This window comes from Cupressus sempervirens, chromosome 6 (assembly GCF_028749045.1).
Source record: "Cupressus sempervirens isolate cs-2001-9-10 chromosome 6, ASM2874904v1, whole genome shotgun sequence".
In the NCBI taxonomy this organism is placed as follows: Eukaryota; Viridiplantae; Streptophyta; class Pinopsida; order Cupressales; family Cupressaceae; genus Cupressus; species Cupressus sempervirens.
Window position 1 is genome coordinate 17,869,044 of NC_143123.1, and position 72,089 is coordinate 17,941,132.

At 35.9% G+C, this 72,089-nt stretch overlaps 1 protein-coding gene across 1 annotated transcript; it reads left to right on the forward strand.

Moving 5' to 3' along the window:
• The first annotated feature begins 9,595 nt into the window (after positions 1–9,595).
• Positions 9,596–59,117, forward strand: LOC149550829 (plasma membrane fusion protein). Its single transcript, XM_089786398.1, has 6 exons — positions 9,596–9,864; positions 32,462–32,569; positions 32,684–32,811; positions 55,841–55,941; positions 57,559–57,618; positions 58,701–59,117. Exons 1-6 carry the CDS (start codon positions 9,645–9,647, stop codon positions 58,783–58,785), a joined length of 702 nt encoding a protein of 233 aa, XP_089642524.1. The 5' UTR covers positions 9,596–9,644; the 3' UTR covers positions 58,786–59,117.
• Positions 59,118–72,089: the final 12,972 nt, after the last annotated feature.

Genomic DNA, 72,089 nt, shown 5'->3' on the forward strand with positions numbered 1-72,089 from the left:
GAGACTCCCACTTAACCGTGAGACTTTCCTGCAGAGGATAACTGAGAAACAACTAGGCTCTGATACCACTTGTTAGGATAAACCACGGACAGAAATAAAAACTACATGCAAATATAACCAATAACAGAAAATAATAGAACACACAGAAATGAACACAAGGCACCAAGATTTAACGTGGTTCACCCAATCCCTGGGCTACGTCCACCAAACAGCAAGTCCGATCTTATTACAATCCAGTGATTACAACCTGATTACAATCCGTAATCCCTTACAGCTCAATACCGCCGCAAGAACCAATTTCGTATCACCACATATCAAAAATACCCAACCCTAAGCCCTTTTTATACAAGTATTAAACCGCTTTAGGGTTATAACATGTCGGCCATATGTCGGTCATAATATGTCGGCTACCATGTCGATGTCGGCTACTTCCCAAAAAAATTTTTTTCGGGGCGATGCCCCGAACCCCACTATTTATGAAGTATGTACAGTACTTCCCTGATCAGTCACCACAATCTAACACCAATGGCAATCCCTATGGCTAACTATTGAACACTGGTGAGCCAGGACAAGATAAAGATTTCTTTGGCACGTGCACCCATAGCCTTGTGGAAAAGAACTATTAGGGACTATGGAAGCCCTAAACAACCCCCTAATAGGTTTCAAAGGTGGAAGGAATTGAAGCAAGTTGAAGAGACCTTTTTGGAAATTGTTTGTGCTCACTAGTCCAGAAGCCTAATTCATAGGCTATAAACTAGGGTTATGAGTGCAACCAGAAGCTAAGATTTTGGATTTAGGAAGGACACTCATGTACCTTGAATGTTTTCAAGGACTTGAGTGGGGTCATTTGGAGGTTTTGGAAGGTGTGTCTTAAACATATAAACTAGGCCTAATAGGGCTAAGTAACTAGGTCTCGTAGTGGTTTGGAGATCAATTGAATTGGCAAAGAGACCAGAAGTGTGGGAAAGGGTTCACCACGACTCAATATAAGTAAGTAGATTAGTAAGTGTCTAAGGCAATGTGTGGAGAGATCCTAGGTAGAAGATTGGGCATTCTAGGAGGAAAATCTAAGGGAGAAGACTAGGTTTTGATAAGATGGTGTTCTTGGAAGCCTTTAAGTCTCTCAGCAAGGACAATATGGAACACAACCCTTACTATAGTGGTAGCTTGAATGGGGATGAATTGTTAGATTGGCTAGAAGCCATTGATAACCAATTTGACTACAAGGAAGTGCAAGAGGGAAAAAGAGTTAGTTATGCTAAGGCTAGGCTTAGGGGATCAACATTGGTGTGGTGGAACATGATGAAAGATGATAGGGTAGCATCAGGGAAGAAGAGAGAGAGTAGCATGAGAGAGAATGAAGATTAGAATCAAGGCTCAGTTCTTGTCCATTGATTATGAGATCCAAATGTATCAAAAGTTGTAGAATTTGAGGCGGAGGGACATGATAGTAAGTTCTTACACTGAGGAGTTCAATAGGTTTAGTCTCAGGGCTAGAAGGCAAGAAGAAGAGGTGGAAAAGGTAGCTAGGTATCTTAATGGCTTAAGGTAGGGGATCCAAGATAAAATCACTATGTTGGTCCCTAATAGCATGCACAAGTGTTTCCAAATGGCACTAAGAGTAGAGGATAAAGCTAGGAGGAATGAGTCTTATTAGAGGGGAAAAGGTAATAACAATAGAGGCTTTAGAGGATGAAGCAACTTTGGAAGGGGGCAAGGGCCTAATAAACCTAAGGAAGGACAATCAACTGAAAGTAGTGGTGGTAACCAGTATAGGTGATCCTTCCAAAGGGGAGGATATAGAGGAAGAGGGCCTCCAAGAGGAAGATTTTAGTCACAAGAGAGGTCTAACTCAGTCTTTATGGGAAGGTGTTATAACTGCAACCAAGTAGGACATATAATGGGTAGATGTCCTAAGAAGGCTAGTTCCTCTTCAATGGGGGAAAGGAGAAATCAATTGGTTCAAGAGGATGACACATAGTGTTACTTCTCCCATTTCTAAGGTTGGGCCAATAGTGGATGGAGAGAATCAAATGCTAGGGAGAACTTTGTTAAAGATTTCAAGTGTTGCAGAGCCTCCATAAAGGAAGAATCTATTCAAGACAACTTGTAGGTATTATGGGAAGATTTGCAGGGTAATAGTGGACTTTGGTTCCACTGAAAATATAGTGTCTACTAAGATGGTGGATAAATTTAAGTTAATGAGGATACCTCGTGCCACTCCCTATAAGGTTTCATGGTTGAATAAGGGACAAAATAATGGTGGATGAGAAAAGTGTGGTTGAATTTGAGATTGGTGAGTATAAGGACAAGGTCCCATGTGACATCATGCCAATGGATGCATGCCACCTACTCCTAGGATGCCCAATGCAGTATGATGCCAAAGCTATCCATGACGGTGAGAGAAATACCTATGTGATCATAAAACATGGCAAGAAATTCCAAATGGATCCATTGCAATAACCTAGTGAGGAGAAGCATGTAGGAAGCAGTGTAATGTTGTTGAGTAGGAAAGAGTTTCTCAAGGATATGAAGAAAGAAAAAGGAGTTTGTTTTGTAGTGGTAGTGAAGCCAAAGGAGGAGACCAAGGAGAAAGCCAATATGCCACCAGAGGTACAAGCATTGTTGGAAAGGTACCGTGACATAGTAGATAATGGGTTGCCAAGTGCATTACCACCAATGAGGGATGTGAGTCATTAGATTGACCTTATACCTAGAGAAAATTTTCAAAACAAAGCAACATATAAGATGACACCAAGTCAAAATGCAGAGATAGCAAGGCATATTCAAGATTTGTTGGATAAAGGCTTGATAAAGAAGAGTTTAAGCCCATGTGTTGTACCTATAGTACTTACACCTAAAAAGGATGGGAAATGGAGGATGTGTACGAACTCCATGGCCTAATCAAAATCACAATCAGATATAGATTCCCAATGCCACAAATAGAAGATTAATGGACAATTTAGGAGGCTTTTGTTATTTTTCCAAGGTGGATTTGAAGTCAGGATATCACCAAATAAGAGTAAGGCCTGGTGATGAGTGGAAGACAACATTTAAAACAAATGAATGGCTTGTTATGTCCTTTGGATTAACAAATTCACCTAGCACATTCATGAGGCTCATGAATGAAGTGCTAGAAAATTTCTTTGGTAAGTTTGTAATTTTTTACCTTGATGTCATTTTGATATTTAGCAGGTCCAAGGAGGAGCACTTGAAGCATTTGGAGATGGTCTTGAGGAGACTACATCAAGAGAAGCTGATGATCAATCAAGAAAAGTGTGAGTTTATAAAAACTAAACTAGTTTATCTTGGTTTTGTGGTAGCTAATGGATGTATTAAGATGGACCCTGATAAAGTTAAGTCAATCTTGGAATGGCCTATACCTAGGTCCATAGGAGATGTTACGAGTTTCCATGGTTTGGCCTCCTATTATAGGAAATTTGTAAGGAACTTTAGTCATGTATGTGCCCCTATCCTAGACACTATAAAGGGTGGAATCAAATGTTAGTTTAAATGGACAGTAGCAATAGATCAAGGATTAAGAGGATTGAAGAGTTGCTTACCCTTAGGTTCCCTAATTTCAACCAATTATTTGTGGTGGAGTGTGATACCAACAAGATGACCATAGGAGCTGTCTTAAGCCAAGAAGAACAACTTATGGATTTCTTTTCAAAGAAGTTGAATGAGGTTAAACAAAAATACTCCACCCATGACTTGGAGTTATATGCTATGGTGCAAGCTTTGAAAAAATGGAGACACTATCTCTTACCCAAGAAATTTGTAGTTCATACTAATAATCAGCTTTAAGTTTCCTCATTGGGCAGGATAGATTGAATCAAAGGCACTTGAAGTGGGTAGAATCTTTGCAAGCTTATACATTTGTTATCAAGCATAAGAAAGGAGTTAGTAACAAAGTAGCAGATGCTTTGAGTAGGAGAGTCTTAACCATACAAGAGATCTAACTATAGAGCATAGCGATGAATGATTTGAAGGAACTCTAAAAAGAAGACAAGGACTTCTAAGAAGCATATGCGACATGTGTGCAATTTAAACAAGGATTCAAGGTGGAATTCAATGAGTTTGTGATGTAGGAAGGTTTATTATTTAAGGGACATCTTATGTGCATACCCCAAAGTTTAATGAGGGAGGACATTGTGAAGAAGAAACACCAAGGGAGTTTAGGAGGACACTTTGGAGTTGATAAAACTCTAGAGCAAGTCAATAGGCATTACAATTGGCCTAAGATGCAATTTGATATTAGAAGATTTGTGGAACAATGCCAGATCTAATAGAGAGCAAAAGGACAAAGCAACAACAATGGATTGTATCAACTACTCATCGTAGCTTAAAGGCCTTGGGAGTGCCTTAGTATGGATTTTGTGTTGGGGTTGCCAAATACAACAAGGGGTAATGATAGTGTTTTTGTGGTAATGGACCATTTCAACAAGATGACACACTTTATTCCATGCAAGCAAACCAATGATGCTTCTCAAATAGCTGGCCTATTCTTCAAGAATATTATGAGAATTCATGGATTGCCTCTGAATATTGTAAGTGATAGAGATAGAAAGTTTGTAGGTCACTTTTAGAGGACCTAATGGAAAAAAATTGTCACAAATTTGTCTTTCTTTTCAGCCTACCATCCTCAGTTAGATGATCAAATAGAGGTGGTGAATAGGTCACTTGGTAATTTGCTAAGATGTTTAACCAAGCAACATGACCAGTCATGTGATCACATCATAGGGCAAGCTGAATTTTCCTATAATGCCTCCAACAATAGGAGCACTGACAAAAGCCCTTTTGAAATAGTGTATGGGGCTCATCCTAGAGGGGTCTTAGAGTTAAGGGATCTCAACTTATTAGACAAAAAGAGTGCACAAGGGGAGTGATTTGTAGAGCAAATGAAGGAGCTTCATGATCAAGTCACCAAAACTTTGCAAAAATAAGGAGAGAAGTACAAGGCCAAAGCTGATCAAACAAGAAGAGATTTGTAGTTCAAAGTAAGGGATCTAGTCCTTGCATAACTCAAGAAGGAGAGGCTACCCAAGGGTCAACCAACTAAATTACTCATGAAGAAGATAGGCCCATTGAAGATTTTGCACAAATATGGAAAGAATGCCTATGAGGTGGAGTTACCTCTTGATTTAGGAATCTCACCAATCTTCAATGTTTGTGATTTGTATCCCTACAAGGGGCCACCCTTGGATTTAGGTCAGTACTCTCTTGGAGCTCTAGAGGATGTTGACTGGGTGAAAGACTTACCTACTCCTACACCTATGACGTTAGATAGTAATTTGGATTATAAAATCCTTAGGAAGACTAGGAAGGGTAACTACTAAGAGTACCTCTACCTGATTCTGAGGCTACTTAGATGACTAAGGTAGACATTCTGAAATATGGGGTCACTATTGAAGACCTTCTAACTCAAGGGACTTTAATTTTTGTCCCAGGGGAGTATAGTGCAGGGCACCTCCCCTTTTGATGCTTTTAGGTGTTCTTGGGGTTGGTTTAGGTGTCTTGAATAAATTACAATGGGTTGGATGTAGGGTTGGACAACCATATGTTTTTAAGAGCCTATAGTGCTCAATAGGTGGAAAAGTTTCTATTTTGATATAGGATGGGTTTGAGGGGTGATTTAGGGCCGTATGTAGCTTGTCTAGGGTCAAGGTATTCACACTCAACCATCGAGTTGTCAAACAAGGCCAAATTGCTCATTATGCAAAAAGTTGCTATTAATTTTAAAAAGTTGCTCAAGCAACTTTGACAACTTTTGCAAGAAAGGACTAAATTTTGGTTAGATTGGTTATAACCACCCATGCTTGGGATATAAGCATGGTTTCAATTCTTGGAGAAGGTTAATGGAGTTTTGGATTGAATTTACTATTTTTTGTACTTCTGTACAAACTTCTATGGTTGTATTGTGCTATAACTGTACTATTTCTCTGTGGCTGTATGACTTGTACGGATTGTTGGAGTAGATCAGAACCCCATGGGGATGTAGAAAATTTTAATATCTTTCATTAGAATTAGGTAGTTTTTTTTTTAATGTTCTTAGAGTGCAGTGTTAAGATTTTTTGAAGGTCATTGTTTATACAAGGTAGTCACCGTGTTGCTTGACAAAGAAATGACTCTAACCTAAGAACCCATCGGTGGAAATGGTTGAAATCATGGGATAAATAGGGTTAGAGTCTAAACATAGCATTTTTGTTTTGTTTGTGTTTTTGTAATCCATTCCTTGGTTCCAATGGCAAGCCTTATGGCTGACTATTGAACATTGGTGAGCCAAGATAGGGGAAATATTACTTTGGCACGTGTGTCCATAGCCTTGTGGAAAAGAACTATTAGGGCCTATGTAATCCCTAGACAACCCCCATATAGGTTTTAGAGGTGGAAGGAGTTGAAGCAAGTTGTGGAGACCTTTTTGACAATTGTTTGTGCTTACTGGTCTAGAGGCCTAATTCATAGGCTATAAACTAGGGCCTGGTAGAAACTAGGGTTATGGATGCAACCAGAAGCTAAGAATTTAGATTTTGGAAATATTCTCATGTACCTTGAATATTTTCAAGGACTTGAGTGGGGTCATTTGGAGGTTTTGGAAGGTGTGGCTCAAAACAGATAAACTAGGCCTAATAGGGCTAGGTAACTTGGTCTCCTAGTGGTTTGGAGATCAATTGAATTGGCAAAGAGACCAAAAGTCTGGGAAAGGGTTCAAAGTGACTCAAGATGAATAAGTAGACTAGTAAGTGTCTAAGGCAATGTGTGGAGAGATCTTAGGTAGAAGATCAAGCATTCTAGGAGGAAAGTCTAAGGGAGAAGACTAGGTTTTCGGGAGCTAGTTGGACTAGTTCACCCTTGTAAACTTGGAATCTTGGAAAGATCAACTATACCTTGGAGGAGAAGTTGATACCATCTTGGAGATCCTAACTAGAGAAGATCCTAATCCATTGGATGGTTAGGCAAGTAAAGAAGCAATTTGAGTGAAGAAAACATAGGATACCTAGTTCCTTTGCATTAACCACCCCCACCTTACTCTTATTTTCCTCTCTTTTTTGAATCTCATCTAAAGGTTTAGCCCTTGGCAACCCATTGACAGGAATATTTGAGACATTAAATATTAATTTATTAATTGAATAAATTATTCACTTACTAATTTATCACATTAATTAAGTGATGTTATTAATCATCACAATAATTAATGAAGTCAATTATTATATTAAATTTATGATATACTAATTAACATTAATACATGAGTGTATTTTTGTCACTATCTATTATTATGCCATCGCAACACCCATCATTGCCATAAGACTTATTTAAAAGTCACATCATCGAGCCTAACTTGAGCATCATGCCCATTGTCATTGCTCTAATTGGTCATTCTGACACATACCAAAGTGACCCCTAAATGCCACATCGATCCTCATTCAACCTTTCATATATTTATTAGTGTACTTGTATCTGCTAAAGATATATGACAACAAAGAGGGAAACAATATTTGAAAGAGAATTTATTCAATTAATATATGTATATATAATATCAATCACACACACACACACACACACATGTGCGCGAGCGCGCGTGTCACATGCAAAAACAATTTGTTATTAGAGTGATTGAATTTTAACATATTTTCTGTTAAAATTACCTCCAAAATAAATTCAAATTACAATAAGGCTATGACCAAAGATTGTGACCAAAATATTTATAAAATATTTGATCTTTTATAACATAAATTAGTCTTCAACATTTATTTCTAAACGTTTAGATAACACTTAAGTTATTTAATTTTGTTGATTAGGATTGTGATCAAACCATTAATGATCAACTATCAACAAGACCAAGAGAGGTCTAGTACATAAATAACCAAGGAAACAATCCAATGCTTTCTTGGTCTTTGGTCTCAAAATACAATAAGGCTACAACTAGATAATGCGACCAAACTATTTATAGAATATTTTGTCTCTATAACATAAATGAGTCTTCAACATTTATTTCTAAACATTTAGATAACAATTAAGTTCTTTAAATTTGTTGATGTAGGATTGTGATCAAACTATGGATGCTTACACATCAACTATCAACAAAACAAGACCAAGAGAGGTTTGGTGCATAAACAACTAAGAAAAAGATCCAATGCTTTCTTGGTCTTTAGTCTCAAAGACCATCTTTAGAATATTCCTTACATGTTATCATATTCCGCTAACAAAAATGTTTGACCACCAAAACTTGGACACTCCCATCATGACAAATATCCTTGGACATTGTCATAAAATTTGTCAAGGTTCCAACACAAACTCCCTCTTACATGCTCTCACACATCTTAAGAATGTTTCATATATAACTCCCTAAAGATTTGATGAAGATGCTCTTATATGCCTTTCAAAATGTCCAGATAGAAAAAGCATGCCAACTCAATGTTAGTTTCCTACATCACCATATAAGGAAAAAAATAAGCAAAGATATAAATTAACGCCACCTTAAAAAAACTAAAGATGCAAGAACAATACATGCAAAATACCAAATATGAACATTAGGATTGTAGATTGAGACACCTTATCCCAATATTGCTTGGATGCCATAGTTATAATATGTTTTGACAAAATCCTCATTAATAAAGATTGGCTTTCGGAACAAAATTATTACAAATGCATCACAACAAAAAGGGAATTAAAATTTAAACAATCAAAGAAAAACCATGCATGACACTAGCAAGACTATTGAGTTGTGTAAAGGTCCAAAAATATTCTTAGTAAATATATAAGACATTTCACACCGTGGTGTTTTCCATAATCTAAAATCTTGTTTGAGTGTTTCTTCATTGTGACAAGTATATCTTTGAGTTTACCTCTAAGGTCTATACTTGCTCTTCGTTGAGGGGCTCTAGAAGAAGGAACTATGACAATCTATAATGACATTTTAGGAGTAGTACTAGGTGGGTTTGTCTCCCCAAGTGGTTCGTCCTTCTTATGCGTCTTTCAATGGTATAGTTCAAAGCTTTTTGCTTAACAAGATGCGTAGTTTTCTTACCTTACACTAACCATATATTCTCATGAAATTCAAGTAAGACAAAATAACCTATAAAAACTAATATTATAAATATTAGTAAGTAAGAGACAATATAAAATACTCAACTATTTAATTTTATAAATTATGTGTAAATGAATCCCTACTTTATTTTATAGACACATATATATAGCTGAAAGTGGAACTTAAGACTCTCTATATGAAGATTACCCCATTTCACCATTAGATCCCACTCGGAGGGCAATTTTATAAATTATAATTACAATTATATCCATTTAAATTTATTGAAGTTCCTTTTATCGAGTGAAAGTTTGCTACTAATAAAAAAATGACTTTAAAAAAAAATATTTAATAAAATAATAAAATCTATTTGTAAACACCTAAATAATATTCAGTTCAAATCTTCTTTAATACAAATAAATTAAAACAAATTAAAATAAATGAATTGAAATTGAGCTTTTGCTTTTCATTTAATTATTGATCCAAGAACGAGCTCTACGGTTAAACAAAGTTCGATGACAAAAAATAGACCGCTGCCTTATCTGGAAGCCTATATCAGAATGAAACGAAATTCAAAGACTAGAAAAAAAAACGGCCTTGCCCATCAAAGCCTTGAAAGATGGGAAGTTTATCAGCTATACCACGTCTCTTCTACTCTCTTAACACCAAACCACGAAATTCAAAATGTGGGTCGTTAAGTTTGCCTTCCATTTCAAGTAATGTTGAAGGGGCTTCTGCTCAGTTGCAGACAAGAAGACTTCTGATGTTAACACTACTGGGTAGTCTCACGTTTTCGACCGCAGATTGTAGACCTGCGCAAGCTTTTTCATTTGGCATTTGTAAGTTGAATATCACCTTCCTGCATGTATTGCAGGGATTAGTAGCATTCCTTTTCTCAGTCAACAAAACTATCCAATGAATTGGGCAGCAACGGTTAAATACAACTTATATAATTTCCCAAGATTTATTTAGTATCAGGTCAACTCTAATGGGCATGTTGGGCCAGAAGATCAACTTGATTACATTTAGGCATGAACGGAATCCACCTACAGTTAGATGCATAATGAGTGAGGGCTATGATTAAATATATTCATGATTAAGTGCAATTAATTATGCAAATCCTTTATCTTCTTTTCTACTCTTTTGTGTTCTGTCGACACACATTTCAATTAATGAAATGTTTAAGGTTCGTAATTTTGGTCCAGATTAGTGTGTGTGATCTTCGCAGGGAATCTACTTGTTTAGAATTGTTTTTAAATGCTCTTTGTTGGGAAGTCTTCGGCTGAGATTTCATGATGGAGGCTATCTCTGATATTAACTTCATCCACACTTCAGGCAATCTTGTTCATAAGTTTACACCATACTTAGTGAGTTGGATCAATATTTAATCCAATTTTGACACTCTGTAATCTCATGAGATTAGAAACTGTGGCGTTGCAATGAAGCCCCGATATTGTGACTACTTGAGCTCATCTCTTTCAAAAATTTACTTTTTTGGATTAATCCCGTGAATACCTAATTTTTAAATGATCTCTCCAAGCCAAATTTTGTTCGATTGTCTTGAGTCTTCCTATTGCATTTTGCCGCTCTAAATATGCAGTGCAGCTGGGCAATAAGTGCGTTTCTTCTTAACAGGGGTTTTCTTGGTTAATTGGCAACATGTACATCCACATATCAGCCTTACATTGCCAACTCTGCTGTTCCACTGAATCCAGAGCTTCTCTCTGCGTTACCTCTAGATTAAGGCTACAGAATACCGTATTTTTGATTTATAGATTTTCCAAATTTTAAAAGTGCTCTTAAATATTAGCGGAAAAGATTAGCTTGAATCAAGTTGACTATATATTTGCTAAATATTCTACTAGTAACTTGTAGAATTTATTTCTAGAATGCTAGTGTACAATATCCATAATTATTATAATATGAAATGGATGCATGGGTCAGTATGCATAAAAATGTTTAACGGTTTAACCTTATTCTTAATAATTGTTGCATATGTGGCAAGCCTTGTTGAGTTGCTGACAACACAAGTTTAGTTTAGGATTGAGTCAAAGAGTTTTGTTTTAGTTTGAATCAAGTTCTTATTGTAGATGTGTTGAGTTAGGTGTCCATAAGTTTCAGTTAGTGTCAAGTTTATGTGTGTGTGTTGTCAATCATGAAGTAGTTTGTTGTCAATCTAATTAGCAGTCATTTAGGAAAGTTGTTGAGTCAAGCTATTGTATAAATCAGCATCTATTATTTGATAAAATGACAAGCTGAAAGTTCTTTGTTCTCTTCTTTTTTACTGCTGTTCTATTTTTCCAATATGGTATCAGAGTCATCTCCGTTTCAAAAGAAGTTGCTGCTGTGAGAATGTAAGTCTCGTTCTACTGTAGATTTTGTTGTTGTGCAACATTGGAAGGTATTTTCATATTTTTATTTTAGAAATTTTGAAAATGGATATGCCTGTAGAAAAATATAATGGTCAAAATTTTCATACACGGAAAGTGAAAATGCAAATGCAGCTGATGAATAAAAGTTTGTGGGACATAGTTAATGACACTGAAGTAGTACCTACACATTCTAAAAAGAAGATTGATTGGGAAAGTTGAGATGAGAAAGCTAAGTCTATTATTGGTCTTGCTCTTTCAGATTCAGAACTACATCATGTCGATTTAGAGAAATCATCTAAACAAATTTGGGATGGACTAAGTACGTTGTTTGGAGCAAAAACAACAAATGCAAAATTTTCTTTAAAGCTGTAGCTATTTAGTTTTAAAATGTTTGATGAAATTACTATGTCTAACCACATTAGTAATTTGAGATCTCTAATCAAACAACTTGCTGAAGTTGGTGTTATAATTGATAAAGATAATGCTAAAGCTATCTTGCTAAATAGTTTGGCTTCAAAATATAGCAATGTTGTTTTTACTCTCAGTCAAATGTCTTCACAGACTTTAGAAGATGTGATTTCAGCACTCTTGGTCGAAGAAAAGAGAACAGTTGTAGGAGATTCAAGAGAAAATACTCAACTCATTCATGCATTATACTCAAAGAACAATATGGGAAAGAGAATGTATGGTAAGAATGAAATTGAATGTTTCTATTGTAAAAGGTAGGACATATTGCAATGAATTGTAAAATTCATGCAAATGACCTTCTCAAAGGTGAAATTAAAGAATCAACAAATATAGTTGTTCATGCTGAATCACCTGATGTTATTAGTGATGATGATAGCATTGAAAATGAAGATCTTGTTTTATTTTGAAGAAGTCTATGCTCTGAAAATAGGAAAGAATGTAGTAGAGGCTAGATGGATGCTCAAATAGTTTGAGGTGCTATAGGATCGGAGAAGCTATACCTTTACGAGGGTTATGAGGCGTTCCATGTGGAGATGGTGTGTCCAGTAGTTTGGGGAGATCTGAAAGTCTGAAAGCTTGGTATCGTTTATGAGACATTTCATGTTGAGATGGTATGTCGAATGGTGTTTCGGAGTTGGATGATAGCTACATTACTGTGAGAAAGTCTTACTCCTCTATTACATATTTTCAAAGTATAATTTCTAGATAATGTTTCCTTTAGTTTTCACAAAAGTGGGGGTGTTGGAGTTAATGTTCCAACCATAGTCAATAATAATTGTTGCACATGTGACAAGCTTTGTTGAGTTGTTGGCAACACAAGTTTAGTTTAGGATTGAGTCAAAGAGTTTTAGCTTGAATCAAGTTCTTATTGTAGATGTGTTGAGTTAGGTGTCCATAAGTTTCAGTTAGTGTCAAGTTTGTGTGTGTGTTGTCAATCATGAAGTAGTTTGTTGTCAATCTAATTGGCAGTCATTTAGGAATGTTGTTGAGTCAAGCTATTGTAGAAATTGACATCTATTATTCAATAAAATGACAAGCTGAAAGTTCTTTCTTCTCTTCTTTTTTACGATAATTCTTTTATGTGATGAGTTGGAGAGTGCAGAAGATCTTCTCCCCTAAAACATCAGGAATAACATCACGTGGAACAATATATAAGTACCCATAGCCAAATCTGCATAGGGGAATCTCAATAATGGGACAATTCAACATAGAAGATGCCTTAAAATATATGTTACGGCTTAAAAATATATCGTAAGCTATCTATAACTGTTTTCACAACTGTATGAAGTGACTACCTTCACCAACAAGTAAGTAGGAGATGGGCGGAGATAGCTTTTATCACATTTTGTCTCACATGGCAATCTTGAAGCCCCCTAGATATTAAACCGAAAGAAAACACAGCTACAATAAAATGAAATTCCTTTCCTTGCCAATGCAACTATCATATAACTAGCATGATGATAACATTCTTGCTTGTAGAATGTGAGATGTTTCTCCAATTTTTTGTGGAAATCCTAGCTATATCATTGTAATATGCTATCCGATATTGATAAAAAATGAAGAACTTGGACTAACTAGAATTTTGTCAAACAATTGTTATGAAATCAAAACTTTAAGCAAAATTCATTATAGAGATGCTATTGTAGTGATCAATACAAGGGATGTGCAATCATTTTATTAAACTACGAGAAATCGTGACAATCCAAAAATTAGATTCTTAGATGATGGTTAAATAACACAACATTATAATAATGGAATACAGACTTGTTAACAAACCAACAACTGTGCACATTGAACTGATGACAGATTTCTCTAACTTCAACTAGAGAGAGCATACTGTGATTGAAGTGCAGATTGGAGAGTTACCGTTCAGCCCTATGGTTACTGTGAAAGGGTCTATTGTGTCCGACTGTGACAAGAAGGTCCTCTAGCATTCACGTCCAAACTCTTGACATAATGTAATGTTCCTCATGTGTGGATGAAATCCGGCTGTGACTATATCCTCGTCCGGCTTCCAACTTTACTGCTTCAATGTGTGTGCACGTGAGACTCCGCGATATAGGTGAGAGGGAGGCCTTGGAATACTGTGTTGCTGCTCTAGCCAGAACCAGTGTTAATCACGTCTCTGCAAACAACCCGAACTCTGCAGGTTATACCTGGAATGATATCGATCTGCCAATGTTGACTGTGATTGTGACTTCCCAATCTCGTGCGTAATATCTGCTATGGTCTCTGTCTGTTATTGATGTCTGTTGCATTCACTTACGGAACCCACTATGGCAGAAGCCTTGGTACTGACCATATAGTGATATCTGCTACGTTTTTCCCCTTACTGAAACTGCCGCTTAAAATAATATCATTCAATTAGCAAAGAATGTAATGTACCTACATTGGAGACTTCTGCTATTGCCGTGGGTGGTGGATCTCACCCTTTTACCATCCCAACTTCCAGTGCCAACAATATTCTGGGAGCTACCAAATTCTGTCGACTTCAATCCCTAATTAGTTATGGAACTGAGATCCCTTAAAATTCAGAGTGTTAAACCAGACCTTGGTTCTAAAGCACCATGTGAAAGCCAGGTTTGTGTCCAGCTCCACTTTTTCTCAAGGGTTTTTGTCCTCAAGAATTAGCCAAGTCACATTAAAGCAACCTTTTTGGATTTGTTTGATAACATATATTTGTTGTGTCTTTCCCAAGATGGGGTCTCTTATAACTTCGAAGTGAGGGAAAAGTGTTGGTATAAGAGATGTGGGATAAAACACCAATTTCGTCTTCTAGTCACTTAAGTCACTTTATAAAGTGAATGCCTTATTAAAACATAAAGTAACTTTATTAAAGTACTTTAATACATTAAATGACGAACTTAAGACAAATCTTCCCTTGTGACTGGCAGACATCCTTATTGGTAATGCCATTAATCTATCCGGATGTGGAGATAGATTGACCAGGCGCCAAAAGAACTAGCGCGAAAGAGGGGACATGACAGTCCTCCCTTCCCGGGATTGCTTGCCCTCAAGCAATCTCAATGCTAGATGTTATAAAATAGACTGACCTTCCCAAGTGGCATCTTCATACAGTAAATCCTTCTGGCGGACTAGATCTTCTCTAACAGAACTATTTTGCAGCTTCTTTTCCTTGGTCTCAATCACCTTTGTCGGTTCCAATACAAGTCTACCCTCTTCGTCAAGTGGAGGCAAGCCCTCTGATGGTACAACTTGCTAACCAATTGCCTTCTTAAGGCATGAGACGTGAAACACATTGTGGATTCGACTGTCACTAGGTAAATCCAACTCGTAAGCAACCTCGTCAACCCTCTTGGTGATGCAATAAGGTCTGTAAAATCTGGGCTTAAGCTTTTCTGACTCACTTTTCTTCAGGGAGCTTTGTCTATATGGCTGGAGATGAAGATAAACCATGTCACCTATCTCGAAGCTCCGCTTAGTACGATGTCGATCAACATATATAATTTCTGTTGGTTTTGCGCCTGTTGAATATTATCTCTTAGAGACCTGAGAATATCCTGTTGATCTAGAACCCAATCTTTGGCTAAGGGAGCCCTACTATCCTGTAAAGCGAAATCAATGAAAGAGAGAGGTTCATAGCCATAAAGAGCGCAAAAAGGAGTCACCTGAATGGACATACGATATGTGGAGTTATAGCAATACTCCCCCAAATACAACAATTTAACCCAAGCTCTTTGCTAACTTGCAATGTAGTTTCTCAAATACCCTTCCACCCATTTATTCACTATTTCGGTCTAACCATCCGTTTGTGGGTGATAGCTAGTTCTAGGTGTCAACTTTGTACCTTCCAATCTAAAAACCTCCTGCCAAAAGGTGCTGAGAAACTTGCTGTCCCTATCACTCACGATAGTCTTGGGTAATCCATGAAGACAAAAAACCTCTCGAAAGAACAACTCGACCACCTGAGAGGTTGACCAGTCTGCTGCAATAGCAAAGAAATGCGCGAACCTTGTCAATCTGTCTACCACCACAAAAATGCAGTCTCTGCCCTGGACCCTCGGCAACCCTGTAATAAAATCCATGGAGATACTCTCCCACCTCTGAGCTGGAATAGGGATAGGTTGAAGTAAACTTGTTGGGAAGCCCTGTTTTGACTTGTTCTGCTGACAAGTCTACCACTCTCTAACATGCTGCAATACATTGTCTTTTAGCCCCTTCCATGAGAATCTCTCTCTAATTTGCTTGTAGGTTTTGAAAAAACCTGGGTGATGCGCTGAAGTTGCATCATGTATAGTGTGCATAATATTCATTTTAAGTTTAGATTTTGGTACTAGGTAGATTCTATCCTTATAATATATAATATCATTCATTACCCTGTATCGAGTATCTTGAAATAAACCATCCATGATCTGACAAGCGTGAGTATTTTTAGAATACTCAACTAATAGTTGGGACCTCCAATTTGCTGAAATCTAGAAAAAAGCACAATACTCCATCACTAAGGGTCTCCTAGAAAGTGCATCGACAACTATGTTATTTTTCCCCTTGACGTATTCAATGTCAAAATCATATGCTTGAACCTTGTTGACCCATTTTTGTTGTCTTTCGTTCAACACCTTCTGTTCCAAAAAGTAACGTAGGTTGTTATGATTAGTCTTTATTGTGAACTTGCTTCCTACCAAGTATTGTCTAAACTTGGCTAAAGCGTGCATTATGGCCAACATTTCCTTATCACAAGTAGAATATAATAGTGCGCTGCCCCTAAGTTTCCTGCTCTCAAAAGCTATGGGATGACGGTCTTACATCAAAACTGTCCCATTTCTGCTCCCTAAAGCATCACACTCCAAAACAAAAGGTTTAGAAAAATCAGGAAGTGCAAAAATCGGGCATGTGCTCATCACTTGTTTCAGTCTATCAAAGACTGCCTCTGAATCCTCTGTCCATCTAAATGCCCCTTTCTGTGTCAGATCGGTAAGGGGGCTGCTACTTGTGAAAAACCTTTAGCGAATCGTCTATACTAAGAACAAAGGCCAAGGAAACCTCGTAATTCTAATACATCTCTTGGTGGTGGCCAATCAAGGATTGCTTGTATCTTTTCCTGATGTACCTTAACTCCCTCAGCACCAATCACGTGGCCCAGATAGAGAATCTCAGTTAGTCCAAATTCCCACTTAGACTCATTTGCAAATAAAGAGTGTTCTTCCATGAGCCTAAGGATCTCATCTAGGTGCTGCAAATGTTCCTCCCAAGTCCTGCTAAAGATCAAGATGTCATCAAAGAAGCCCAACACACTCTTTCGTAGTTGCTTTTTAAAGATGTAATTCATGCATGACTGAAAAGTGGTTGGTGCGTTAGTGAGCCCAAATGGCATCACCAAAATCTTATAGTGTTCGTAGTGACATCTGAAGGCTGTCTTATGCACATCCTCCTCTCAGACTCGTATTTGATAGTATCCTGATCGAAGATCCATCTTTGAGAAATAAACAGCCCCACGAAGCTCATCCAATAACTCATCAATGCGAGGAATCAAATAGTTGTTTTTAATGGTCCTCTTATTAAGGGCACGGTAATCAATACACATCCGAAGGGTGCCATCCTTTTTAACCAACACCACTGAAGAGGCAAAAGGGTTGGAGCTGGGCCTAATATGTCCCATATTTAGCAGTTTCTTAATCGTCTTCTCTATCTCTTCCTTGTAATGCTTGGGGTGACGATAAGGAGTGGTAATGATGGGTTTGGCGCCCTCCTGTAGCTCAATGATACGCTCAAACCCTCTATCTAGTGGAATACTTGTGGGTAAATCCTCAAATAACCTACTATGTTTGTCGAGCACCGTCTGGATGTCACAATGGTACTGTTGTCCTGTATCCTATGTTTCCTTAGAAGAGATGAAACACTGTGTCGCCCACTTGATATCATCATGCCTCAAAATGGTTTCCATCCTATGAGTTGTTATCAACCTGGGCTCCTTTTTTGGCATAGCCTTGAGGACCACCTGTCGGCCATTCTGTAAGAACTCCAACTGCATCTTCTCATGGTTGACTGTATATCTGCCAATAGTTTGTAACCACTGTCTCCCCAACATAGCATCTAGTCCATCAAAATCCACCACATAAAAATCTGCCTCAAGAATGAAATCATCAAAATGAATCGGAAGTCTTGACACCTTCCCTGCGCATCTCAATCTCTCACCTCCTGCCACCCTAACCTCAAACTTAGGTATGTCATCAATTTGTAAATTCCTCTTGGTAACCCATCTTGAGCTTATGAAGTTATGCAGGGCACTTGTATCCAAGACAAATATAATACGCTATCCCCTAACAATTCCTTTCAAATGAAAGGGGTGTCCTGTGGGATCACTAGAAAGTGATGCTATGATAGGAGGCTGCCCCTAGGTACCTGCCTTCTTCTTCCCTCTAGGTGTTCGATCCTTGTTCTCCTCCTCATCATTGCACTCAACATCGCTGCCCTCTTGCTGCTTATCCTCCTTCTTTGAAAGTACCTCTACGTAATGCATCTTGTCCTTGCCAAGGCATTTATGATCCGACGTCCATGGCTCTCTACAAGTGAAGCATAGCTTCTTCCTCTTGAGTTTGTTTCGTGTTTCAAAGTCCATCCTGGGAGGTGTAGCCTTATGCTGGTTTTTGTTCTTTTGGAATGAAGAGGTCCCCTTATATGTCTTCTTAGGAGGCTATAATATCGAAGAGGGTGACTCTAGATCATGTGCGATCTTAATAGCATCATCCAGAGTGTTTGGTTTAAGTACCTTAACCAACCTCTATATCTATCCTGCAGACCCTCAGTGAACAACATTACCTTATGTTGTTCTGTCATGTCAGGAACCATCACTGAGATCCGCTGAGACTCGTCAATGAAATCACCTAGAGATCTGTCCTATCATAGCTGTGCCAAATCTCTGTAATAGATCTCTATATCCTTCGTGTCAAAATGAGTAATTAGCTTAGAGCTGAAGGTCTCATATGATGTAATGAGACCATGATCTTGGGTAACCAACCCGTGATGCCACCAATCATACGCCGCTCCCTCTAAGTGCATCGTAGCAAACCTGATGGCTTCTATCTATGACATAGGTTTAAGAGTGAGGTACGTGTCTAGCTTGTGAATTCAATCTCTCGTAGATGTCTTATTGCTGCCATCAAAAGTAGGGAGAGATAATTTGTTCATAGCATGCTTTAGGTCCTTGTTTGGTGCTCTAGACCTCCTATCCTACTGCTGTCTATCGGAATCCCTTTTCTGATTTAGATATTGGACAAAGGACATATTCTGTTTAATAGGATCAGGAAACAAATTCCATTCATCATACATTGCCATAACATTGTCTGGTAGTAAATTTGGTGTTGTTGGTGGTGCTGCCTCTTCTTCTGCATTAAATATTGGCATCAGAGGCCTGTCAATGTTACGTGTGGTAGCCCTAACAACTTGAGGTGATCCAGCTACACTATTACCTCCACTATGATGGCTCGGGGCACTCCTATTAACAAGGGCTAATTATTGTATATTAATTGCAAGTTGTTGAAGTGCATCAACTATGTTATTCTGCCCATCTCTAATAGCTCGCAATGTTTCCCTTACTTCCCTATCTTGTTTAGTTTCATTATGTGCCATTTGAATGTTGTTTACTTGTTCAAAATGATCGACCTGTTTAGTTTGTTCAGTTTGTTCACATGTTACAAAAATCAATTTCTCATCCATTGTATAGCTATCTTCAATATCAATTTGTTCAGAAGACCTTGCTTGTTCCGGTTGGAGGTGACTGAAATTATAAAGTTTTTTCTTCATACCCTCCTGTTATTTTGCTTCCTGTTTAACCCACAAGATGGCAAGACCTGTGGCTCTAATACCACTGTAATATGCTATGATGGTATTGAATAGAAATTAAGAACTTGGACTAACCGGAATTTTGTCAAACAGTTGTTATGAAATCAAAACCTTAGCAAAATTCATTGCAGACATGCTACTGTATTGATCAATACAAGGGATGTGCAATCATTTTATTAAACTACAAGAAATTGTGACGATCCAAAAATCAAATTCTTAGATGATGGTTCAACAACACAACATTATAATAATGGAATACAGACTTGTTAACAAACCAACAGCTGTGCACACTGAACTGATGACAGATTTCTCCAACTTCGACTAGAGAGAGCATACCATGATTGAAGTGCAAATTGGGGAGTTACCATTCAGCCCTACGGTTACTGTGAAAGGGTCTATTGTATCCGACTGTGACAAGAAGGTCCTCCATCATTCCAGACTCTTGACATCATGTAATGTTCCTCACGTGGATGAAACCCGACTGTGACTATATCCTCGTCCGGCATCCAACTTTATTGCTTCAATGTGTGTGCGTGTGAGACTCCGCAGTATAGGTGAAAGGGAGGTCCTGGAATACCGTGTTGCTACTTTGTCTAGAACCAGTGCTAGTCACGTCTCTGCAGACACCCTGAACTCTGCAGGTTATACTTGGAAAGATATTGATCTGCCAATGTTGACTGTGACTACAAACTTCCCAATCCCGTGCGTTATATTTGCTACGGTCTCCGTCTGTTATTGATGTCTGTTGCATTCACTTGTGGAATCCATTGTGGCAGAAGTGTTGGTGCTGACCATATAGTGATATTTGCTACGTTTTTTCCCTTTACTGAAATTGCCGCTTAAAATAATATCATTCAACTAGCAGAAAATGTAATGTACTTACGTTGAAGACTTCTGCTATTGCCGTGGGTGGTGGATCTCATCCTTTTGCCATCCCAACTTCTAGTGCCAACAATATTTTGGGAGCTACCAGATTCTGTCGACTTCAATCCCTAATTAGTTATGGAACTGAGATCCCTTAAAATTTAGAGTGTTAAGCCAGACCTTAGTTTTGAAACACCATGTTAAAGCCAGGTTTGCTTCCAGCTCCACTTTTTCTCAAGGGTTTTCCTCCTCAAGAATTAGCCAAGTCAAATCAAAGCATCCTTTTTGGATTTTTTTGATAACATATATTTGTTGTGTCTTTCCCAAGATGAAGTCTCTTACTTATAACCTCGAAGTGAGGGAAAAGTGTTGCAATAAGAGATGTGGAATAAAACACCAATTTCGTCTTCTAGTCACTTAAGTTACTTTATAAAGTGAATGCCTTATTAAAACATAAAGTAACTTTATTAAAGTACTTTAATACATTAAATGACGAACTTAAGACAAATCTTCCCTTGTGACTGGTAGGCATCCTTACTGGTAATGCCGTTAATCTATCTGAATGTGGAGATAGATTAACCATGCGCCAAAAGAACTAGCGCGAAAGAGTGGACATGATAGTCATTAGGTTTGGCCGATAGAGTTGTCAATTGCTTATCATATGTTTATTGTCTGTGGTAGTGTTGTCTCTTTCAGCTAAGTCAAATTGTTTTACTTGGAAATCTAGGTTATGTCATTATTCAGGTTACGCCCATAAAGATACCACATAGAAACTTACAAAGAAATTAAAAGCTAGTTTGTTTCAATATTACTAGCCAGTGTGCGCAATACTAGAAATTAATCAAACATTTATAATAGTTTCAAAAATCTGCTGTAACGAACAGATATTAGAGTATTGGATAGGTGCCCTTCAAATTATTTTTTGAATTTTCTTTTCCCCAAAGTGGAGTGGCTGAATGAAGAATGTACGGCAGAGAAATATTAAATAACGATCATAAATCATGAGCAGCAACATCCAATGAAGGATCTAAACATTTGACCATATTATTGCAGTCTCAATCGAAGAAAATTGCAACCTCCAATATAGTTTTTCATCTCCCTTTCTTAATCCACTCATCTTATGCGGCGCTTAAAAAGAAGGCTATTAGCTTTGAAATTAATCTGAAACATTATTAACTATAAAAATATAAATTATATTTGCATTATAATTTCTCACAAATAAAAATTGGAAACCCCACACATACACAAGAAAATTGGAAATGTTCACATCAATTGAAACTTAGATAAATATTAAAATCTGCAGCTACTCGGTTCAATGATAATTCTTGAATGAAATTATTTAAATGAATAAAAGGGTTTTTATCTTTGAATGCATTCTTTCCCAAAGAGTTTTCTGTTTTTGCCTAAAGATAGAAAAGAACAACGTTCAATCTTCAAAGAAATGAATCTGATAATATGAATTGGTAACCTCTTCAGTCCTTAACTCCGTATATAGGATTTTTGAGGAAATAATTTTTTTCCTTCTACTCCAAACTTCATATTTTGAATTTTGGATTCCATTCCTAGCATTACTTTTTGGTCTCTTTTTAAAACATTTTTTTGTAATAATAAAACATAAGTTGTTTTTTGACGAATATAACTTAAGGTTACCCTTTTGACAACTTGAGTTACATTATTCTACTTTGTAACACCACATTAGCCCCTAGGAAATAAAATAATAGGATAAAGGTTTATTGGAAAGAACACTCGATAAGGGACGTGATAGTCCTCTCTTCGTGGTACTACTTGCCCTCAGGCAACTGCAAATTTGAATTCTAAAAGATCTACTCTCTTTCTCAAGTGGTATTCTTTGTTGGAAGATCCTTCCAATGGTCTAGCATTTTGAGACGCTCTGGTTTTTTTAATTTCCTCTCCTGCATATCCTTGATTGCTTCAGGTACTAGAATCATTTTATTTTTCATCATCAAGCGGAGGAAACTCTACTAAAACTGTGATACGCGGATCAAGTGCCTTTTTGAGGCATGAAACATGAAACAGATTATGAATTTTACTTTGCTTAGGCAACTCCATCTCATAAGCAGCCTCACTGATCCTTCTCAAGATCTAGGGTCCATGAGTGTAGTTTGAGTTTTTTAGCTCCACTTCTCTTGAGGGAATATTGCCTTTAAGGACACAATCTTAAGAAAATCACATCTCCAACTTCAAAATTTCTTTCCAATTTGTGCTGATTTACATACATCTTTTACTAATTTTGAACACGTTGGAGATTTTCCTTCAATATGTTCAAATTTTTGTGGCTTTGTTGAATCAATTTTCTTTCTCTCAGCACTTTATTATCAATGTGTTAGTGAACAGATTGTCCTTCGAGAAAATGCATGCAAATCTGACCCCGAATGCCCAAATGAAAGGACAAATTAGCACCAACAGTTGGATAGGTTATTATTAGATTAATAACCTTCCTCTGAATTTTATCGGGTACAGCTCCCCGTGCAAGATTTACAATGAATTAATTATAGGTACTTTTAACCGGAAAGCACAAAAGGATACCAAGCACCTATCCGTAAACACAGAGTAGACGCGAAACCTAAGAATTGAAAAGAAAGGAAACAGAATACAACAGATTACACAAAGTTAATTTGCTGTACACTGTATCACATAATGTAAATGAATACCTAACCTCCACTCTCTTGAGAGAATTAAAATCAGAGCTCTGAAAGATGTTTGGAACGTCAACGTAATAAAGAAACAAGGACAACAAATTGTAATTTCAGGAAAAACTGGAAATGACTCAAAGTCCAAATTCAGTGGAAGGAAAAATACATTATCAACAAAGTATAATATGTTTAACCTTTAGCCTCCCTTCCCTGACTATAAAAGAACACAAGGACTCCTTTACACATTACAATCAGACCATTATTTAAAGAAAAATAGAAACTTCTTTCACAATATTACATCAATCACCAAAACCTTTTCTCTATCTCAGACACACAGTTCAGAAATAGAAAAATCTGCCCATGCTTTGCCTCTCCCTGTCTCCCAAGGAAATAAAAAAAATGATTTTGCAAGATCTCCTCCTTGCCTGAAGCTCAAAGTCTGCAGTCTGGAAGAAGTCAGAATCGAACAGGAAAAAGAATGGGACCTCCTATAGCACAAAGTCTCAGAGAAATCCAATCTTCCCTCCTATCACTGTATTCACAGCCTCTGTTCTGCTATAGCCCAAAGTCTCCCAGCCAAAACTCCGAAAACTGGAACCCCCTCTATATCTTACCTTCTCAGTTAAATAGAATTCTGCATGAATCCGTCTTTCAGTTTCTGTAACTGCTTCTTGCCAACTATTTCTTTACACATTCCCAGGAAGTTTTTCATTTTTCCTCATCAGCTTACTTTCATAAACTTTATTAAAGTTTATTCTCATTAATAATAATCCTTTTCAAAGTTATTTCGGTGGCCTTTCAGTTTTACAATATTTCCCTATGTGAGAGTCTCCAAAGATTATTAACCAAAGTTCTAACATCTTCATGTGACTATATCTGCTTTGGACAAGTGTACATAACTAATTGACAGGTGTCAATTAATGATTTTTCATCTTTGGATTACATTTCCTTGGATATAATATTCAATTTTATATCTTTGCAAATTCGTGGCCCCTATGACATACTCATGCTGACAGGTGGCACTTGCTGGTGATGATGTTCTGTCATAGTTTTATAACTGCCATTGATAGTGTCCCACTCAATCAGTCGTAACTTATTAACTAGGAATGAGTTTGAAAAAATATTTGGTCAGATCATGTGTAACTTGCTTCTTAGAAACATATCTGAAATTGAGCCAAATCCAACAGTTTGATTGGAAGTTATGGCCCCCGCACTAAGACCCAATCTGGTTGTTTGCATTCTGTAATTGTTAATTGCTGATCCGATAGAGGTGTAAACAGAAACCTATAACTTTTGATCCATACTAAATCTCATAAAAATATTTGGAGAAGATTTAGATAACTGGGTTTTCCAACAAATATCTTAAATGCAGCATGATCCAATGATCGGATTGAGAGATATGGCCCTCGAAATATGACTATTTTCTTCCATCTGCAATTCATGACTATTATTTCTGATCCGATAGTGGTGTAGTCAAGAACCTGTAACTTTTGATCCACATGTAATATGACAAAACGCTTTGGTGAAGATTTAGAGAACTAGGTTTGCCAAAAAATATCTAAAATGCAGCTAGATCCAACGGTCAGATTGGGATTTATGACCTCTTAAATATGACTGTTTGTTTGTCATTAGAGCATCCGAAATTTGCATGAGATGTATATCTGCCTTTTCTCATTACAACCGATCACCATAGTGCTTTGTCGCATGACCTTTATGTAACATTGATACTGAAAGCAGCTCAGGCACAATATATCATCAAAATTTCAACTTATAGATGATCACAAATTACTCCTTTTGTTTCAAGATGTTTGGCATCGAGCATATACTCTCTGTATTCCTGTAACCCACCTCAGCTCCATGATCTCATACTGAGATCGAGGCCTTTATGGAACTAGTCTTGCCAGTTCATAGATGCTTGGCTTATAGAAGTGTGTGGACCAATGTGATTGTGTTGAGATTTAGACTGTCCTTGAAATGTGAACTCGATTTTCTTCTGACTTTTAAAACGTTGTTGCTGCCCATCACAATGATGCTGATTAATATATATTTATGTGCACTGGGGGAAAGCCGTAGGTTATACCAATCTTGCGCAGTTTCCTACAAAATTCGTGGGCCTCTTTTCATTTATCACATTGTAGGTATCCACGTACATGCCTAATATATGAAATTGCTCTGGAAAAATATTCATCTTCCATACATCTACCAGACTTGATCTTCTGATTTTGAACTTTGCCGAGTCAACCGATTTGCATTTCGGACCCTGAGTTTGAATTATGCTTGTATTGAACCTACAGGATGGATCATTTGAAACATTAAACTATTCTGAAGTACTTTGAACTACTTTGAACTTCAGTTCGAAGTGGTTCAAAGGGGTTTAACATCTGAAACTGAATTCTAAAACTGTGAAACATCTTGTGAAGTCCTCTGAACTTGGATTAAATGATCCTTATACCTTTGCTCTGAATCATTGAACTTTACAACCTTAAGCCTTATCTGAGTCTGCATGTTGAACCAACAAACTATCGAACCATCGAACTACTTTGAACTACTTTGAACTTCAGTTCGAAGTGGTTCAACAACTCTAAACTTGAAGCTTTGAAATTGTGACCATATCGGGTACTAACACAATGATAATCAAATCTATAATAGTTAAGCATCATATCTGTACCAAGCTTTTAAAGGAGTCATATCGATGGACATGTGATATGTTTTCTTATATCAATGTTTTCCAAGATACAGCCATTTGATCCATTCCTTCGTCTGTCTTGCTACATTGTGTCTCATGGAACATTGGTCCTTTTATTCACAATTGTAGTTTGCCAATTGATCAAGGGTGATAAGTAGTATTGGGAGTAAGCTTAGTTCCTATCAATTTGAAGAGTTTCTGCTATAAAAGATTAAGGAACATGCTATCTATATCATTCACTGTTGTTTGGAGCAAACTGTGAAATTGAAAAACTTCTTTGAAGAACAGTCCAGCTAGTTGATGTGCCTTCTAATTAGAAGGACCATAGTTCGCATGATCACAAAAAAATTTCAAGTTTCCACTAATCATTGAGTTTTTGAGACCGACGAGCTTTCCCCGGGTTTACTTGCAACTCGGCTTGCGAAAAAATTGCCAAGTTTTTGACCAAAAATGGCAGATTAGTCGCTGAGTTTTTGTGAAAAACTCAGCGAGTTTTGTGAAAATACTCATCCGTGCATGAAATTAGAGGTCAAACGCCCAAAAATGTCATTGTTTGATACTGATTTGCATTTAAAGCATTGTTTAATCATTTTTGTAGCTTAGGGTTTAGGAGGATTTATACTTTAAGTTATATTTGTATAAATATTGTTAGGATGTTTGAGATAGGTTTCAGCTTCATTGGAGTTAAAATGCAGATTCTAGATTTTGAGGGTTTTCAAAAAATTCCAAGCTCAGCCAAATTTTAGGATTCAACATGCCTTACACACTGTGTTCTCTCATAAGTTGTCCTGGCTATTTGAGGTCAAATTGAAGCTAGAACAATGATTTTCTAACGATTCTAACTCATTTTCTCACAAATCACTTGGTTTCAATTCTATTCTTGAATCCTGACAAACTTAGCTCAACCACTTTCTCACACCCAACACGTAGGCCAAAATTGTTCAAACTCACGCTTAGACTATTTTGCTATGATGTATTCACTTCTAGTTTTAGAGAAACAATTTACTATGATGTGTTTACTACTAGTTATATAGAAACCAACTACAATGATGTATTTACTTCTTGTTTTATAGGAACTATTTACTAGTTTGCTTCCTGCCATCAACATTCCTCATGAGAATCTGCTTTTGTATCCAATTTGCATATATATATATATAAATTGTGCTTGTTTCTTTTGTGTTTTCATTAATTAACTCATTGGATGCATCTTCTCATTGAATTTTGTAAAAAAATGCACTTCTAATTAAATTTAAGCTATTTTTTAGGTTCCGGAGTGTTTTTTTGAAAACTGGCCAAATTTCTTCCTAGTTTTTTTTTTGGGGCTTGGTGAGCTTTGGCTGAGTGAGAGTTTTCCAACTATGAGAAGGACAATGAAAAAGCATGCATGTTTCTCGATTGAAAATACTATTCTTACCATGTACCTTTGAGACTATACAAGAAATGCTTTTTGGATGCAATAAATGTTTTATGTCTGTTACAAGTAGATGTTCTAGAGACACTGGATGATGTCTATGTAGTTTGCATTTACAAGATATACTCTAGATGTTTATTCAAGGATGCATAAGTATATGCATAATAGGAGGAGCTATTGTGCAAAGATATGTTATTTTTTTGAAATAGAGCAGCATGAAGTTGCATTTGATACTTCAAACAATAAGGTGGCAACTACACCGCCTAGTGAACCTGGTACTACAACTTTCTAATTAGACTCAGATGTATATTTGGATTTGTAAACTACTATGGTTGATGCTATTCATGTCATAGAGAAGGCAATATTTATCACCCAGTTTGTTTTGTTAGCAAAAAGTTGATTTGTATTGAGCAAATTTATATAAGTATGAGACCTTGACATGGTGTATGCCCTATAATATTTAGGCAGTTTTTTAAGCAAATCCTTCTACCACAACCCATCAATATAAATCACTAAATGCTGTAGTATCTAGGAAACAAACTTTTATTGCATGTTTGAGTTTGCAAATGGTTGACCTTGTTGCAAGAACTCAATTTCAGTGTTATGTGAAAACTTTGTATGTGAGATGTGAGTGTTGACTATTTGTCACGCTTAAATATGAGGTAGGTTGTTGGCTGTTTGCTAGTGGACGATCAACTTGATGTACAATAATTCAAGATAAAGTCATTTGTAAATTATTTGGATGAGATTGCACTCAACATTGGGGCATGAGCTCCTTAATTATAACATTACTCAAAGGAAGTAGTTAATTGTTTGTGTCTTACCATTCTAACTTAGAAATGGTCAATCATATATGATGGATTTGAACGAGTTGTTGTGCAAGTGTGTGCTTCATGATGATCATAGAGTACTATGTAAGTGCCTCGAGAGAGTAGCTGCTGGAATTATGTGGGGTAAGGCTAGAGTGATGAAGCTGTTACAAGACAAACTTTTGTAGCAGTACATAGGATGTCCATAGGTTTGCATATGCATTTAATATTTGTTAGTGCATTGGTAAGCTTAGTTGGTATAATGAGATGCCTCTTGATCTAGTTCATTTTCAATAGTGGTTTGAGAAGTGGGGCATTCATTTTGTGCGTTGGATAAATAGTCAACAGTTAGACTAGTGGACAATATATTATCACAACAGGTTATCTCACAAGGTGTACTAAAGCTGTTGCTACACATGATTGTATGACAACAACAATGCAACTTATATTGAGAAATCATTAGTGAATTCGGTTGCATCCCTATTGTTACTAGTGATCATAAGAGCTCACCTTGTCACTCACAAGCAAATGGTACTGTTGTGTCTTTCAATAAGATCCTAGAGAACATATTGATTAAGGTTTGTGATTTGGCTGCCCAGAGGATGAACAATTCTCAGTAGTTTACTTGCCATACAAAAGTACATATAAGATGTTTACAACATAAACTCCGATTTAACTTGTTTTTGGAAAAGTAGCAATGCTTATAGAGTTCTTAGTTCTTGTGCATTGTATTGGATGCATGTTTGGAAACCAATAATTGAGCACATTTTCTTTTGAATTCATTCATTTAGACGAGAAGCATTTTTTTTGCACAATTGGGTCGAGGATTGAGAAGGGTGGAGAAATGATTGACATGACAAACATATGAATCATCAAACATAAGGAGTTGTTATTTGGGTTTGAAGCATGATCCTACCATAAACAGAATCTAGGAAAGAGACAAAACAAGCTCTTCCTACTAGTGTAGTCAAAGTATTTTGATTGGATGGGAGAGACATATCTAGATATGTAAATGAGACTTGGCTGAAGTTGTACTTCCACAAATGCTTTACCCAGTGAAAGTGAACAATGTTTGTGCAACCAGGTTAGAATAAGGGCTCCAATAATTTGTAAATGCTGAAGATTGAATAGAGGGTACTAAGATACGTATAAGGATTTATGAAACTTGTGTAAATGACTAGAGCACTGTGTAAGTTTATTTCACATAGAGGCATGTGACACCATGGCACCTATGCAAGGTGATGAGCTATTCAAAAAGCATGAATTGCACATGATTTTTGGAATTAGTCATTATGGGAATATGTAGATGGACAACTGTGTTTGGTCCAAAATTTTGAGGGGGAATAGGTGGCCAAATGAAGTCTGTATATCAGAGGAAGTGGCAGCAAGACAAAAGTTGAAATAGAAGAAGTTAATGACTAGAGGCCAAAATAATCTATGAAATTTCCAAAGAAATAGAGATAAAATTGGAAGTATTAGCGTCATCTCTATGCATGGGTAGAGTATATAAAATATAGCTTGTTGTAATATTGTGTTGTGTTTTGTGTGTCAGATGAACACAAGGGAAATCTATAGTTCAAAAAACTGTTGTTGCCAATGAATGCACATTTACTCATTGTACTCAAATAGATGCATGCAAACTCCTTTTATAGGAGAGTGGAAAATGATGCCAAATTCCTCATTGATGAAGGGTACTCCCCTTCTTAACACAAACATGTACAACATAGTAGAGAAATAACAACCACGTGCAAGAACATGAAATTGGCTTCCTATGATCTCCACAAAAATGGAATTACAATATTCAAAAATATGACTTGCAAAGCCACATGGGCATTTTCCTTACAATATTTTGTAAGCTTGAGCTACCAAATACATTTCCTCAAACTATCTGTAATGTCCCCTTTTTAGCATTCATAGCATGATGTTGTCGTTAGCCTATTTCCCCACGGTCCCGTAGGCTAACCAGGACATTAAAGGGACTTAGAGGCCATTTGGCCTAGATAGTTTCAGTTGCAGGTCTTTCTGAGGGGTTTTGAGACAACTTTGGGCATACTTACTATTTATAGTAAGTCATCTTGGGCATGGGCGGACATCCAGTGGCAATGGTATGTTGATGGTAATTGTTTAAAATCGACAAGAAGATTTGTTTATCACTGATTAGATTTGTTATGCATTGATAAAGCTATTTTATAAAGTTAAATTTAAATATTTAACTTTATTAATGCATAGACTATAGTTTGTGGGAAATATTTAAATTAAAAGAGTCCCCTTTATTTTATAACACATTGGAGACATATGTTACATAAAGGGAGTTATTTTTTATCCCACATTGAGAAAACGAAGGATGGAGCCCTTGTGAGAACACTATAAAAGAAATGGAAGAGCTTCTTTTAAGGATGCTTGGAAATATCAAAGAAATTGGGAAATTTTTTAGAGATTATGTCTCAATAGTTTGAAGGACGAAATCCCTTCAAGCTGGAAATCTTGACGCCATTGAAAGATATGGTCTTGAGATTTAACATGGTAGCAGTCCAAGAAAACAGATATGAAAAAGCAGTCCGAAAAAGTGGACCCGAAAAAGCAGGATGAAAAAGCAGTCCGAAAAAGCAGGCTCAAAAAGCAGATCCGAAAAAGCAGTTCGAAAAAGCAAATCGGAAAAGCAAAGCAGAAGGGGCAGCATTGAAGGAAATGATTACAGCCATCTACAACCAGGTTCCCTTGTTAGTATTGTTTTTAGGGTATTATAAGTTTTAGCTGTAAGTGTGCATTATACCAGCATTATCATTTTGTAATCCATGTAAATGCCAAAGGTCTTGTCCATATTTCATGAGCATTGTATTTGAAATTTCATTGGAATTAAGAAGATAATAGTTGCTGGTGTCATTTAAGCAATTCAATATCATTATTTATCAGCTAGTTAGTTTGCATACCAACTGTTTGTAAAAATGCCAGTTGGCTGTAGGTATTCATTTCTCATGCTTAGGTCATATATATGCACTGAATATTGTCAAAATTAGTAGCACACTCATGTTAGGTCATTGTGTAGTCCATTTGGAGTCTTCTAGCACAAGATTCTCATTGATGCAAATTGAAGAAAGAGTCATTTAAAGCCAGCTAAAATACTATATCAGTCATTACACTGTCATAGACAATTCTACGGGCTTTCCTTATACAAACAATTTTTAGCTGCCCAAGAAGGTTCTAGAAGCTTTAACCCTAAATTTTGAGGCCGACCAACCCTAAGATACTATTATTAATATTTTATTACATCTGGGTAGGTGCCAACAACTTTCAAAACTCAAAAGAAATTTTGAAGGAATTTCATTTTTGTCCATTTTAGGGAGTGCAACTTCCAAAGACCATAACTCATTGCCATTTGCTCCAATTGGCTATTATACCCTATTCCGGAAATGCCACAAATTGCTCTACAACACTTGTCTTGTGCAAGCTCCAATCAACTAAGGTTTGTCCCATTTTTGGAGCCTCTAAAGCCTTAAAAACTGAGTTCAAAGTTTCTATACTCTATTGCCAATGGTGAAATTTTTCAATATCTACAAAAATAGACGTGATCTTACAATGAAACTTTCCTGGTAGACTTATATATCCAAATTGAACCTCTAGGGAAGAAATCAGAACATTCTAAGCTCAAACAACCAACTTACTAAAAATAGTAAGCTTCTAGAAATAGCAATTCTGCATTGAGATAGTCCTTATTGAAAAGACAAACCGGAATTTTCTTTTGGGTGATGCAAGATTGCCCTTACACATAGGATGCTCCTGTACCACACATGGATATCTATGCCTAGGAGAAATGACCATGGAATTGGTTGACTTTATGATGTGGGGAAAACTATGGAGAATTCCTTCTTTACTCATCTTCCAAACTTGGCCACAAGATATCTACAAGTAAAGAATCTCATAAGAGAAGATGAACTAAACTGTAAGAGAAGATAAACAAATTTGTCTAGAGAACCTAAAGGTGCTAAGATCTTAAGAATGCTTCTTGCTCTCGTGTTATGGCCAACTTATGATTGAAGATATAGTGTTCTAACATTTAACGTTTAACCTTGGAGAAACATTCCTAGCACATGATGTCTATGAAAGCTTTGCCAGCAAGATGTATTTCTGATTGTTATCTATAAATATTCCATTGATTGTCTTGGCTTGCAGTTATATTTTATGGAGGCACTTAGCATTCTAGATATGCTACTGCATCATACATACCTATTTTAGACTTCTTTTCCAATTCTTTTTTTATTCAATTTTTCCTTGCAGTGGTCAACCATACTTCTTGATGTTACATGATTGTGTTGATTTTCTAGTACCTGATACACCTAGTCTTGAAATTGATCTTCTTATGCATTGGCAGCAGGACCTAAGGAATGGTTGAAAGAACAGAAAAAGAAGACAGCAGAATTTTTGATGGCACCTATTGTTGCTTCACGTGACAGACTCAACAGTGCCTATAGTTTTCTAAGTACCTCCCCCTCAATGAATTCATGGTGTGGCACTAGAGCTCCACTGTAGGAATAATGCAAAATGTCACTTCTTTGTTATTGAATCTTTTTGTTCGACATTTGTACTATTGCAGAAACAGGGGAGATTACATCAATTAAAGACTATGAAGAGGCTAAAAGGCTTGTTAAAGTCGCTGCGCGAGATTGCATTCCACTAGAAGAAGGTTCATTTGTTGCCTTTCAAGCTAGATCAGGCATTGAGGTATATACTTTATCCTCAAGTTGCTGTTAACATTTTTGCTTGCAAGAAAATTTAAGAAGGTTGAAAAATCAAAGTATTTTCCTGCCCCCATCAATATTTTTGGTTGGTTGGGTGCTTCAAATTACATTCGTGCATTGTGTTGCGATTATAAAATGATAAGAGAAACATGTTTGTCAAAGAGGATACAACAAATATGAATGAATTGTTTTTAATGGGTTCTTAATTATTTAACCCTTCTTGTTTGAAGTTCCAAGAACACAAAAAATTATTATTGATTTGAAAATGGATCAGAAAATGAGTTCGAGTTGCTCTATACAACAGCATGACAAGGGAAGTCAAAAGCCATACTTTACTGGCTCCCAAAATTTTTTTTTTTGCATTTTAAGTTTTCCCCTTGAAAAGTTATGCAGTTCCAAAAACATGTGACCTTGTTTCTACTCTGTATGCAAAAGTTATGGCATTTGGAAGCTGGAAGAATAAAATGATCCCTAAAGGGGCAGATTTGTAACTAGTAATGGCGGTTATTTAGCCATTGGTCTGAAGTCGCCTATGACAAGAAAATTGGCCAATGGTGTTCAAAATTTAATGTTTTCCTCAAGTCACTTCAAATTCTATTTGTGGTTGTAGATACGAAAATAGCTATTGTAAATGCATAGTGGCAGTCCCAACCAGCCCAAGAGAGGTGTAAGTTATAGAGGATTCAACAATTTAGTGAATGTGCCTTTTTTTTTTCGTATTGTAGAAGATTTGAACTCAGCACCATTTAGGTGCTTACAACATAGACTTTGCCATTAAACCAAATGCCATTTGACCATTTAGTCCTTGACTGTGCATTTTGTTGGTACTTGAATTTGCCGATCCTGGAAAATATGTTTAATCATATCTGTAGCCACATGTCAGGTCATTATGTTATGTTGCTTGGAAAAATGGTGAAGTTCTTCGATTTTGGTATGTCCTGGTCTACTCAGTTTTTTCACAGGTTGCTCATCACAGAGGTTATCAAGCTATGAATTCAGGAGGCTCCAAAACTAGTAGTGGAAAGAAAGAGTGAAGTTTAAAGAAAACCTACGATAGCAGCTACCAATCATAGACAAGGAAGGATTGAGGCTAAGGCGATTCTTCTTTGTCACATTGAGATAGAAACATATATGAGAATCATCTTCTAAACATACAGTTGTAGCTTTGGAATGTCCAATATTCGAGAGGAAGTAACAGTGAAATGCAGAGATCAAACTTTCTAGTTCTAGAAAAAGTTGTTTCCTCTTTTTCCATTGTCTTGGATCAAGAAGATAAGTATGAAAATCAGAACTTTATATGTTTTAGAAAATTGTTTTAGCTTTTTGGGTAAAATGTGGTAGATATCAATGTCAAAAGGCCAACAATACAAATTTAAGTTTCATAGAGTGAAGACGGTTTCATGTGGCAATATAATAATAAAAAACTTGTTGAAGTTAGAGGTTTTATGATTCTTAATTTCTTATGATTCAATGCTTGAGACTGGAAAAGGGAACAATTGCATGAAAGTTTACAAGTTTTTACAAAATCATTCGAAAATCATCAAAAAGCACTCCAAATACCCATCCCTTGTTCATTTTTGCTGTCACATTTTAAAATACTTAGATCTGGAACCCATTGGGGATCAGCTTTTGCTTTTGGCATTCAAAGCTTTAAATTACCAATTTTACATCCATGAAGGAAAATCCTTCATGAGCACCATTTCAGTGTTAATGTTAAGAATATGACCTAGTTAATCCTACAGGTCTGATAGTACAGACCGTACCTTCTTTTATGGATAATATATCCAATGATTGGCAATTAATACATATTTATGCCTCTCCTATTGGTGCTGGCAATTTCCAATAGATGCTTTTGTTTTGTATTTAACTAAGCTAATACTTAGTTTGTTAATACTAATCTGAGTTTTTTGAAGTCGCCGATTTAGGAATAATTATGTTTAATGCCAAAGTTAAGGGTCATGTCCCTTGAGGGACATACCCTCTAGATAGGATATATATTCAATAGTTTTCTCCTATCTTCAATGGCATACACAATCAGACCCGAGGACAAGTTTGATGGGAAAGAACACTTTGAAGCCTAGAAATTTAGAATCTTGATGATTCTTGAAGAGAACAATGTTAAACAATTTGTTGATGGAGCATCCAAACAACCCCCAATTGAACCTTACAAATCCATATGGACCAATGGAAATAGAAAAGCTATTCAAATCATCTTGGATGGAGTTAAAAATGATATCGTACCTATGCTTACGAAACATCAAACTTCCTATGATATGATGAATGCATTACGGAATGCATATGAAGTAAACAATGCAACTAGGGTTCTTGCACTAAAAAGGCAACTGAATCACATCCAGATAAAGAAAGGAGAATCGATAAACTCTTATTTCCTAAGAGTTGCCGGCATTAGAGATGAATTATCAAGCATAGGAACCATCATTAATGACACTGAACTAACGCTCATGGCCATAGATGGATTGCCAGATTCATGTGAAACATTTGCACAAGGAATAAGTGCTAGAGATCAGCTTCCAGACTTTAACAGACTCAAGAATGATTGTCTTCAAGAAGAGTCTAAAAAACTAAAGAAAGGAGGGAAACCAAAAGTAGAAGATGAAAAACTTCACGTTCTTAATGCAAACTCCTATAAAGGCAAGAAGAAGCACTTCAAGAAGAAAAAGGGAAATCAAAAGAATGGAAAGCCTAAGAAAGATTTATCTAAAATAAAGTGTTTCAAATATGAAAAATTTGGACACTATAGATCTAATTCTCCGGAAAATTCCAAACAACAGGCAAATTGTACAAATGTCATTAAAGAAGAAGATACTTATGATCCTGAGAATTGTGTTTTGTATTCCTCTCTGTCAAATGAAATCTCAAATAAGGCATGGGTAATTGATAGTGAATCTTCCAGACATATAATGAGATACAAAGAAACTCTAGATTCTTTATTAGAGAAAGTTAACGGTGAAGTTACCATTGGTGATAACTCTACACACTCAGTTGAAGGAATTGGAAGCTGCATGCTGAAACTAAAAATAGGAAATACTCTTCTTCTTAAAGGTGTACTCTATGTACTAGGGATTAAAAGAAACCTAATCTCAATTACAACACTTGAAGATGATGGACACAATGTTGCATTCGTGGATAACCAAGTATTAACTTGGGCTAAGAACTATTCCATCAAGAAAGCTAAGTTAATTGGTCAAAGAAAGGGATATTTGTATGAATTGAATACATAACCTAGTCGATCCATTCAAGCCCTAGTTCACGAAGCTGAAGATTCAAACGAAATATGGCACAGAAGATTAGGGCATCTAAACTTTAGAACTTTATCAACTATGGAAAAGATGGTTACCGGATTACCCAAATTAAATAAAGATCACCCTAGTATTTGCAAGGGGTGTGCTCTAGGTAAAAGCACTAGAAGTCCCTTCATGATAGTACTAGAAAAACAAATAATGTACTAGAATTAATTCATTTAGATTTATGTGGACCTATGTCCGTTCCTTCTCTTGGAGGATTATGATATTATATCTTGTTCATAAATGACTTCTCTAGGAAAACATGGATTTATTTTTTAAAATGCAAGGAATCAGAAGAAATCCTACGAAGATTTAAAGAATTCAAAGCATTAATTGAAAAAATTTCAAGACATAAAATTAAAACCCTTAGAACAGATAACGGAGGAGAATATACCTCAGATTTTTTTAAAAGGTTTTGTAAAGAATCAGGGATCAAGAGGGAGTACATTGTTCCTTATAACCCAGAACAAAATGGGGTAGCTAAAAAAAAAAATAGGACAATTATAGAAGCTGCTAGGGCTATGATTTTTGACCAAAATCTTGAATACTATCTTTGGGCAGAAGCCTCTTGTACTGTTGTATATATTCAAACAGAAGCCCTCACTCCTAGCTTAAAGATAAAACCCCTGAAGAAGTATTTACTAAAGTAAAACCGAATATAAGTCATCTCAAAATTTTTGGATGCCCTGTATACATTCATGTTCCAAAAGAAAAGAGAACCAAAATAGAACCCTCTGGCAGGAAAGGTATCTTTGTAGGGTATAGTGAAACTTCTAAAGCATATAGAATTTTCATACTTGGACATAAAACTATTGAACTTAGTAGAGATGTAATCTTTGAGGAAGATCTTGCATTCAAAAGAGCCATAAGTTCCAATGAACCTTCTCTTTTATCAAGTTCTGAAAGAAATAGTGAATCTGAATCCCAAAGGGAGAACTTAGAAGAGGTCAAAGATGAAATTCAAAATATGAACCTTGAAGAAAATTCAAAGAAAAGACCACTTTGGGCCATAAAAATAGTTGAAGCAACTCAAGACTTTGCTGCACCTTCAGAAATAGTTAGAGAAAGTAAAAGACCTAAAAGATTCTCTGGTTATACAACAAATATGATTGATTTATCCAAAACAGAGCCAACCAATCCTTCTGATGCTATTAAACATCCAGCCTAGAAAGAAGCTATGACAGAAGAATACCAATCAATTATGAAAAATGATGTTTGGGAAATTGTTCCAAGACCAAAAGGAAAATTTATTGTTTCTTCCAAATGGATATTTAAAATAAAGCATGCTGCTGATGGTAGTATTAAGAAACCAGATTAAGGCCAGATTTGTAGCCAGAGGATTTTCTCAGAAAGAAGGGATTGATTATGAAGAAACCTTTGCTCCTGTTGCTAGATATACCTCCGTACGAGCAGTCTTAGCAATTGTCGCATCAAAGGGATGGAAGGTCCATCAGATGGATGTAAAGACAACATTTCTAAATGGAAAGATTTGAGAAGAATCTATCTCGAGCAACCGGAAGGATTTGAGACCCATGATCCTAACGCATTTGTTTGCAAGCTCAAGAAAGCTCTCTATGGGCTTAAACATGCTCCTAGGGCTTGGTATGAAAGGATTGATAAATATTTCACCGACTTAGGATTCTCCAAGATTGAAGCCGATCCAAACTTATATTATAGAAGAGATAAAGATGATATGATAATTTTGATATTGTATGTTGATGATTTATTAATCATAGGTGATGATCATCTTATAGATTAGTGCAAGAAAGATCTAACTAGAGAATTCGAGATGAAAGACTTGGGGCTTCTCCATTACTTCCTAGGATTGGAAGTACGACAGAATTCTGATAGTATCATACTTAATCAAGGAAAGTACACTTTAGATATCTTGAAGAAATTTGGAATGTGGAATTGCAAGTCTAGGTCTTCTCCAATTGAGACCAATTTACATAAACTTAAAGAAGCAGCTGTAGAATCACCTCCAATAGATTCTACTCTCTACAAAGAGATGATTGGGACCCTTATGTACCTAGTAAATACAAAACCTGATATTTGCTATGCTGTTCATGCCTTAAGTTAGTTTATGTGTGAACCTAAGGAGATTCACTTAGTTGTTGTTAAACACATTATGAGATACTTACAAGGCACTCTTAATTATGGACTCAAATATGAGAAAGTTGCTTTAGATTTGCATGGATTCATCGATTCAAATTGGGATGGAAGTGTTAAAGACAGGAAAAGCACTTCATGATGCTGTTTTAGTTTAGGATTAGCTATGATTTCATGGATATGCAGAACGTAGTCTTCACTAGCTTAGAGCTCCATAGAAGCCGAATACATTGCAGCAGCGATGGCCTCCCGAGAAGTAGTATGGTTGAGGAAGTTACTTGTGGGATTATTTGGGCAAGCCATGAATCCTACGATTATTCATTGTGATAATCAAAGTTCCATCAAGCTCTCAGTAAATCCAATTTTCCATGATAGATCCAAGCATACTGAAATTCCTTACCATTATGTAAGAGATATGGTAGATAGGAATTCTGTAAAATTGGAATACATTTGCACTGCAGATCAAACAACAGACATACTCACCAAACCTCTATCTAGAGTAAAGATAGAACATTTCAGGAGGAGACTTGGTATGGTTGAGTTGTAATCCATTTGTACTCTTTTGATTATTAATAAAATTATTTTATTTTTGTTAGGCTATTGACTGTTATGGGCTCCACCATGCGTAATCATTATTTAAAGAGGTGACGATCTCTGAAATAATGAATACTTGTGTAAAAGGCATTATGAGAGATGACGATCTCTTAGATAATATACTAAACAATAGATTTTACTGTCAGATCCAGATGAGTTTTAGATCGTATTGTGATATTGACATTGCTATGTCCATGGGTCACAAATTGGATAAAGGAAGAATCTTAGAATTCTCCGGGTTTATCCTGTACTCTGGTAGATCTTAAACTCAGGATCTCGTTGTGATATAGAAATACCAGTTTCTATGAGTCACAACATGTGTCTTATCACTAGCAGCAGTGATTTGTCATATCACAGGTTTAGTAATATGACTTTGTATCATGTGTTCTATGATACCACATACTAAGAAGAGACAGACAGATATAGAGTACTAATTCTTGCTTAAACATATGTATTGATGTTGCTAGATATGATATCTCTTTGTAGGATTATCAAGTTAAGAGGGAGTGTTAAGAATATAACCTAGATAATCCTACAGGTCTGATAGTACAAACCGTACCTTCTTTTATGGATAATATATCCAATGATTGGCAATTAATACACATTTATGCCTCTCCTATAGGTGCTGGCGATTTCCAATAGATGCTTTTGTTTTGTATTTAACTAAGCTAATACTTAGTTTGTTAATACTAATCTGAGTTTCTTGAAGTCGTCGATTTAGGAATAATTATTTTTAATGCCAAAGTTAAGGGTCATGTCCCTTGAGGGACATACCCTCTAGATAGGATATATATTCAGGTTGTGAATGCAGTTTAGAAGACACACATACACACAACAGTCTGCTCTTCTAAGTATTCTACTTCCTACGAATTATAAAGTAGAGATATTCTTAATCATTCAAGATCGAATATAGAGGATTGGACCTGCATTAAAGATCAGTGATATCTGCTTCAAACAATCTGAATATACATATTATTTGAAGGATCATTCTCAGCCATTTGAAACTGAACTATAAGTCTGATTCAAGAACAAAAGAATTTGCAGAACTTTACAGTTAAGTGGTCTGAAATTCCAAATCCTCGATTGGCTTTCATTAGGGAGAATCTTTGATGAGTGTCAATATCTAAATTTAGTCAAAAGTGACATATGCCTTAGCCTATCCTTGACAAGAATCATACTAGGATGTTTTATAATACTAAGATCAAATTTTAAAGACAAAATTTGGGGTACCTAAGTTTTTTTGGAGACCAACATAGTGTTTGTTTTCTTCCCAAAACAAACTAGGAAAGAAAGAAAAAGCGGCACTCAAGTTATTATATGGGCCCAAGTGAAAATAAACATTAAATGAAGACAAGTGAGAAAAAGAAAGAAATACAAACTCTCTATTCAAATAGATATTCAAGATAAAGCATGCCAGTAATGTTCCTAGATACACGAGGATCGATTAAAGCAAATTAAAGATGCAATAAAGAGATCAAAACCCTTGATTCAGATGGATGTTCAAGACTCGAAGGAAAGAAAACAGTATTTAATATTATTTTTAGAGGATGAGAATAGAATTGCTTTTAAAGTAATTACTTAGTTATTTTTGAAGCTTCAAGAGATAAGAACTTGTAGCTAGACAGTTATAAACTTGTGTCTTTTATGCATAAATTGTAATGGGAGTTGATGCCAGACTTATGTTGAAGGAATTGTCATTTAAGTTCGAAGTTAGATTAAATTGTTTTAGTTTTTGCGTGTACAGAGCATGAGAAATTGAAGCTTTCTTATGCTGCCAATATTTCCTTTCAATTTTAGACAAGTCTATGTTGTAATTGTTCAAACAACTCAATTAAGAAGAAAGATCTATGCTAACCTTTTCTAATTATTGTTCATGGTTATGGAGTAGCTTTGAATGCCTAAGAAAAAAAAATTGTCTTTATCTTTCTTCTTCAATTCATTGCTATTCTGTGTGTTGTATTCTATCTTCTTAATCAGATTGTTAATACAATCTAAAGGATCCTTGTTTTAATCCTTAAATAGTATTCTACATTTTAATTGTCACAATTTGATAATTTATGGATGAGACGCTAGTTCTTTGACGTCACATGTACTAACTTTTCAGATAAAAATAGATAACATAAAGTTTGCTAATTTATTATATCCTTATGCAAAACCCCATAGAACAAATTGTGTAGTGTTCCTATTAGCAGGCATGTTTTTTTTTTAGATTTTAGAGCAGATTAAATTAGGGAGCCTCCTCTACAAGTCTGAAGAAAGGATTTCTTCATCCACTGTTCTATATTGTGTTTTCATGAAACTGACAAGTTAAAATGCCATTCTTTTTTATTCTTGTCATAGGGCATGTGTTGAAGTTTTCAAATCTAAAATTCATCATTTTAAAACCCTTTAAACCCTAGTGTTGCAGCCTAACTTAAATTGGATCAAATAAGATTAACAAGATATTTTGAACAGCTTAAAGCACTTGGATTTTGATCAAAAGAGAAAAGAAGAACAAAAAGATGACCACACGGTAGAAAGATGTAATGCCCCCTCTCCCTAAACAATCACTTATATTGAGATTTGCCTATTATCCACTTAGTGTATAGATGTTATTCTTGGCATGGGAGGACTTTACACACTAGAGATTTGCATTTGGGTGGCTTATTTAATGTGCCAATAATGTTATTTTTTGTAAAGTTACTTTGTGCAAAAAATAGCAATTTTTTTAAAGTGACTTTATAAAGTTTAATTATAACTTAGTAACTTAATAATATTAAAGTCTTGAGGTAAATTCATAGTTTTAAAATAAAATAATTATATAATTAAACTTAAGAAAGTTAAATTGCACAATAAAGTTAATGAAATATTTTATAATGCACAATTATATGCTCCCTAGACTTGGATGCAATATTTGGGGATTGGGATAAAAAAAATCAAGGAAGTTGTAATGAGGCATTGGATTCTAGGGCATATTCTGCAACTGGAGATATCACTCAAATATTTCACATTGTGTGTAATGGGCAGTTGTCCGAAGTGATTATATTTCACCATTTGGTGACGGCCTTATATGTCAGATCTTTTGCAACATTGATCAAATTCATGCTAGTTGGTAACAACATTTAATAATTTGCATTGCATTTGGTGAACTTATTTTACTTGTAGCACCTGACATATTGATTGTTCCAATTATTGATTGGATTGGAAAAAGCATCCCATCTTTGCATATGAGTTAATACCATTCCGAAGGGAAACTTGGGTGACATCGAGTGTGAAGATTAATACTTGCCGTGTGGCTTCACTTTCATATGCAAATCAATCTTTGGGATCAACTTTTGATTTAATTTGCTCAAGGGATCCCAAATTCTGTGCATGCATTTTCACCTCCCCCATCTTTCATGCCTTGCCACTTCCCATTCCCTTGTGTAACATTCCTACATAGCACCGTACACTACCATCTTCCTACCCACCGCTACCATAGGAACAACCATCATATAGACCCCTCCACCCTGACATAGTATGTCACCCTACAATCTCAACTGCATGACCACTAGTAACGTCTCTCCATTGTACAACTACTTCCCCCACTTGGTGTATGGAATCTAGGTGCAACTTGTTGTACGACCTTCCCCTTGTACTGTATGAACAATATTGTCTTGCCATTGTACAACATTCCTTCATTGCCCTATACGAACATTGTTTCCTTGCCATACCCATATGTCGTTGAATCTTACCCATCTGCCATTGAATGTGACTTCTAGCCTGCATAACTGAAGGTATTCAGCGCTACCCTATTCTGGCGTTGGAGGTATCACATTGTGTGCACCAAATCTATTAGTCGTTGTCATTTGGCGACTGCTTTGTATGTTGCAGATCTTGTCCAATGCTAGTGTAACATTGAAGCATTGGATTGTAAATAAATTTGTGTCGTTGGCAATTTGGCGACTATCTCCAAAGTTATATTGTATGCAGATCTACTAAATTGTATTGTGGTGAATATATGCAATTTTTGTATCTGGCATTGGTATTTAGCATTGGCGAGCATTGCTTCGTAGGCCTACAAACAGTATGGTCTCCACACCTCACACCCCCATCAGACAAGTCTCAGCCAAATCTTAGCCATCTGCCTTACAACCAATCTACCATTTGACTTGTTTAGATCTCTCTTCCATTGTACGACATCATACACCTTGCCACCATATGCCATCTCCCCTTCTATCACACTTCGCATTGTACACCTATATCTTGCCATTCGTACGCCATCCTGCCATCCTACCATACACCATCCTACCATTTGTACGCCATTCGTACACCATCCTTTCATCCATATGCCATCTTTCCAGCTAGATGCCATCTTGCCTTTTGTACGCATATTGCCAACCCGTACATCCATTCTGACCATGCATAATAGGACCTCAGCCTTGCCCTATGGACAAACGTTTATGTCTTCTTCTTATTGGCGAGTTGAGTATCGTTGGAACATTACAGTGGTATCAGAGCCAGTGATCTTGCCAGCTTATCGGGTATTGAGATTGAATAATGGAGTTGAGTTATGGTTTGAGTAAAATGTTGAGAGAGTTAAGAAGTCAACAGTGTTACATCCCAATTTTTGCTTAATTTAAAAATGTTCATATACCCGTTGAGGTTTCATGTGAAGTCAATTGACAGATAAAATTGGTTATGATCATGTGAAACAATAAGATGGTTAATCGTTACAATGTTACTATGAAGATGGCATGTTAGTTAATCATTATGATGCTATTTTAATATTACCTTGAAATCTTGGAAAGTTGGTTATTCATCATGAATTCATGAGAAGTGAAATGGTGGTTAGCCATTATGGTGGATATGAATAATAACTTGTTATAATAATTGTGATTATATTGAGGAATATGATAATATCATGGAGAATTTCTTCCTCGGGAGCTTGTCGAAGAGGGGAGAAGCATTGCCAAAAAGGAATTGGGCATGGGGGCACCAACTACCATTGAGCCAACATGTATGAGTCTTGTGTAATGTTCCCGTGTTCTATGGCCCCGTGATTTCGTTACTGGAGGGGTCGTATGAATTGGAGAAGATGGTGTATGGTTGCCAAGACAAGGGAGATGTACGGTATGTAGTGTACGACATAGCAGGAGATGTCCGTATGGTAACATGAGGTGACCAAGTGATGGCCGTACGGTGGGAAGTGCAGGTCGTACAGATGGAAGAAGTCAAGGCCGTATGAAGGGGGGGGGTCAAGGCCATATGGGTGAAGGGAGTCAAGGCCGTACAAAGCACAGAGGTGAACCGTACGATGGCTACCAAATGCAAGGATGAAGCCGTACGGTGTAGCTATGAAGCCGTACGGAGGTGAGGAAGGTGTACGGAGTGAGGTGGGAGATGTGGGGAAAAGTGAAGGGTGTTGCTTGAGATGGAGGCCATATAGTGAACAGTGGAAACTGAAGATAGATAAATAGCAAGATTCAATGCACCTGCTGTACAATGAAAGTTAGATAGTGAGGGTGAACGAATGGATTGATGATGGCCGTATGGATTGGGAATGAGCAGCACAGGAGAACACACAATTAGGTATCTGAGACCAATACGAAACACAATCTTGTTCATACACAAACACAAAAAATGCTGATGAAATCCACACAATAATAGAGACTCGAATGTGAATAATAATTGCTAGAGGATAATGCTCCGATTTGCTAGATTCGAGTGAAGTATTACATGCAACAACGGAATAGGGTGAGGGCTTAATCCCACCGAAACTGCATGAGCCAAATAGGGAAGATCTTTCACTTCCAAAATGGTGAACAATCCAGAACCCCAACAGGAATTCATAGTACACAGAAAATAATCCAAAAGCATGCCTATAGACTACCTACAAGCCGTGCTTAAATACCCGTCGAAAAACTTTCTAAGGGTGTACAAAGGTAGCCGATGGCAACACAAACTACATAAACAAAATAAAAATGGGTCCGAGATACATTAAATCAATTGACCTATTACAAAAGTTTGATTTATTATTTATTTTATAACGGGAACATTACAGTCCTCCCATCCCAAAATTTGCTTGTCCTCAAGCAAATGCCAACCCGGTTCTAAGAAACCTTCCGTCATTAGCTCCTTCAGTTCCGAGTTAGGCACTAAGTAGATCTTTCCATTGAAGTAAATGATGTCATCAACAACCTTGTATCTTTCATCACGTACATAACCATCCATCAACTCACATGCAAAAGTGTTCTTGGAATACTTGGCCAATAGATGAGCCCGCCACTTATCCAAAGAATGCAATGAGGTGTTGACTATCTTGTTTTTACTTACAGCGTCTGGGGCCAAATCCTGTTTAAAAATTGCCTCCATCTTCTTGATTGTGACTTCCCTTGATCCTTTATTTGTCATTCCTCTTAACAACACCTTCTTGCCATCCGTCTCAAATGAAAAGTCCATCCTTTTGAAACTTTGAATGTATTGGTTAAGAGTTTCCAACCACTGGATGTGCAAAATGATATCAGTATCAACCAAATCTATGACAAAGAAATCATCTGCTAGGGTATAGTTTCCCATGGAAATTTGTAGCTGTGGGATCACCTGAGTGCAAGGTAACAAGGTTCCTCCTGCAACCTTAACCTCAAATCCTCCATGCTCAACTACGTGCAGGCCTTTACTAGTGACCAAAAATGAATTGATGAAATTGAGTGTGGTGCCATTATCAATCATGATTGGGACTCATTTTTCGTGAAGTGTGCCGCGAACTCTGAAGATACCACCTCCAGTCGGGGTGTAGTGAGGGTAGCAATGAAACCCCCTTTTTGTATCAGGGCATTTATTCTCTCTTGCTGGGTAATTTCTTCGTCAGTCGCTGTAGGTATTTGTTCTTCATCGTCATCAAGCATCACCTCAATGTAATGAATCTTTCCCTTCCCAAGGCAGCGATAACCAGGACCCCATGGTTCTTTGCACATGAAATAGAGCTTTTTCCTCTGGAGTTCTTGTCGTGGCCCACCTCGCCATCTCCTTTCACCCAACTTTATTTCCTCTAGCATAGAATAGTAGGGCTCGGGGAGTATAGTAGGCATGTTACGTATAGAATCTTCTAGCAAAAGTTGGATTCATTGGAACCAGGAAGCCAAACCCAACCTTTCTCTCTCTTTGCAGGCCCATTCATTGCCATTAGAATAGTAGGGTCGCAAAGGCTTCTGAAGCATCGATGCCATTCTGAATCTTCATCAAACTGAGGTTTTTTCTGAATTGGCTCCTTATCTTTGTCTTCTTGTGAGGATGGTGTTGGTGTAACTGCGTGAGTTTTGGAAGAAGATGCGGCCATGTCACGAACCTTCTTAATAGCTTTGTTGAGTGTACTTGGGTTGAACCCTTTGATCCAGCCTCTCAAAGGCTCTCTCAGCCCATCCATGAATAACACATTTTGACATCTTTCAGAGATGTTTGTGACTAATATTGACAATCTTTGGAACTCAGTGACAGTTATCTACCGTGCCCGTTTTCTTTAGCTGAGCTAGATCTTTGAAGTTTAGCTCAGGATCCTTCCCATTGAAACGATCAATGAGTCTCTTAGTGAACTCAACATAAGAGGTCATTTGGTCGTGACCGAGAGTGACTAGTCCATGATGCCACCACTCATGCGCCACTCCTTCCAGATGAAGTGCTGCGAACTTGATTGCTTCCTCTTCGGGCATTGGATTGAGTTGGAAATAGGTATCTACCTTTAGGACCCACGACTGTGCGGTAATGACTCTAGATCCATCAAATGGCAATAAGTTCACCTTTCCGATCTTTCTCCTGAGATCATCATTAAAATAACCGTGATTTCCTCCTCCAGAATATCTCATTCCTAGATCAACATAGTCTCTGTAAGATATATCTTTTTCCATATTTGCATTCTGCCAATCTTTCTGAGGTTTTTTTTGCATTTCCTCAAAAGTGGCCTCTCTTCCTTTGTGTGGTGCTTCCGTCCTTGGAAGGAAGATGGGTATCGAGGGTCAAGAGCGAGAGGGTTGAAAGTTTGTCCTTTCGGAAATAGAATCGTCGCTATGCCCATTTTGTTCTCTTGTTGTCTTTCCCTCGGCCAATTTATGTAGAGTTTCCTGCATAAGCTTTTGGGTTTCGTTGATTTGCATTTGATTTCTGTTCAACTCTCTTAAAAGATTTATGAGTTCTGTCGTAGGATCCTAATGATCTGCCATTCTATCAATAAGGTAATTTTGTCTTCTCCTTCGAGTATAAACTTGCATTCACTTCCATAGGCAGGCAAGATCAAAAGCTTTGATACCATTGTAATGTTCCTGTGTTCTATGCCCCCGTGATTTCGTTACTGGAGGGGTCGTACGGATAGTTGGGAGGCGGTACAGACTGGAGAAGATGGTGTATGGTTGCCAAGACAAGGGAGATGTATGGTATGCAGTGTACGACGTGGCAGGAGATATCCGTATGGTAATAGGAGGTGACCAAGTGATGGCCGTATGGTGGTGTCTGGTGGCCAAGTAATGGTCGTACGAATGGAAGGGGGGGGGTCAAGGCTATACAGGTGAAGGGAGTCAAGGCCGTATGAAGCACAGAGGTGAACCGTACGATGGCTACCAAATGTAGGGATGAAGCCATACAGTGTAGCTATGAAGCCGTACGGAGGTGAGGAAGGTGTACAGAGTGAGGTGGGAAATGTGGGGAAAAGTGAAGGGTGTTGCCTGAGATGGAGGCTGTATAGTGAACGGTGGAAACTGAAGATAGACAAATAGCAAGATTCAATGCACCTGTCGTACAATGAAAGTTAGATAGTGAGGGTGAACGAATGGATGGATGAGGGCCGTACAGATGAGGAATGAGCAGCATAGGAGAACATGCAGTTAGGTATCTGAGACTGATGCGAAACACAATCTTGTTCATACACAAACACAAAAAATGTTGATGAAATCCACAGAATAATAGAGACTCGAATGCGAATAATAATTGCCAAAAGATAATGCTCCTATTTGCCAGATCCGAGCGAAGTATTACATGCAACAACGGAATAGGGCGAGGGCTGAATCCCACCGAAACCGCATGAGCCAAATAGGGAAGATCTTTCACTTCCGAAATGGCGAACAACCAGAAACCCAATAGGAATTTGCAATGCACAGAAAATAATCCAAAAGCATGCCTACAGACTACCTACAAGCCGTGCTTAAATACCCATCGGAAAACTTTTCGAGGGTGTACAAAGGTAGTCGATGGCGACACAAACTACTGAAACAAGATAAAAATGGGTCCGAGATACATTAAATCAATCGGCCCGTTACAAAAGTTTGATTTATTATTTATTTTATAACGAGAACATTACATCTTGACCACCATGGCCAAGGGAAAACGACTAGGCAAGCAAGGGTATACCAAGGGACTGCCATGAGCTAACTAGATATCTTAAACATTAAATAATAAAGGAGAATCGCTAAACGTTAACAAATTTGTTACCTTTATATTTGAGAACCTTTTTTCGTGTAAAGCGTGTTTTAATATAATGACACCATGATACATATATATACTCATACATGAACATACACACACACACACACGCATATATATGTATGTGTGTGCATAAGTCAATTAAGATGTATACGCCTATTTTGAATGTATACATAAAATATTTATGTTTAGGATTTATGCATAAATGCATGGATGTGTACATACACATATGGGTATAGGTAAGTACCGATGTCCTTATACTAAAACATTAGAGGGTGAAGCCATTATTATTCTTCACCTTGGCTAAGGATTAATATTATTTTCTCTTTGAGCGGCCACATATTCTATATTGCTCTCATCGGCCTTTAATTACTTTATATTTGGATTGGCCATATACATTATGATTGTATTATTTTAAACTTTACTCTGCCACAATTTCTCCTGCAATTATTTTACTGTCTCAGTATGGCTTATTTCTTTGAAAATTTCTTAGTCTAGTGTGTGCCATTTATTGCCAAATTGAAGTATCGGAGAAGGTCTCCGACATAGTCAGTCGAAGCTCACATATTTCCAAATTCGATCATCACTAGGTCATATTGTTAACCTTTGTATATGCATCAAATACCATTTGCATTTAAATTGCCATGCTTGGTTGAAGCAGTAATATGTTATTATGCTATTTATTGATTGAATTGGAATCAATGATCTCTTATTTTCCTTTATATATGAATAGCAAGTTTGATGTGATGTCCCCTTCTAGCTAGAGACATCACTTTAGCTTGTGATTAGCCTATCAGAGACCCTCGTAGGCTAGTAGGATTGGTTAGAGGGTCACCTTGGTGTGGAGATCTTCCAAGGACCTGAGAAGAGTACACTTCTGGGTTGCCAGAGTTTGTTTATTATGAGATTGGCTTGGTCAGGCTATTTTTAGCAATTTTGGAGTTATAAAGGTGGACCCCTGCTATTTTTAGAAAAAGGGGTATGGTCATATGCAGCTCTATCATGTTAGCTCCCGGTTCAGATGACATTCAAAAATGTTGAGTAATAATGGAGATATTAATGTTTATTTAGTTAGAATAAACATTATTGGTTTTGAGCTTATATTATTAAGTTATAATATGTTTTTATATTATAACTTAAGTGAGGGTCATGATATCATAAAAGGGGGCCATATTTCAATTAATTGTGGGTCCAAGCTTATGGGAAAATTAAAAGGGGTTTTCTAAGTTCTAATGTAATAACATTTTTTATGTTATTATTATATTCTTTTATCCCACATTGAGCGTAGAGCCTCATTCTGGAGTTGAGGAGTCTTTATAAACAAACCTTGTCTTCCTTCAAGAGCATGTTATGAGAATTATTTAAAACCAGGGTTTCTACAAATTCGAGAAGAATTCAGACTGTGGAGGACGTAGTTTCTTCAGAGTTGATGCAATTTGAAGGTGTGAAATATCACCCGAATTTTGCCTGTGAGTTGGCTTCATCCAGAAGTCAATATTGTGTTTCAGTAGGAGAAAATTGGATGGATCTGTTTGCAGATTTATAACAGCAGCTACAGTGTCGTGAACAGTGACGTGAACAGTGCCGTGAACAGTACCGTGAACAGTGCCCGTGAACAGTGACGTGAACAGTGCCGTGAACAGTACCGCGCTACAGTAAATTCAAAATCAGAGATTTAATATTGCAGATTTTGATAGGCGCTGCCTAGAGAGGGAGCAATCAGCAGCGTGTTTGCATTTTGGGAGTCAAAAATCAGGTTTTTTTTAACTATTAATGCTGATGTTTTTTTTATGTATTCTTCCAACAATAAACATTGTATAAATTGTATGAGCCATCTGAATAAATGAGTTCGATCAGCATTATAATTAGATTTGAGTTATAATTTTGGGTAAATTAGTTTCAATATTTGTATTCTCTTTTATAAACTCAAAAAAAACCAGAAGCAGCTTGAAACATTCAAGAACCAACAAAAAACAATCATTACACTCAGGGAAACAAACAGTGATCAGCATAGAGCCTATTTGGGGTTCTTACATTTGAGCCAATATACTTGATTTCCATTATGAATATGACATCGAATTATAAGCCAGCACAGAGAAACTCATGTAGGAGCATCATTGCCATATGTTCCTGCGATGAGCAATCTATATTGAGTTAAATATGTAAAAGCATACCTCCTCATCTTTGTGTTTCTAGCAAGCTGAAAGGAAGATTATGGAATGAATTTGATAGAATTGTTTTTCTTGTGACATCAACGCTAGAATGGGGGGATGTGCTGGCTGCTATATATATATATAAGTTTAAACCTTTTTAAGTTCTTTCTTTGTGCCAATGCTAGAAAGGCGAAAGAGTCAGCTATACATACTAAGATATGATTACACATCTCTCTTTGATAAACCAATCTGGATAGGCAGATTTTTGGCTATGATTATTATTACTCTTACATCCACCCGATGAATCATCCAGGAAGACTAGTATGGTCGAGATGAAGGGTGTGAAAACCAGAATACCCCTGTATGATAAAAGAAGAAAGTATCAGTAACTCAAATAAGAAAGTGATATCAATTAAAAGAATCCGTGTCAGCTATGGTAGTCCAATGCATAGATCTTGTTGTCAAGATGAGCGATGGGTTGATACTTTGACACTAGGATGCTCAGTGGCTGGATATGGGTGTCCTAGGCCTAATCCCAGGGTAGGGAGGGCCTTTCTCGGTTGAGATTGTGTGGGGATTTTTAAGGGTCCGTGGTTGAGAGGTTAAGCCCTTGGCAATGCTTCTCTCCACCAAATGTCAAGGCTTGCACAAGACAGAGACACAATCTGCATTCAAATATCTTCTGATAATGGGTATTTTACTTTTATATTTGTATTCTCAAGTTGAAGAAATGTTAGATGGTTAATATTGTTTAATCAGTTATTCCTTCCTTGCTTAGAAATCAGTTTCCTTTTAAATGTATTAGGAAATCAATGAAATTAGTTGATTTAATAAATTGATCATGAAATGTAAGTGCCTATATGAGATAGGCTTACTTGACGTTTGTACTTGTTATAACTGTCCTTCATTCATGTGAATATGAATATAAACGTATCTTTTATGTACTTTTAAGTGTCATTATTAGCAATGAGAAAAAGGGATATTACAGTAGCTTTGTTTCCCTAAATGGTATTGGTTATTACAATACATTGGTATAACTTTTGTGCCCTAAGCAGTAGATGTGGGCTAACCCAGGGTTTTGCAGATATTACCCTAGGTGGATTCTGGGTTTGGAATTTAGGGTATTGAAAACTTAAAATTCCTCAATTTAGTTTTATTTGATTATATTCTAAATTGTTAGTAATGATTTTTCAGTTAAACTAATTGTAATCGTTAATCGTTTTTGTATGAACATGTAAAATAACTGTATAACTACCTTCTCATAAATGTGAGGTAATTGTATTTCGATGATATGCTAGTTGTTAGCTAAGGTCCAGGAAAAGGGAATGTTACAAACAGAGGCTCCAAAAATGGAGGAAGTAAACATTCAACCTCTTGGCGGGTACAAGGTTTGGGCGAAGTGATAAAAATTGCAAACACCGACTTTGGCTGAGTCTTTGATGCAAATCAAGTAGGATTAGGTGATTGGTGGATTGAGAGGGACATATCGCTAAAAGATTATATAGAACTGTGGATGAAGTATTCTTTGTCTCAGCATAATATACACTACAACAATGTTCTGAAGTGAGAGAAACAAAGTGGCTATAGGATGAAGGCAGGTCCACAATTTCACTGCAACTACAGAAGGGTATTGACAAGTAGGAGATTATAATTGTCCTTTCAGACGGAGAAAAACAAAAACCTCAAGACAATCAGAAGATTGAAGATGGAGAAATCATTGATAATTCAAACAAGGCCGATGATGGAGAAATCATTGATAATTCAAACAAGGTTGATGGTGATAGCACTAGGCCAAAGAAAGAATTGTCCAAAATTTTATGGTGATAGCATGTGGAATTCCAATGAGCATACCTCATTGTTTACTGCTGTTTGCAGCCTGTTTGTTGAAGTTTTGTTGGAGCAGCAATAAATTGGAAATAACACCTCACTCCAAGTTGCATCATTATATAGGAGACTGTACATAATATATCCCTCTCATGCTTCAGATTAGCAGAAGATTGTCATGTTTTTTTGTTTAGCTCTCAATTGTAATAGAAGATCACAAAGAATTTTTGAGGGAGTTTGTAGAATAATTCAATTGAGATTTTGAAAAAAAAAATAGCAATTCTTTAAGGCTTTCTCCACGAATTCTCCAGAGTTGCTTCATGAACACTCTTGCTTCATAAATTGTTTTCTCACAATTGATGAAGTGGACAAGTTTGAAGAGGTGTAAACATGAGCAAGTAAGCTCAGAACCATTATGGGAGAAATATAGAAAAGATACCATTTTGATACAAAAAGTGGCAGTTGATATTAGTTGAAAAATTTCTGTCTATCCAAATGATCGATTTGTGACTTTAATGGATGAGCTACATTGCTTGGACTACTGCAGTATGCAAATCTGAAAATCAAGTTGCCTTTGTGAAATTGCTAATGATTAGATCCATCTTTCTTATGATACTAAAAATCAGCCAACATATCATGCTCAAAAACACTACCTCATGTGAACTTACTACAACAGCAATAAACAAGGCATAACGTCATTATAAAATAGCAGTATAGAGGCACAAATCAGCAACATAAGAGCACCACGTGGTGCAGGATTTACGTGGAGAAACCCTGGCAAGAAAAAAACTTCACTAAGAAGAAAGGCCAAGTATGCAATTTTTTAAAATATAGAGATTTTCAATACATTGACTTCCATTCTTCTCCTCTTCTCCAACTTGGTAGCACTTGTGTACCTGCAAACAACCTCTTTATGCCCCAACTTAACCTTATTCTTGTAGAGTAACTCCACATTTAATTGTTCCTTATAAAACTACATCCAAGGAGCCAAACAATTTGGCCCTACATTCACATTTTCATTTTGCTACATTCTTTCCCTCTGCCCTCTACAATCACATTGGAGAGCTTAATTTTTTGCTATCGTTGCATTGAAGTTTATTTAAAATAAAGACTAACCTTAGAGTGCTGAAAACTGAAAGGTTGATGCATAGGGTCCTCATAGTCAAACATCTTTTCTTATGCCTTTGATTGTCTTAGTGCAAAGTAGAAAGCATCTAGCCTTATTGTCAGTTCATTTTGCATTATTTTCAACCATATTTATTGCTTATTTGGGTCGTTTATCTCCACTTTTATTACTCCACAACATGCTTCTCTAAATATCATTCTTACATCCCAAATGTTGCTTACCAAATTTTTGTCGTTTTATTCCAAACCAGTGTGACACCGACAATTGAGTACGTCGGGATGAGTTTCTAGGACGGGGGGACAATGAACCTCAATTTTGGGATAGTGGGGGGGTGATTGCGGGGGGGGTGGCGGGGAGAAGGGGAAATGATGTTTTTGTATAAAATACCGAATTGAAATACTTAAACATAGAAAAATTGTAACACAAACAAGAACCATTAAACATTCAACATAGTAACATAGTACATACCCAATAGTAACATTCAAAAATCAAAATTCCAATAGAAATTCAAGTACCCGCTGTCCCGACAGCAGTATGGTTGCGGAATGGCGGAGGTGGGGGTGCTCAGGTACTCCAAGTATTTGGTGTTGGGACGTCCTAGGGATGGGTACTTAGAAGTTGGGGATGGGGGGAGGGGGTTGTGAGACCCTAGGTTTCACTGTTCCAAACTAAAATTTCCTTACAACCATAAAAAAATCTTGTACTTAGTAGCCATCATATCCATGTGCTTTAATGATAATGATCTCACCCTTTCCTTTTACCATGGCTGCCTTACTAGGTCTTCTTTCAAACTAACCATTCTTTGTTGCCAAGGAGTCTTCTTCCAATAGACCAATTTTAAAAGAGGACGCCAGATGATATAAAGTATCTCTAGGATAAGAGGTAAATTGAATTATTAAGTAAAATAAAAAAATTATAGACTTCTTGAGGAGGGCTTAAAATAACAAACAAGTGCCTATAAAAGTTGGAGTTGAGAAAAAAAACAACCATTATTTTGAGAAAAAATCTATTTCTATTAATCTTTTGGTCGAAAGATGAAACCCTCTTGGTAATGAGATCAAAGGACAACAATCCTTGTGGCTTTTAGATCAGAAATTGGGACAAAAGCTTAACTTTCTTATCAAACATAATTCTATATAGGGATTTCAAATGTGCATAAATATCATTTCAATATATTTGTTGATTTCCAATTATAGCTATACAGGTATTTGCATATTTTTTATTTTTCCATTTTGGTATAAGAAGTCTATTTTATTTGTGTAAGTTTATTGTGATTTTGGAACAATAGAGTTTGGTTTTCAAAGCCAGTTACTATAATTTTATGAATATAAAAATTGTTTTGGCCATACTCTGCTGGGTTGTGCTAATTGTTATTAAAATTGATTGAATAATTAGTTGTGTATATTTAAGACATTTCTAGATTCACTCTCTGTACGTTGTCTCTTTTTAAGAGATTGAAGCATTTTTATGGGCACCATAACATGTTAAAGAAATTGCCTTCTTAGTGGCTGAAAGAATCAAATGATGTGGAATTATCTGATTTTAATATAGCTTGCTGTGTTAAGGGAACAAGTCCTAACACATGGATTGCCTTGTCAGCCTTGCTGATTTACCCTATCACTTTAATCCTTTATTGATATGGCAAAGGAGTTGATCCTTTGGTTCGCTGATTCCTTCTTTATTAGATAATGAGTAAAAACTTTTTGTGGATTACAATCTGCGGCCTGCAATGAAGAAGGCAACAATATTTATTCCAAGCATAGGTTAAAAAGTTGGCTATTTAAAATGAGACAAGTACTGATAAAATAAATTCTTTTGTTTGCTGAATAATGCTCACATTCGTTTGAAGATGCTTTGTCATTTTAAATATGATGGGTCAGTACCTCGAAGAGCATTATGAAAAACATATATGCCATTGTTACATGCTCTAGTTGTAACCTTTGGGGAATAATTTTTAGCAGCCATTGACTAGTGACTTTGCATCCAGCTGGAGCCATCGTGAATATTGTTGCTCTATTGTATCTTTCATTTGATCAGATGTACCTATAGCTATAAATTATTTATAGTCTGTAAGAGGAATTTGCAGCTTCATTTAATTTATAATATAGGGGAATATTTATTGATATTAATCAAAGACTTCTACGGTACTTTGTATCGGTATTCTCCAGTATTCAGAGTGCTCAATATGAAATTATGAGTAATACTTGTGAAATGTTTAGAGTTTCAGTAGTTCAGATTTGAGTTTGTTTATTCTAAACATTTCAGTTTGTGCAATTTAAAAAATATGGTATATAATGAACAATCTCAACTTATTAGCAGTGTTTGCATAAAATAAGAAAGGGGATTGGTTAGAGGAAAATCCATACGAGTTTAAGATTGGAACCCCTTTAATGTTCTAGAAAAATAAAATTATTGCTTTTCAAATTTGTGAAAGTCAATTTCTATGGTCGATAAAAGTTGAAATTGGTTTTGCAGGTTTGCACTTTTAATCTCATTCTAAAAAATGCGTCATCCTTGCTTGATGATACAGACCCAATGAAGCTCAAAGCTGATATTGCTTTCAAAAATCTTGTAAGGTGGTTAACTATTCCCACTTTACTATTCATCAGAGTTGAGTAAACAAATTCCATAAAAAATTCTAGGAGCTTGGTCCAGTTAAATATTTAAACGGACATTAGTATTATGTTGACTGACTTGGTGGTAATGTTACTACATTATATGCTTCCTTTGTTTCAGTGGAAACTTTGGCTAAATTGTACAAGCTTTATATTAGGATGCTCTTGTAAATTCTCTTCTAATATAGTTTTTTCACACTCTTGTCTATGCTATTAGTGTTGGCGAGGCACCCAACCTAGAGTATGGAGGTGCCATTGGCTTCTAGAAATAAAGCATAACACAACACAAAGTGACAAGATAAAACATAACTTTCGTGTACATGAGCGTTACTGGTATATTACCAAGAATAACTAATTCTAAAAAACTATTCTAGAAATTTTATTTTCCTATACCCTGTGACCTTTTGCAGGAATCTTTGCATTCCTATTTCCTAATATTATTTATTCTTTGTTACTTTAATTGAAACTAAATTTTAGTACAATAATAAACGCTTTTCCTTGCATTGTTATCATTACCATCAGCCATATTGCACTCACCAACATGGATCTGCACCTGGTGGTCAAGAACCCTTAACATATTTCTTAACAGCTCATCATTAAGTTGGTGACCTCTAGTGTCTGTTAGCATATTAATTTGTCAACAGGATGGAAGAAAACACAAACGAGTAGCGGGTGAGATAGAATATATCTTTAAATTTGGAGTGGAAGCTTCCTGAGATCTAAATTTTATCTAAACCCAAATCAAAATGACCTTAAACACAAAACCATAGATAAGATATATATATATGCACTTCTATAGTTTTTTTTGGCATAAATGAAAATGATTATGTGCATATATTTTGGCCTTGATACATGCACCGCATTGTTAATAGTAGCGCCCAGCAAACAAGATAACCAATCAATGAAATAGGAAACTGAATTGAAAACTCTAAACACAGTGTTTTTCGGGTAAAACAAACACCAGTAGTCCACTGCAAATGAGATTTAAAGGGATAACCATTCCAGATCAGCAGCACACAATTTCAAGAAATAATTAGCTAAGTTGTATTCAAAGTCACTACTTTGGTGGATAGAAGTTATTGAATACAAAGCTTGATAGAGTACAACCTTGTTTCAAACACAGTTAAAGCAAACACAACCAATAGAATGTTATTTCGGTAGCATAACACTATTATCATCTTCTAGTTTATATGTTCAAACTTCAAAGCACTTATTCATAGGAAAAGTGCTCAATCCTTTGGACTTTCAAATAATGTTATTTTAATAAAGTACGAGCTTTAAAGTGAAACACTTGCTGAAAAGCTACAAAGAAGAAACCTTAAAAGAAAGAATAACCGTAAAACAGATTAAAAAAATTAAGAAAACATGCTTGACTAGAAGATACCGTTGATATTTGATCAATTCTTAGCTTACCAGTAGCCTGTAAGGAACAGTTTCAAGCATCATCTACATTTGCTGCACAGTATTGGAAATGTTAACACAAGGAAGCATTTACTCACGGGTTAAAAATGTGTAGATAATGCACCCGATAGTTATTTGAATTTTTTGGTACTTTAATGTTTTCTTCTATTATTACAGATCGTTTATCACACTTGATGGGCTTGTTGAAAGTGGCAAATCTGGTGTTTCTTTGAATGGGTAAGATTTTCCTACCATTTACAAAAGTTAAAAGAAAAGTAGCTGTGGAAAATAAAGCATGACAACTTGTCTCTAATCTGTGTCTGTGCATGAAATTTTCTTTTGTGGTCTTGTCATTTGGTTCTGATTTGAAATCGTCTCTTAAACATTTCCCTTGTGATTTTTTAAAAAAAATTTAGGCGATATTTGATTAGAATGGATAAGATCTAGCAAAGTGTAAACATGTAGAGTGTTTTCTGCTAGATGTCCTTTCATAGTTTTGGTAAATAGTATTCAAGGAATCATGCAAAGATAATTAATGAACATCTATCATCTACATGGAGGTAAGGCTCTATACTCCTCTTGGATATCCTTTTTTAGGAAAAATAGGATGGTTCATTGGCGTGTTAGGTGTACAAGAAGTCAACTCACACTGTACTAATAGTGGTCGTCTCTCATCTGCTAGAAAAAACACCTAGTGGTCAGAATGCAGTGAAAAGAACTTTATATATTTATTCACCTATTTCATAGGTTTACTGAAAAACCACGTTGTATATCCTTCTGTTTTAAGTTTTTATCAACTACTATTTCAACCTTGAATATAATTACAGATAAATGAATTCAAAATTTCAAATAAAACCTTAAAAACTCTTTTTACCTTCAATGCACTGATTGTATCATATTCCTGCCTTTATAAAGCTGGATGAAAATTATGTGATTTACTGCTGCATGGTCAAGAGTAAGATATAAAGATATAAACACATTTAACTTCAGGTTTCTCTGTTATTTTTCCTCTGTTCGTTGTTAACAAAGCTATATTTGTCTGCCTAAACTTGATAAATGAGAATACGATAATCCTAGCTCTCTTGCATTTTCCTGTAAATGCTATCTCAAACTAAATATAATTCAGGGCTTGCAACGTACAAGGGAGCCTACATTTGTAGGTTCAAAATTATGTATTCTATTTGCTATGATATGTTGTGTCTATATTGTCGAGTTTCTTCTTAGTGTTAATAATGACTGTTTTAACTTTATATGCGTCGGAGGAATTTGGGCAAGCAATAACTGTCTATATGGGATTTCGTTTTTGTTGTCTGTTACAGTGAGAATTTAGGAGGTGCTTTTGTGGAGACAATGACAGCTTTGGACAAGTTTGAGGAAAGCATTAAGGATTGTCTTGGGATTTGATGAGAGTAGATTTTTGTTTTCCCTATATATGAACAGCTCTCTTGAAATATGCAAGCTTTTATTTTCTCTCAAGTTAATATAACTCAAGTTTATATAAGCCTTCAATGTTTAAATGACCGTCAATTTCAACCCATTGATATGGCGCCAATTACATAAAGAACTGTTGATGTTGAAACAGAAGCTAACTGGGATATCTGTGTGTTGGATACTAGAACTTCTGACAATTTCACCGTGTATATAACACTCACCTGAACTCTATAGAAAATTTGGAGTAATTGACATTTAGTTAATTTACTATAAATAAAGCTCATTTTCCCATTGAACTTTTCAAATCCTCTAAGTTTAAATTAAAATGATTTTCACCTTGAGGATACAAGATTTTCACAACTTTTAATAGGACTGGAACATTTTATATATATAATATAAATGAATTGGGCATTAAAAATTTTTTTTTTATAAACATTACGTTAAAATCATCAACAAAGTGAGGACTTGTTTTTTAATTTGTAAAGTGCTGAATTATTTTTTTAAATTTGTGTTGAGAGCTAATTTTTAAGGACTTGTTTTTTAATTTGTAAAGTGCTGAATTATTTTTTTAAATTTGTGTTGAGAGCTAATTTTTAAGGAAGGTTCAAATTATTTTATGGCCCGTTTGGCAATGGAAATACAAGCGGAATAGGCATATGTAAATTCTTAAAATTTTGAATCTTCATTTGGATGCATCAAATCGGAATTGGAATATGAAGTAAAATAGGAATACGTATTTCAATTTTGGCCCAAAAATGGGGTTTTCAAATTCCACCCAAATAGGTGTTATTGGAATACATATTCCTATTCCACTTTTATTTATTTTAGAAAACATAAATTTTGGGGTCCGCGAATTCCCCATCAAATATTAGCTGAACCAAACAGAGAACAGGAATATGTGGCCCCATTTTCTATTCCCGAATAGCTATTCCTATTCCCGCAAGCAAACAGACCCTTAATGCATACAATTTTGCTGGTAGAGCTATTGTATTACTTTATGACTTACTTATTTTTACTAGCGGTTAAGTGAATTGTAATTTACCAATGAAAATGAGCTATATTACATATTTTATTATAAATATCATAATTCATAAAATATACATGCTAAATTTTTAACTTAATAATTGTATATATTATTTTCTATATTTTAATTGGATGAATCAATTTAAGTTCTTATATGCAGATTGTGCATTTGTCAGATGTGATATTTTTATAAAATAAAATTTTAACTCATATTCCACTTTTGTAGCTGATATTCTCTCTGACTGGTATGCCTTATCCCTAATTATTAGCGAATAATCCTAGTTAAGAATGTGAATATTAGAGATTATTTGTAGATTATGCTTTGCCAGTATAATAAACTTTTGGTTAGTAAATATATCATCCTTTTCAAAACTTTTAATTTATTTCCAAATATTAAGGTATAATATTAATGTGAATCTCTTTTATAAATATATTTTCCTAAATAGAACTTTCTCTAATATTTAATTTTTAAGTCTTTCATTTGAATATAACTCTTATTCACTTGATATTACTTTAAAAATTTGCACGCTTCAAATAAATGTATTTGACCTTTGTACAAAAATCTTCAATAATAATACTAACAAGATTGAAATTTTCTTATATATATACGACACTATGTGCTTAGGAATAATTGCACATTCTATGTTGAAAATTGGTTAATCTAATCTTGAGTTGGACGTGTTCTGCAAACCTATGTTGAAATTTTTGGTATACTACTATGAAATTGTGAAAGTAGTTATTCTTCGATGCATTTAGACACGACACCTAAATATAAAATAATTATTGTGTAATTCAACTATCCAATCACAAATAGGAAGAGCATTGACAACCATGTGTGTTCCAATAGCAATGCACTTTTGCACCCAACCTCTTAATTACTAATTTTTAACAAGCTAGTAAAATGATAGCTAAAAGCCTATTTTCTTACATGCATCTTCTTTCACAGTATTTACTATTAAGACATGGTAAATTGTAATACCATGGGATCAAAGTATTAGCAAATTCGGGGCTACATTGAATTGCATTAGACATTCAAAACCTAGCTTTCATACCACAATCTTCCATTATGAAATAGGTGCATTCCTTGGTTGCCAACCATTTCAAAATTGCTCTATGACTTATAGCAAGATTTATATTTAAAAACTATTGAAGTATAGACATGATTTTTGTATTTTGATTTGAAACACAAAGCTTACTTGGCATGTCTAGATGGGGTTTTCTTACACGATCCTTGTGGAGCATTGGATGATATTTACTTCAAAAAGATGATTTTTAATGTGTTCGTGTTAGAATGGATCTTGTTTAAATTTCATATGGTGTTAAAATGGACATTATATTATTAAAGTTTGAAATATGATTTAGCTTTTGATATATATTTTATAATATTTTTAAGGAAATATAAATTCTAAGATATAAATTAAGAAAATTGAACAAAAACAATAAATCAAATTCTTATTCACTATTGAAGGAAAAAATAATTAGGCACAAGACAAAAGGATCTTTATGAATAAAATTTAATTGACAATTGATCACATTAAACTAAAACTAAAGTTTTATTTTGTAGAAGCAATATTTCAACCTCAAAGCCCATGTAAGGTGCCTCAAAAACAACAAATCAATATCATGTTTACTGACAAAGATAGTTGCTTTAAAAAGTTATATATATATATATATATATATATATATATATATATATATATATATATATATATATATATATATATGATGCATATAAATGACTTTGTTTTATATAATGTTGGGCGTATGCAATGATGTCATTGAAGTAAGATCTTAAAAAACACAAATATTCAAGGATATACATATATACTCCTTGGTCTTTATTGTCCTGGGATGCACTATCATTGCACTTCTTTTTGAAATTGTTTAATTGTACTTATCATTAATTGGCTTTATATCATTTTGGATTTTCATTTTGGTCAATACTTATTTAGATATAAACCCTAATAAAGAGAAACTAATAAAATGTGATCTAATAAACCAAAGGACAATCTACGCACACAAATTGTTTCTATTGATTTTTTATTTAAAAAGTTACCAATTGAAATAAAATTTAACATAAGATACATATTTTGAACAATAATCTACAGGCCATACAACCTCTGATAACTCGAAAAGGAAAATACTATTTACTTTATTAGCCAATATGCTATATTATGTGAGGTTTCACCTAACACTTTAGTTCCTAGCCCTTGTAAACAAGTTTATTGCCAATTTTTTATCATTGTAAATAAATATAGCTAGTGAAGCTATATTTCATTTTGTGTGAGAGATTTTGATTTGAATGTGTATAATAGTTGTGGCAGAAAATTGAGAGATCTAATTGCCAACTGCAATATTTTGGTGAGAATTGGTGATGGAAAAAATTAGATGATGTAGTTCACAATATGGAGGATGTTGGCAAGGGTTTCCAGTTTTGGTTGAATGCTTCCTTTAGTGTTTTGCTAACAATCTCTACGACTTTAGCATATATCTAAATTTTCTATGTAGCTGGAAGTGAGTTCAAGTTGGAAGGCACAAAACTCACTCATATGCACCCACATGTGGTTTGTAGCCAAAAATAGTGTTAGAAATCCATAAAGCCATAAAAGATTTCAAATAATGTGATGATAGTGTGGAGGAGGAAGCCTAGGCGAAGGTAGAGGTGGATTTGAGATTGATAATGAGAATGTGAATATTTCAATATTGAGGATGAAATACAAGAAAGGGCAAAGGGATGAAGAGGAGGCACTATGAATCCACCTGCTCACCTCTAAAGCAAATTCAACGCTCTAGAGTATTGGCTATGTGTTTGCCAGCCAATTTTTAAAGAACGATTGGTCCTAAGATTTCTTTGACTAATTTAATGTTGTGTAAAAAATTATTAAAGAAAAAGTGACTAATTTCATGGGTAGATTTGAACATTTACATGTTTAGATTCTGTATCATGTGTCTAATATTGATGTTCGCTTTTATTATTATTACTAATATACACAAATATGTTTGAGATAAAATTTTATTTCTTGAATTTTCTTCCTTTATTCAATGACATGTGTAATACTTCACAAATATCAACTTTATGTGAGCCAATTTGAGATCACAACTCCAATGGATTTTGCTAATAATAATGATGTCACATCCTAGCCATTTCAAAAGTTTCAAAAGCATAAGGACTTCATCAAGATCAACAATTCACCAAACAACATTGATGTACAAGTGGCAACAACATCCAAAGATGTGGCTCCTTTGTCATTTGCTTTTAAATATTCTCGTAATTTTACACCTCTTTCTAAATATTATCATAATGTGATGTAGTTGAGTCGTTAAACCAATTGATGCTTTAAAATAATCCTCCAAATCCTTTGATCCCAAATCTTTTTGTCAATACCATTGGCAACTTGGTTATGATACCGTGAGACATTTCCATTTGAAATCTATTGTTCAAGACCTCATTGATTCTAATGCTATATTTGTTGAGGGTGTCAATGATCAAGGAAACAAATTTGTTTTTCCTTCCAACCAAAACTTCCAAATATATACCAATTCCTTACCTTCCCACTACTAATTTACAATTGAGTCTAGAATTCCTTGACTTCTTCCACCAATGTTGTTAACCCTCCTACTATTGTGAAACATGATGACGAGTGTTCTAAGGCCAACAATATTATCAATCCCATTGATCAATCCAAGCCCAAACTTAAACCTAAACATGAGCTTTATATTATATTTGATCCTAAGGAGAGTATTAGGGAACTTGATGATCCTCTTTACATTGTTGCGAAGATTGATGGGCTTTCCTTTCGTGGAGTCCTTATAGATCCTCCTTGCATGGTGAATGTTATAACTAAAGAACATCTTTACACAAGACACCCTAGTAAGATTCCTATGACAAATTGGATGTGATTATTAAGACTCTTAATAGTTTCACTTGTTCTAGCCATGGTTCCATCACCTTCCTATTGAAGTTGGTAAGAAAACCTTACATGTTAACTTTTTTTCATCCCAACTTTTGATCAACTTCAAGTTATGCCCTTCTTTGACTCACTTCCATGAAATATATTCTCTCCTATACATAAGTGTTTGAAATCTACCCGTAATGGAGAATCATAACCATAGTTTCTATTAGCCTATAGCCACTTGTGAGACTTTGACACTATCAAGCCTCAATCAACCTTTCCAAGATCATTTATAAAAAATTCAAAGAAAAATATTTGTGAACCTAACAATTCTTTTATATGTCCAAATCTTTTTTGTAGACCTAGGCTCCTTCCTAGACTTTCTATAACTTGTTTATATTTTAGTTCCACCTCCTATATCATATAAATGCCCTATAACTTCTCTCTCAACCTAGTATGGTTCCTTCCCTTTTTCCTCCTAAAGAAGAAACAACCATCATGGGGAAAGATCTTGAACCAACTCAAATTTCAAGCAAAACCAAACATAACTATTGTGTTTGTCATCATTGCGTAGAGATCATGCCAAGGCCCATGAGCTTTCTAAAACATTTTCTCCCCTAAGACACCTTAAATTCATTGATTCTCTTTGAACAACCTATGCCTAACCTAATGGAGGAAGTTAATCTAAAGAAGATGACATTACATAAACATGACACTTCTATTTGAGATATTCTTGTAATTGATTTGGACGAATGTGATAGACTTGATGATGAAGATTTCAATGTTCTAATGTAAATGATGTTCATGGTAGTGATTCTGATGATATCTATGATTTTATAGATGTCTATCCTGATTTTCCTACTAAATTGGCAAAAATGAATATCTCTTTCTCCTAGCGATAAACAAAGCAACTCATCATTAAAGCACGACCCTTGTTTGGAACTTGTGATAGCTCAATCTACTATGCTCGTTGTTGTAACTCTTACATTTTTTTTACCTTACCTAAGTGGTACACATTGAGATTAGGGGTAGGTGATATCCTTGAGTAGCTCCTCTTGTACATTGAGCCCTTTTTGTTGTTGTTTTTTGTTGTTGCATTATGCTTGCCTTAAATTGTGTATTGTTTGTTATATGGTTTGTTAGATTTTTTTAAATGACCCTTATTGATACATTGACGAATGTGATAAAGGAAATGACTTGTGACATTCCTTTATATGTATCTAGCTCATTTCTTTTATTTTTCATATACATGTTATGTTGTGCATGTACTATTGATCATAAATGTTCTTTTGTGTTATCTAATTAGGGATGATGCAAACTTGTAGAAACCATTCTTTTTGGTCTATGCAATTTTGACCCAAAAAGATTCTTTTTTGTACCTCATATGTAACCATATTTTTTGTGCTTCTAGCTTTTCTACCTCTAGGGATGGTGTCAATTCATTTTTTTATCCATAGTAGATTTTTTTTTTTGTGATCTTTTTATCACATGTTTCATTTCCCTTTGCATGTCCTTTCTTTAGGTTGTCTCATGGTGGAAATGTCTCTTGTGGGTGCATGCATCCCTTTTAAAAACCATTTCTCCTATTAAGGCTTTTGAAATTGCTTTGATGTAGGGACATACGCTCTACTCCTTGTTTTACATTTTGCACACATACGATGATTCTATGCAATCCCTTATGCATATGGCTAGGGAGACAATGCTTTCCTTGGGTTTATCTTTTATATTACATTACAATGCCTTGTGCATTATTCAATGGATTCCTTAGGGAGACAATACTTTTCCTAAGGACTAGCCCTTTTCTAGATCCCGTTCAGAGACAATATTTTCTTTAAAGATTGGTCCTCTTTTGGTGGATTTCCTAGGGGCTATACTTTGCTTAATTATCCCTTTTTGAGGGGGTGTTTAGTGTAACACAACTTGCTAGACCTTTGATTTCATCTTTTGTAGCAATGTTTACTCTTCACGACTTATAGTAAATCATTCCCTTACTAGGCTAGTTCGTCATCTCTCTCTCTCTCTCTCTCTCTCTCTCTCTCTCTCTCTCTCTCTCTCTCTCTCTCTCTTGTCTCTGTATATATATATATATATATATTTGAGGGTTGTCTCTTTTATCTTGGTTTTGGATTTGAAGAGGACCTAAGTGATGCGAGAGCAGCCTAGGTGTAAGAGCAATCTTGCATCCCCCCAAAAAATTCCTTTTTTGTTTCTTAATTAAGGTTTGTCTCAGTACAAAGTTGTTGTCTATGAAGGTTTTCTACTTAGTAAGGTGGTCATATGGGCTCAAAATGTCTTAATATCAGAGGTGGATGTTCATCTTGGATATACCAGCATACCAGTTGAGGCCTAATATCGAAGGCCTTAGAGTGTAATGTTTCATTCCACCCACACAGGAGAGAAATGAAAACTTCATCCAGGGACTGTGAAGCTCAGGAATAGTGATGTTTGTATAGTAATGCAGGAAGGTGTCTGTATTGTATTGGCATAATCTGTATGGTGATTCACAAAGTCTGTATGGTGTTGGTGCTATGACTTTGTATGATGATGCAAAGTGAGTCCATATGGTGGATGTGAATTTTGAATGTCGTACAATGTTTGAGGGTTTTCGTACAATGGTAGGAAAGTAGTAGAAGGGTATGTGAACTGAATGGTGTGGGCCGTACAATGGAAATGGTGGATAGAAGGTGTTTGTATGGTAGATCTCAGGATGACGTATGGTGGAAAAAGACTTGACCATACATTGTGTGACAGAGAGGTATGGGGTCGGTACGATGTAAGGAGTAGGCTAAGGGAGGTCGTATGGTGATGTTTCATACTTTGTATGGTGATGGTTGATGGTTTTGTGTAGTTGCAAGTCAATGGTTTATGAGTGGAGGGTAATAGAATGTGATTGCTACGCTAGAGTATTTTACGCATCCATGAAGAAAGCCCGCTCGTTACCAATAACTATTTTCACATAGAGAAATAACAATAGCACTTCATATTTTCTAGATACAATGATAGATAAAATGCCGCTCTAATTTTTCAGATCCAACGGAATAGGGTGAGGGTTGAATCCCACCGAAATTGGAATAACCAAGTAGGGAAGATCTTTCACTTCTGAAATGGAAAACAATATTGAACCCCAACATAAATTCACAATACAAAGAAATAATCCAAATCGCATACCTACTACTACCTCATGTCATGCTTAAATACCCATCAGGGAAACCTTTTGGGGGTGTACAAAGATAGTTGACAACCACACCTACCTATAGACACAATAAAATAAAAAATGGGTCCGAGATAATACTAAATCAATCGGTCCATTAACAAAGATTTGATTAAATATTTATTTAATGATGGGAACATTACAGTCTTTCAGTCCCAAAATTTTCTTGTCCTCAAGCAAATGCAAATCTGATTCTTGGAAACCTTCTGTAATCAACTTCTTCAGTTTTCTTATCACTGTAGTAAATGATATCATCAATAACTTTGTATCTTCCATTGTGTTTATCTCCATCCATCAACTAACATGCAAAATGGTTCTTGGAGTACTCGACCAATAGATGGGACCACCAATTATCCAATGAATGGGGAAGGTGTTGTTTGCTATGTTTTTACTTGCAACTTCTGGGATCTTATCATGTTTTAAAATGGCCTCCATCTTGATTGTGACTTCCCTAGATCCTCTATTTGACACATTCCTCTTAAAAATACCTTCTTGTCATCCGTCTCAAATGAAAAGTCCATCCTCTTGAAACTTTGGGTGTACTGGTCAAGGGTCTCCATGCACTAGATGCCCAATATGATATCAATATCAACCAAATCTATGACAAAGAATTCATCTGTCAAGGTATAGTTTCCCATGGAAATTTTTAGCCGTGGGACCACATGAGTGTAGGGTAACAAGGTTCCTCCAATAACCTTAACCTCAAATCCTCCATGCTCTATTGCATGCAAACCCTTACTAGTGACCAAAGATGAATTGATGAAATTGAGAGTGATGCCACTATCAATCATGACTGTGACTCATTTTTTGTGAAGTGTGCCATGAACCTTGAAGATACTACTTCCATCCATTGTATTGACGGTAGCAATGGAACCCACTCTTTTTATCAAGGCACTTATTCTCTCCTGATGGTTACTTTCTTCACCAATCACTATAGGTACTTGTCCTTCGTCGTCATCAGGAAACACCTCAATGTAATGAATCTTTCCCTTTCCAAGGCAGCGATGACCTAGTCCCAATGGTTCCTTGCATATGAAACATAGTTTTTTCCTCTAGAGCTCTTGTCGAGAGTCTTCATCCAATGAAGGTTTTTAATGAATTGGCTCCTTCTCTCTGTCTTCTTATGGGGGCGGTGTTGGCGTAGCTGCGTGAGTTTTGGAGGAAGATGTGGCCATGTCATATACCTTCTTAATAGCCTCGTTTAGTGCTCATGGGTTGAACCCTTTGATCTAGCCTCTCAAAGGCTCTTTCAACCCATCCATGAATAACATGATTCAATGTCTATGACTAATATTGAAAACCTTTGGAACTCAGTGATGTAATTTTCTACCGTACCTATTTGCTTTAGCTAAGCTAGATCTTTGAAGTTTAGTTCAGGATCCTTCCCATTGAAATGGCCAATGAGTCTCTCAGTGAACTCCATATAAGATGTTACTTGGTCGTGGCTGAGAGTAACCAATCCATGGTGCCACCATTCTTGTACCAGTCCTTCCAGATGGAGTGTTGCGAACTTGATTGCTTCCTCTTCGGGCATTAGGTTGAGTTAGAAATAGGTGTCTACCTTTAGAATCCATGCCTGTGTAGTGATGGCTTCATATCCATTAAATGGTGATGATTTTACTTTTTTGATCTTTCTCTTAAGATCATCATTAAAATAACCATGATTCCCTCTACTTGAATATCTCATTCTTAGATCAACATAGTCTCTGTAAGATATATCACCTTCCATATTTGCATTCCTCCAATCTTCCCAAAATATTTTTTGCATTTCCTAAAAAGTGGGCTCTCTTTCTTTGTGTGGTTCTTTAATCCTCGGAAGGAAGATGGGTATTGAGGGTCAAGAGCGAGAGGGTTGAAAGTTTTTCCTTAACGAAACAGAGTCGTTGCTATGCCCATTTTGTTCTCCTGTTGTCTTTCCCTTGAATAATTTTTGTAGTGTTTCTTGCATAAGCCTTTGGGTGTCATTGGTTTGCATTTGGTTTATGCTCAAGTCTCTTAAAAGGTTCATGAGTTCTATCATAGGATCCTGATGATCTTCCATTCTACCAACAAGGTTATTTTGCCTTCTCCGTCGGGTATAAACTTGCATTCACTTCCACAGGCTAGCAGAATCACTGGCTCTAATCCACTGTTATGTTCTGTTCCAAACACACATGAGAGAAATGAAAACTTCATGTAGGGACTATGAAGCTCAAGAATGATGATGTTTGTACGATAATGCAGGAAAATGTCTGTACAGTATGGCAAAATCCATACAGTGATGCACAAAGTTTGTATGGTGTTGGTGCTAGGACTTCGTACAATGGATGTTGGATGTCCCATGGTGGATGTGAATATTGGACATCGTATGATGTTTGAGGGTTTCGTACAATGGTAGGAAAGTAGCAGAAGGGTATGTGAACTAAATGGTGTGGGCCATATGGTGGAAATGATGGACAGAAGGTGTCTGTACAATAGATATCGAGATGTCGTATAGTGGTAGTGTATAGTCGAAACAAAATTGATCGTACATTGTGTGATAGAGAGGTATGAGGGTCATATGATATAAGGAGTAGGTTGAGGGAGGCTGTATGGTGATGGGTGATGGATCCGTGTAGTTGCAAGTTGATGGTGTATGTGTGGAGGGTGAAAAAATGTAATCACTACGCCAAAGTATTTTAGGCATCTATGTAGAAAGCCCACTCATTACCAATAACTATTTGTACATAGAGAAATAACAATAGTACTTCAGATTTTCCAGATACAACGATAGATAAAATGCCACTCCAATTTTCTAGATCCAAGCCAAACCATATAAATAGAATAGGGTGAGGGATGAATCCCATTGAAACCAGAAGAGCCAAGTATGGAAGATCTTTCACTTTTGAAATGGTAAACAATACTTAACCCCAATAGGAATTTGCAATATCAAATCACAAACCTTCTACAACCTACATGTCGTGCTTAAATACCCATTGAGAAAACCTTTTCGAAGGTGTACAAAGTGTTGATGTTGTGGTAACTAATCATGTAGTGGGGGTTGATGCTATGGTGCCTTCTCCGGTAAAAACCCTCAAATGGTTGATTTTAGAGGTTTCCCTAAAACCTTGTTATAAAAGACTGAGATGCATAATGCATTGTAGTGTTGGTAAACATTTTTTGCTGGATAATAGAAAGGTTGAAGGTTGTGTAGGTGGATGTAGCCCAGGTTTTGGGTGAACCACATTAAATCTGTGTTATCTATGTTCTTTGTATTTTCTTCTATTCTTTCTGCATATAACTGTTTATTCTTATATTGTTCTAGATTTGTCAAATCCCTAACAATTGGTATCAGAGCAAGGTTTATTGCTATAGATTGATAGGACTTTTAGATTTGAGTGGGAGCAATGGAGGATTCCAGATTCAAGATTGAAAAATTCAATGGCCATAATTTCTAGTTATGGAAAATGCAAATGGAATATTACCTATATCAAAGGGATATGTGGAAGCCATTAGAAGGAAAAGCGAAGAAACAAGGAACCATCATAGATGAAGATTGGGAGATCTTGGATAGGAAGGCATTGGGATCTATTCAACTGTGCCTTGCACCGTCTATAACGTTCAACATATCAAAGGCAAAAATGATAGTAAAGCTGATGGAGACATTGTGTAATGCCCCACCAAGGGATCCAAAGAATTTTACTAAGTTTTTCAAAAAAAAAAAATTTTAAGCATGAAAGATAAAACCATTCATAACATTTGCGAAAGCAATAGCAACAATTCAAATGAAAATAAACATAACATATATACATAACAGGCTACATTCTTTAAAGATCCTTTAACATTGTATCACATCTAAATTAACTATTCATCTACCATCCCATCCTTATGAAATAACAATGATACATCCAATGTACTTAAGCATTATACAAGTGTCCTTTTGTAATTATATTTTAGTTTAGCTCAATCATCCACTGTACATATCACAGGGTATGAAAAGCTTAAAAGAATAAACATCCAAGTAAATAAAGTACATCATCATCATCTAATATTAATCCATGATGCAATAACATAAATGAAACCACATATCATACATGATACATCATCACAAAAGATATATACATCCATCACAAAAGATAACCATATATCAGAAACATAAATAACTAAGTGCACGGTTCCTCCCAACCGTAAATAGCATCATTAGACCATCGTGGATCTTAGCCATCCCTCCGTGCGTAACATTCCAAAGCACCGAAGAGATCATCGGTATTAACATAGTAGGAATGTCACTCCTAAAACATCCTACTAACATGCAAAGTAAAGCATAATAAATCATCAACTAACATATGCAAAGTAAAGCATATCCTCAATATAAGAAACATACCAGTAAATACATCCATCATAAGGTATATTATCTATCATAATGCTCCAAGAACATAATGAAGAATAAATACCAACCAAGGATACTTCAGCCACGGTGTCTCGAACGGATCTCAAATGATAAGAGTGGAAAATACACTACCACCTGACCGCGTGGAACCTAAGTGGTCCACTCCCACCGTGCTGAGGAGATAATCTCAAGTCCCAAATAGGCTATCAATCTACAAAGCATAAATCTCTATAAGTCCAGGAATCCTAAAAGTATACTAACTCAAAAGTTCCATCACACAAAATCGACATCTAATTCCCAGAGGCACACAAAGACATGTAGGAAATCTGCAAGCGAGAAAGTGTCATCGCATTTATCACGTACAAGTTACCCTGGTAGTTAGCTAAATTCCACGAGTCCATACTGATCTCATGCGGCCACTAGTATTCTCTCATACTGACAAGGCATACTACAGAATGCACGGTCGCAACCATGCATTCTCACTACTCCCATCCTAGCTTGTACAAGCACTCAAAGCATGGGCGAGAACATCAAAACAATTATCTTTTTAAGTTCATTTAATCTCCATTTAGTGTGTAAATGTTATCACTTATTAACCAAACTTACAATGAGTTACCCTGGCAACCACTTAGGGCCCCGACCCCTATTGCAAGCCACTTCCCGACGCTACAAGTAGATTACCTACCCTAAGCTCATGGAATCATAAATCTCAAAATCATAAAAGATAATCCATAATAAAATCATCAAATATGCATAAAAGAATCAAATATCCATAATAAGAATCATCAAATCTCCAAGATAA

What these genes read in the sequence shown, in the direction of transcription:
- LOC149550829 (XM_089786398.1), top strand. Translation starts at nt 9,645, where the DNA reads ATGGGAAGTTTATCAGCTATACCACGTCTCTTCTACTCTCTTAACACC. An exon ending in AGCTTTTTCATTTGGCATTT is followed by an intron (nt 9,865 to 32,461) that starts GTAAGTTGAATA and finishes ATGCATTGGCAG; the next exon opens with CAGGACCTAAGGAATGGTTG. An exon ending in AAGCTAGATCAGGCATTGAG is followed by an intron (nt 32,812 to 55,840) that starts GTATATACTTTA and finishes TTGGTTTTGCAG; the next exon opens with GTTTGCACTTTTAATCTCAT.